Below are 70,852 nucleotides of genomic sequence, written 5' to 3' on the forward strand. Positions count from 1 at the left end.
AGAGCTGAGCCTGGATTGCCTGTGACACAGGAGTTGTTGTGTAGCTGAGTGTGTGTGGGGGGTACAGTTTACAGAGAGCTGGGCCTGGATTGCCTGTGACACAGGAGCTGAGTGTGAGTGGGTTACAGTTTATAGAGAGCTGGGCCTGGATTGCCTGTGACACAGGAGTTGTTGTGTAGCTGAGTGTGTGTGTGGGATACAGTTTACAGAGAGCTGAGCCTGGATTGCCTGTGACACAGGAGTTGTTGTGTAGCTGAGTGTGAGTGTGGGGTACAGTTTACAGAGAGCTGAGCCTGGATTGCCTGTGACACAGGAGCTGTTGTGTAGCTGAGTGTGTGTGGGGGGTACAGTTTATAGAGAGCTGGGCCTGGATTGCCTGTGACACAGGAGTTGTTGTGTAGCTGAGTGTGAGTGCGGGATACAGTTTACAGAGAGCTGAGCCTGGATTGCCTGTGACACAGGAGCTGTTGTGTAGCTGAGTGTGTGTGGGGTACAGTTTACAGAGAGCTGGGCCTGGATTGCCTGTGACACAGGAGCTGAGTGTGTGTGGGGGTTACAGTTTATAGAGAGCTGGGCCTGGATTGCCTGTGACACAGGAGTTGTTGTGTAGCTGAGTGTGTGTGTGGGGTACAGTTTACAGAGAGCTGAGCCTGGATTGCCTGTGACACAGGAGCTGAGTGTGTGTGGGGTACAGTTTACAGAGAGCTGAGCCTGGATTGCCTGTGACACAGGAGCTGTGTGTGTGAGGTACAGTTTACAGAGAGCTGAGCCTGGATTGCCTGTGACACAGGAGCTGTGTGTGTGAGGTACAGTTTACAGAGAGCTGAGCCTCCTGTCTCTCTCTGAGGCTACTTGTTTAAGCATCAGATCTCTCCCCGTTGCTCAGCGAGTGCTAAGATTCTGAAATGTGTAACGTTTTCCAGCTCTAAACTGTAGCGATTGCCTAAATGCACACACACAGGGACACACACACACACAGACACACACAGACACACGTGAGCTCCCGCTGTAAAAGCAGCAAGAGTGTTTGGAAGAAATGGATGTCTGTGGAAACTTAACATAAAGCAGCAAATCAGGATTGGCTGTACCTTCTGTAGTCGAAGATGATCAAGCTGCAATGGCCAGTTGTAGATGGTGTTCATTGGAATCTGCATTGTGGCTGAGGTGCTGAGGTGAGGGGCAAGAGAGAGAGAGAGACAGCCCTGGGATAATCCATTGAGCAGGGGTTGACAACACACCCTCCCAATCTCTGAGGTTTCTCTTGGTCTGGCCCAGACCTGGAGGAGGTGTGTTCAGGTGAGGGTAACCGTGAGCTGGTTGGGTATCATAAGTGGGGAGGTGGGGATTCTTTTTGTGACTCATTTGGGGTATTTAAAGAGTAGGACTCCATTTTCTCTCTCTTCACCATGTGGACTTGGTAAGTATAGGTGTCTTCGCTCTGTGTGTGTGAATGTGTGTGTGAGCATGGAGTCCCAGCTCTGATATTTTACACCCCACAGTACACTCCTGACTGAGATCTCTCTCCCCACCACCGAGGCTGAGCTGAGGGTGAATCAAGCCATGGAGATCACGTGGAAAGGTGAGTATGAAACTCCAATTTCTGTCTCTTTGATTCCTGCCTCATTCTGCTATTGACTCTGTCTCTTTTCAATCCACTCTCTCTCTCTCACTGCATTCCACCCAATCTCTCTCTCTCCCTGACTTTTTCCTGTTTCAATCTCTGTCTTTAATTGCATTATGATGTACGATCCAGCTTTTCTCCACGCTGACTTTCTCACCGTCTCTGTCTTTGTCTCTGTCTCTCTCTCTGTGTCTTTGTCTCTGTCTCTCTCTCTGTCCTTCTTTCTCTCTCTCTGTCCTTTCTCTCTCTCTGTCCTTCTTTCTCTCTCTCTATCCTTCTTTCTCTCTCTCTGTCCTTTCTCTCTCTCTGTCCTTCTTTCTCTCTCTCTGTCCTTCTTTCTCTCTCTCTGTCCTTCTTTCTCTCTCTCTGTCCTTCTTTCTCTCTCTCTGTCCTCCTTTCTCTCTCTCTGTCCTTCTTTCTCTCTCTCTGTCCTTCTTTCTCTCTCTGTCTTTCTCTCTCTGTCTTTCTCTCTCTCTCTCTCCTTTTTCTCTCTGTCTCTCTCTGTCCTTCTTTCTCTCTCTCTGTCCTTTCTCTCTCTCTGTCTTTCTCTCTCTCACTCTCCTTTTTCTCTCTGTCTCTCTCTGTCCTTCTTTCTCTCTCTCTGTCCTTTCTCTCTCTCTGTCCTTTCTCTCTCTCTGTCCTTTCTCTCTCTCTGTCCTTTCTCTCTCTCTGTCCTTCTTTCTCTCTGTCCTTCTTTCTCTCTCTCTGTCTTTCTCTCTCTCTGCCTTTCTCTCTCTCTGCCTTTCTCTCTCTCTGCCTTTCTCTCTCTCTGCCTTTCTCTCTCTCTGCCTTTCTCTCTCTCTGCCTTTCTCTCTCTCTCTGCCTTTCTCTCTCTCTGCCTTTCTCTCTCTCTGCCTTTCTCTCTCTCTCTGCCTTTCTCTCTCTCTCTGCCTTTCTCTCTCTCTGTCCTTCTCTCTCTGTCTTTCCTTCTCTCTCTGTCTTTCCTTCTCTCTCTGTCTTTCCTTCTCTCTCTCTGTCTTTCCTTCTCTCTCTCTCTGTCTTTCCTTCTCTCTCTCTGTCTTTCCTTCTCTCTCTCTGTCTTTCCTTCTCTCTCTCTGTCTTTCCTTCTCTCTCTCTCTGTCTTTCCTTCTCTCTCTCTCTCTCTGTCTTTCCTTCTCTCTGCCTTTCTCTCTCTCTGCCTTTCTCTCTCTCTGCCTTTCTCTCTCTCTGCCTCTCTCTCTCTGTCTTTCTCTCTCTGTCTTTCTCTCTCTCTGTCCTTTCTCTCTCTCTGCCTTTCTCTCTCTCTCTGCCTTTCTCTCTCTGTGTCTTTCTCTCTCTGTCTTTCTCTCTCTCTGTCTTTCTCTCTCTGTCTTTCTCTTTCTGTCTTTCTCTCTCTCTGCCTTTCTCTCTCTCTGTCTTTCTCTCTCTGTCTTTCTCTCTCTCTGTCTTTCTCTCTCTGTCTTTCTCTCTCTCTGCCTTTCTCTCTCTCTGTCTTTCTCTCTCTCTCTGCCTTTCTCTCTCTCTGTCTTTCTCTCTCTCTGCCTTTCTCTCTCTCTGCCTTTCTCTCTCTCTGTCTTTCTCTCTCTGTCTTTCTCTCTCTGCCCTTCTCTCTCTGCCCTTCTCTCTCTGTCCTTCTCTCTCTGTCCTTCTCTCTCTGTCCTTCTCTCTCTGTCCTTCTCTCTCTGTCCTTCTCTTGTCCTTCTCTCTCTGTCTTTCCTTCTCTCTCTCTCTGTCTTTCCTTCTCTCTCTCTCTGTCTTTCCTTCTCTCTCTCTCTGTCTTTCCTTCTCTCTCTCTCTGTCTTTCCTTCTCTCTCTCTCTGTCTTTCCTTCTCTCTCTCTCTCTGTCTTTCCTTCTCTCTCTCTCTCTCTGTCTTTCCTTCTCTCTCTCTCTCTCTGTCTTTCTTTCTCTCTCTCTCTCTCTCTGTCTTTCCTTCTCTCTCTCTCTCTCTGTCTTTCTTTCTCTCTCTCTCTCTGTCTTTCTTTCTCTCTCTCTCTGTCTTTCTCTCTCTCTCTCTCTCTCTCTGTCTTTCTTTCTCTCTCTCTCTCTCTCTGTCTTTCTTTCTCTCTCTCTCTGTCTTTCTTTCTCTTTCTCTCTCTCTCTCTGTCTTTCTTTCTCTCTCTCTCTGTCCTTTCTCTCTCTCTGTCTTTCTTTCTCTCTCTCTCTCTGTCCTTTCTCTCTCTCTGTCCTTCTTTCTCTCTCTCTGTCCTTTCTCTCTCTCTGTCTTTCTCTCTCTCTCTCCTTTTTCTCTCTGTCTCTCTCTGTCCTTCTTTCTCTCTCTCTGTCCTTTCTCTCTCTCTGTCCTTTCTCTCTCTCTGTCCTTTCTCTCTCTCTGTCTTTCTTTCTCTCTCTCTCTCTGTCTTTCTTTCTCTCTCTCTCTGTCTTTCTTTCTCTCTCTCTCTCTCTCTGTCTTTCTTTCTCTCTCTCTCTGTCTTTCTTTCTCTCTCTCTCTCTGTCCTTTCTCTCTCTCTGTCCTTCTTTCTCTCTCTCTGTCCTTTCTCTCTCTCTGTCTTTCTCTCTCTCTCTCCTTTTTCTCTCTGTCTCTCTCTCTGTCCTTCTTTCTCTCTCTCTGTCCTTTCTCTCTCTCTGTCCTTTCTCTCTCTCTGTCTTTCTTTCTCTCTCTCTGTCTTTCTTTCTCTCTCTCTCTCTGTCTTTCTTTCTCTCTCTCTCTGTCTTTCTTTCTCTCTCTCTCTCTCTCTGTCTTTCTTTCTCTCTCTCTCTGTCTTTCTTTCTCTCTCTCTGTCTTTCTTTCTCTCTCTCTCTCTCTGTCTTTCTTTTTCTCTCTCTCTCTCTCTGTCTTTCTTTCTCTCTCTGTCCTTTCTCTCTCTCTGTCTTTCTCTGCCCCCCCCCTGGCTGGGTTCGGCCCCCTTGCTGGATTCTGCCCCTCCTGCTGGGTTCTGTTCCCCCCCCCCCCGCCAATTTTATCCCCCCCGCGCCAATTTTATCCCCCCCCCCCCCGCCAATTTTATCCCCCCCTCAAATTTGCCCCCCGGCCAAAATTAATACCCCCCCCAAATTTAAACCTCAAATTTGCCCCCCCCCCCCCCCGGCAAAATTATTTCCCCCCCCTCATTTTTTTCTACAAATATTCCCCCCTCAAATTTGCCCCCCCGGCCGAAATTATTTCCCCCCCCAATTTTATGCCCCCTCAAATTGCCCCCCCCCCCTCAAATTTGCCCCCCCTCAAATTTGCCCCCCTCAAATTTGCCCGCCCCTCAAATTGCCCCCCCTCAAATTTGCCCCCCTCAAATTTGCCCCCCTCAAATTTGCCCCCCTCAAATTGCCCCCCCTCAAATTTGCCCCCCAGCCAAAATTATTTCCCCCCCAATTTTATGCCCCCTCAAATTGCCCCCCAGCCAAAATTATTTCCCCCCAATTTTATGCCCCCTCAAATTTGCCCCCCCCTCAAATTTTCCCCCCCCTCAAATTTGCCCCTCAAATTGCCCCCCCTCAAATTTTGCCCCCCTCAAATTTGCCCCCCCGGCAAAAATTATTTCCCCCCCCCAATTTTATACCCCCCTCAAATTGCCCCCCCGTTATTTTTTTTTTCTACAAATATTCCCCCCCAAATAATTTCAACCCTATTATACTCCCCTCCCCCCCACACATTCTTCCCCAAAAATATCCCCCCTGGATAAAATACATAATCCTCGGGTCAGGTTGGTTGTTCACACATTTTATTGCCAATGTAGATACAGAGCTGGGGGGGGGGGGGGGTTCCGTTCGCCCCCTTACAAAACCCTGACCCACATGGGGAGAGTTTAAATGAAATGAAGGTGCAAATCCACTATTTAATTTATTAAACACACCAGACCCCTCCTGCTCCCCACTTCTCCTTAATCCCTTCCTGAGGCTACGTTCCCTCCTGCCCCACCTCCTTAATCCCTTCCTGAGGGGGTGTTCCCTCCTGCTCCCCACCTCCTTAATCACCTGAGGCTGCGCTCCCTCCTGCTCCCACACTCCACCTCCTTAATCACCTGAGGCTGCGCTCCCTCCTGCTCCCACACTCCACCTCCTTAATCACCTGAGGCTGCGCTCCCTCCTGCTCCCACACTCCACCTCCTTAATCACCTGAGGCTGCGCTCCCTCCTGTTCCCACACTCCACCTCCTTAATCACCTGAGGCTGCGCTCCCTCCTGCTCCCACACTCCACCTCCTTAATCACCTGAGGCTGCGCTCCCTCCTGCTCCCACACTCCACCTCCTTAATCACCTGAGGCTGCGCTCCCTCCTGCTCCCACACTCCACCTCCTTAATCACCTGAGGCTGCGCTCCCTCCTGCTCCCACACTCCACCTCCTTAATCACCTGAGGCTGCGCTCCCTCCTGTTCCCACACTCCACCTCCTTAACCACCTGAGGCTGCGCTCCCTCCTGCTCCCACACTCCACCTCCTTAATCACCTGAGGCTGCGCTCCCTCCTGCTCCCACACTCCACCTCCTTAATCACCTGAGGCTGCGCTCCCTCCTGCTCCCACACTCCACCTCCTTAATCACCTGAGGCTGCGCTCCCTCCTGCTCCCACACTCCACCTCCTTAATCACCTGAGGCTGCGCTCCCTCCTGCTCCCACACTCCACCTCCTTAATCACCTGAGGCTGCGCTCCCTCCTGCTCCCACACTCCACCTCCTTAATCACCTGAGGCTGCGCTCCCTCCTGCTCCCACACTCCACCTCCTTAATCACCTGAGGCTGCGCTCCCTCCTGTTCCCACACTCCACCTCCTTAATCACCTGAGGCTGCGCTCCCTCCTGCTCCCACACTCCACCTCCTTAATCACCTGAGGCTGCGCTCCCTCCTGTTCCCACACGACATCTTGTTCACTGGAATAACTCACCCAACCCTCAGTGTGAAAATGTCACCGGTCTCCCACTCCCCCCAGAGACACTGACTCCTGCCTCTCCCCCCCCACCCCCGCCCCCCCCAGAGACACTGAGACTCCTGCACCCCCCGCCCCCCAGAGACACTGAGACTCCTGCACCCCCCCCCCCGCCCCCCAGAGACACTGAGACTCCTGCACCCTCCCCCCCCGCTTCCAAAAAAACAAAAGAGCCCAACACTTGAGTAGCCATCAGAATAATGAAACCCCAATAATGACGGACAAAGACACATTGACATTTATTCTGTTTCTCTCAGGTTCGAACTCCTGTCTGAGGATTCCTCGCCGAGGAAGGATTCTCTTTGTGTCGTCCAAGCTTCAAAATCAACTCTCCTCGGGAAGAGAAAGCTGGAAATTGATTACAGCAAAGCATTATTGAAATAATAAAGGCACAGCAACATCCTGGGACTGCCCCCAATCTGTTTTATAAAACCCATTTTATAAACACGGCCGAACGCTGCAACAGTTTAGTTGTTTCAAAAAAATATATTTTTATTGATAACAATAACAAAAGCAATAACAACATAACCATCAACATAGTAAAGGAGATATTTCCCACCCAACCCCTCCTGTACATCCCTTAACCATATTGCACTTTCCCCCCCCCCCTTCAGAGTGCTGCTTCTGCCGACACTTTAATTCGCCCCCAGAAAGTCGACGAACGGCTGCGTCCTCCGAGAGAACCCCAGCATTGACCCCCTCAAGGCAAACTTTATTTTCTCCAGCTTGAGGAACCCAGCCATGTCACTGAGCCAAGTCTCCCCGCTCGGGGGCTCCGAGTGCCTCCACGCTCGGGGGCTCCGAGTGCCTCCACATTAAAAGGATCCGTCTCCGGGCTACCAGGGAGGCAAAGGCCAGAACGTCGGCCTATTTCACTCCCTGTACTCCGGGTTCTTCTGACACTCCAAAGATCGCCACCTCCGGACTCGGCACCGCCCGGGTGTCGAGCACCTTGGACATTGCTCGAGCAAAACCCTCTAAGCTTCGGGCATGCCCAAAACATGTGGACGTGGTTTGCTGGGCTTCTCGCACATCTATCGTCTACCCCGAAAAACTTGCTCATCCTCGCCACCTTCATGTGTGCCCGGTGTACCACCTTAAACTGTACTAGGCTGAGCCTGGCACATGATGAGGAGGAATTAACCCTGCGGGCGTCCACCCACAGACCCGCCTCTAACTCCCCACCTAACTCCTCCCACTTGCCCTTCAGTTCCTCCACCGGGGTCTCCTCCGCCTCCAACAAATCCTGATAGATATCCGACACTTTCCCCTCCCCCACTCTCCCTGCTCTCTCCAGGACTGGTATTTACCCTCTTCCCCCTCTGTCTTCCCCCCCACCCTCTTCCCCCTGTCTTCCCCCCCCCACCCTCTTCCCCCTCTGTCTTCCCCCCCCCACCCTCTACCCCCTCTGTATCCCTCTCCCCCCCAATATCTCCCCCTCTGTCCCCCCCTCAGACTCCCCCTACCCTGCAAGTTTCCCCAATCTCCCTGCATATTTCAGCTTCTAATTCCTGTTGACTGTTTGGGTACAATCCCAATGAGGTCACCATCCCATCCTTGGTTCCACCCACAAAACATCGCTGGATGATTCCTCGGTTATTTCATCTTTTGACTGCTGCCGTGACGCTCCCCTTAATGAAAAAGGCAACTCCCCTTTCCTGCACCTCTGTCCCTCCTGGAGCACCTGTACCTATCGTGTCTATCCAGCTCTCTGCCATTGCTGAGGACTGCGACCCTTTCAGCCGCTCTGCTTTACAATTACAACACTGAGGGAGCACCCGATACCCAATTACAACACTGAGGGAGCACCCGATACCCAATTACAACACTGAGGGAGCACCAAATACCCAATTACAACACTGAGGGAGCACCCGATACCCAATTACAACACTGAGGGAGCACCCGATACCCAATTACAACACTGAGGGAGCACCCGATACCCAATTACAACACTGAGGGAGCACCCGATACCCAATTACAACACTGAGGGAGCACCCGATACCCAATTACAACACTGAGGGAGCACCCGATACCCAATTACAACACTGAAGGAGCACCCGATACCCAATTACACCACTGAGGGAGCACCCGATACCCAATTACAACACTGAGGGAGCACCCGATACCCAATTACAACACTGAGGGAGCACCCGATACCCAATTACGACACTGAGGGAGCACCCGATATCCAATTACAACACTGAGGGAGCACCCGATACCCAATTACAACACTGAGGGAGCACCCGATACCCAATTACAACACTGAGGGAGCACCCGATATCCAATTACAACACTGAGGGAGCACCCGATACCCAATAACAACACTGGGGGAGCACCCGGTACCCAATTGCAACATTGACTGAGCACCCGATACCCAATTACAACACTGAGGGAGCACCCAATACCCAATTACAACACTGAGGGAGCACCCGATACCCAATTACAACACTGAGGGAGCACTCAATACCCAATTACAACACTGAGGGAGCACCCGATACCCAATTACAACACTGAGGGAGCACCCGATACCCAATTACAACACTGAGGGAGCACCCGATACCCAATTACAACACTGACGGAGCACCCGATACCCAATTACAACACTGACGGAGCACCCGATACCCAATTACAACACTGAGGGAGCACCCGATACCCAATTACGACACTGAGGGAGCACCCGATATCCAATTACAACACTGAGGGAGCACCCGATACCCAATTACAACACTGAGGGAGCACCCGATACCCAATTACAACACTGAGGGAGCACCCGATATCCAATTACAACACTGAGGGAGCACCCGATACCCAATAACAACACTGGGGGAGCACCCGATCCCCATTGCAACACTGACTGAGCACCCGATACCCAATTTCAACACTGAGGGAGCACCCGATACCCAATTACAACACTGAGGGAGCACCCGATACCCAATTACAACACTGAGGGAGCACTCGATACCCAATTACAACACTGAGGGAGCACCCGATACCCAATTACAACACTGAGGGAGCACCCGATACCCAATTACAACACTGAGGGAGCACCCGATACCCAATTACAACACTGACGGAGCACCCGATACCCAATTACAACACTGACGGAGCACCCGATACCCAATTACAACACTGAGGGAGCACCCGATACCCAATTACAACACTGAGGGAGCACCCGATACCCAATTACAACACTGAGGGAGCACCCGATACCCAATTACAACACTGAGGGAGCACCCGATACCCAATTACAACACTGAGGGAGCACCCGATACCCAATTACAACACTGAGGGAGCACCCGATACCCAATTACAACACTGAGGGAGCACCCGATACCCAATTACAACACTGAGGGAGCACCCGATACCCAATTACAACACTGAGGGAGCACCCGATACCCAATTACAACACTGAGGGAGCACCCGATACCCAATTACAACACTGAGGGAGCACCCGATACCCAATTACAACACTGACTGAGCACCCGATACCCAATTACAACACTGAGGGAGCACCCGATTCCCAATTACAACACTGAGGGAGCACCCAATACCCAATTACAACACTGACTGAGCACCCGATACCCAATTACAACACTGAGGGAGCACCCGATTCCCAATTACAACACTGAGGGAGCACCCGATACCCAATTACAACACTGAGGGAGCACCCGATACCCAATTACAACACTGAGGGTGCACCCGATACCCAATTACAACACTGACGGAGCATCCGATAACCAATTACAACACCGAGGGAGCACCCGATACCCAATTACAACACCGAGGGAGCACCCGATACCCAATTACAACACTGAGGGAGCACCCAATACCCAATTACAACACTGAGGGAGCACCCGATACCCAATTACAACACTGAGGGGGCACGCGATAACCAATTACAACACTGAGGGAGCACTCAATACCCAATTACAACACTGAGGGGGCACCCGATACCCAATTGCAACACTGACTGAGCACCCGATACCCAATTACAACACTGAGGGAGCACCCGATACCCAATTACAACACTGAGGGAGCACCCAATACCCAATTACAACACTGAGGGAGCACCCGATACCCAATTACAACACTGAGGGAGCACCCGATACCCAATTACAACACTGAGGGAGCACCCGATACCCAATTACAACACTGAGGGAGCACCCGATACCCAATTACAACACTGAGGGAGCACCCAATATCCAATTACAACACTGAGGGAGCACCCGATACCCAATAACAACACTGGGGGAGCACCCGATACCCAATTGCAACACTGACTGAGCACCCGATACCCAATTTCAACACTGAGGGAGCACCCGATACCCAATTACAACACTGAGGGAGCACCCGATACCCAATTACAACACTGAGGGAGCACTCGATACCCAATTACAACACTGAGGGAGCACCCGATACCCAATTACAACACTGAGGGAGCACCCGATACCCAATTACAACACTGAGGGAGCACCCGATACCCAATTACAACACTGACGGAGCACCCGATACCCAATTACAACACTGACGGAGCACCCGATACCCAATTACAACACTGAGGGAGCACCCGATACCCAATTACAACACTGAGGGAGCACCCGATACCCAATTACAACACTGAGGGAGCACCCGATACCCAATTACAACACTGAGGGAGCACCCGATACCCAATTACAACACTGAGGGAGCACCCGATACCCAATTACAACACTGAGGGAGCACCCGATACTCAATTACAACACTGAGGGAGCACTCGATACCCAATTACAACACTGAGGGAGCACCCGATACCCAATTACAACACTGAGGGAGCACCCGATACCCAATTACAACACTGAGGGAGCACCCGATACCCAATTACAACACTGACTGAGCACCCGATACCCAATTACAACACTGAGGGAGCACCCGATTCCCAATTACAACACTGAGGGAGCACCCGATACCCAATTACAACACTGACTGAGCACCCGATACCCAATTACAACACTGAGGGAGCACCCGATTCCCAATTACAACACTGAGGGAGCACACGATACCCAATTACAACACTGAGGGAGCACCCGATACCCAATTACAACACTGAGGGAGCACCCGATACCCAATTACAACACTGACGGAGCATCCGATAACCAATTACAACACCGAGGGAGCACCCGATACCCAATTACAACACCGAGGGAGCACCCGATACCCAATTACAACACTGAGGGAGCACCCAATACCCAATTACAACACTGAGGGAGCACCCGATACCCAATTACAACACTGAGGGGGCACCCGATACCCAATTACAACACTGAGGGAGCACTCAATACCCAATTACAACACTGAGGGGGCACCCGATACCCAATTGCAACACTGACTGAGCACCCGATACCCAATTACAACACTGAGGGAGCACCCGATACCCAATTACAACACTGAGGGAGCACCCAATACGCAATTACAACACTGAGGGAGCACCCGATACCCAATTACAACACTGAGGGAGCACCCGATACCCAATTACAACACTGAGGGAGCACCCGATACCCAATTACAACACTGAGGGAGCACCCGATACCCAATTACAACACTGAGGGAGCACCCGATACCCAATTACAACACTGACGGGGCACCCGATACCCAATTACAACACTGAGGGAGCACCCGATACCCAATTACAACACTGAGGGAGCACCCGATACCCAATTACAACACTGAGGGAGCACCCGATACCCAATTACAACACTGAGGGAGCACCCGATACCCAATTACAACACTGACGGAGCACCCGATACCCAATTACAACACTGACTGAGCACCCGATACCCAATTACATCACTGAGGGAGCACCCGATACCCAATTACAACACTGAGGGAGTACCCGATACCCAATTACAACACTGAGGGAGCACCCGATACCCAATTACAACACTGAGGGAGCACCCGATACCCAATTACAACACTGAGGGAGCACCCGATACCCAATTACAACACTGAGGGAGCACCCAATACCCAATTACAACACTGAGGGAGCACCCGATACCCAATTACAACACTGAGGGAGCACCCGATACCCAATTACAACACTGAGGGAGCACCCGATACCCAATTACAACACTGAGGGAGCACCCGATACCCAATTACAACACTGAGGGAGCACCCGATACCCAATTACAACACTGACGGAGCACCCGATACCCAATTACAACACTGACGGGGCACCCGATACCCAATTAGAACACTGACGGGGCACCCGATACCCAATCACAACACTGACGGGGCACCCGATACCCAATTACAACACTGACTGAGCACCCGATACCCAATTGCAACACTGAGGGAGCATCCGATACCCAATTACAACACTGACTGAGCGCCCGATTCCCAATTACAACACTGAGGGAGCACTCGATACCTAATTACAAAACTGACGGAGCACCCGATGCCCAATTACAACACTGAGGGAGCACCCGATACCCAATTACAACACTTAGGGATCACCCAATACCCAATTACAACACTGAGGGAGCACCCGATACCCAATTACAACACTGAGGGAGCACCCGATACCCAATTACAACACTGAGGGAGCAGCCGATATCCAATTACAACACTGAGGGAGCACCCGATACCCAATAACAACACTGGGGGAGCACCCGATACCCAATTGCAACACTGACTGAGCACCCGATACCCAATTTCAACACTGAGGGAGCACCCGATACCCAATTACAACACTGAGGGAGCACCCGATACCCAATTACAACACTGAGGGAGCACTCGATACCCAATTACAACACTGAGGGAGCACCCGATACCCAATTACAACACTGAGGGAGCACCCGATACCCAATTACAACACTGAGGGAGCACCCGATACCCAATTACAACACTGACGGAGCACCCGATACCCAATTACAACACTGACGGAGCACCCGATACCCAATTACAACACTGAGGGAGCACCCGATACCCAATTACAACACTGAGGGAGCACCCGATACCCAATTACAACACTGAGGGAGCACCCGATACCCAATTACAACACTGAGGGAGCACCCGATACCCAATTACAACACTGAGGCAGCACCCGATACCCAATTACAACACTGAGGGAGCACCCGATACTCAATTACAACACTGAGGGAGCACCCGATACCCAATTACAACACTGAGGGAGCACCCGATACCCAATTACAACACTGAGGGAGCACCCGATACCCAATTACAACACTGAGGGAGCACCCGATACCCAATTACAACACTGAGGGAGCACCCGATACCCAATTACAACACTGAGGGAGCACCCGATACCCAATTACAACACTGACTGAGCACCCGATACCCAATTACAACACTGAGGGAGCACCCAATACCCAATTACAACACTGAGGGAGCACCCGATACCCAATTACAACACTGAGGGGGCACCCGATACCCAATTACAACACTGAGGGAGCACTCAATACCCAATTACAACACTGAGGGGGCACCCGATACCCAATTGCAACACTGACTGAGCACCCGATACCCAATTACAACACTGAGGGAGCACCCGATACCCAATTACAACACTGAGGGAGCACCCAATACCCAATTACAACACTGAGGGAGCACCCGATACCCAATTACAACACTGAGGGAGCACCCGATACCCAATTACAACACCGAGGGAGCACCCGATACCCAATTACAACACTGAGGGAGCACCCAATACCCAATTACAACACTGAGGGAGCACCCGATACCCAATTACAACACTGAGGGGGCACCCGATACCCAATTACAACACTGAGGGAGCACTCAATACCCAATTACAACACTGAGGGGGCACCCGATACCCAATTGCAACACTGACTGAGCACCCGATACCCAATTACAACACTGAGGGAGCACCCGATACCCAATTACAACACTGAGGGAGCACCCAATACCCAATTACAACACTGAGGGAGCACCCGATACCCAATTACAACACTGAGGGAGCACCCGATACCCAATTACAACACTGAGGGAGCACCCGATACCCAATTACAACACTGACGGGGCACCCGATACCCAATTACAACACTGAGGGAGCACCCGATACCCAATTACAACACTGAGGGAGCACCCGATACCCAATTACAACACTGAGGGAGCACCCGATACCCAATTACAACACTGAGGGAGCACCCGATACCCAATTACAACACTGACGGAGCACCCGATACCCAATTACAACACTGAGGGAGCACCCGATACCCAATTACAACACTGACGGAGCACCCGATACCCAATTACAACACTGACTGAGCACCCGATACCCAATTACAACACTGAGGGAGCACCCGATACCCAATTACAACACTGAGGGAGCACCCGATACCCAATTACAACACTGACGGAGCACCCGATACCCAATTACAACACTGACTGAGCACCCGATACCCAATTACATCACTGAGGGAGCACCCGATACCCAATTACAACACTGAGGGAGTACCCGATACCCAATTACAACACTGAGGGAGCACCCGATACCCAATTACAACACTGAGGGAGCACCCGATACCCAATTACAACACTGAGGGAGCACCCGATACCCAATTACAACACTGAGGGAGCACCCAATACCCAATTACAACACTGAGGGAGCACCCGATACCCAATTACAACACTGAGGGAGCACCCGATACCCAATTACAACACTGAGGGAGCACCCGATACCCAATTACAACACTGAGGGAGCACCCGATACCCAATTACAACACTGAGGGAGCACCCGATACCCAATTACAACACTGACGGAGCACCCGATACCCAATTACAACACTGACGGGGCACCCGATACCCAATTAGAACACTGACGGGGCACCCGATACCCAATCACAACACTGACGGGGCACCCGATACCCAATTACAACACTGACTGAGCACCCGATACCCAATTGCAACACTGAGGGAGCATCCGATACCCAATTACAACACTGACTGAGCGCCCGATTCCCAATTACAACACTGAGGGAGCACTCGATACCTAATTACAAAACTGACGGAGCACCCGATGCCCAATTACAACACTGAGGGAGCACCCGATACCCAATTACAACACTTAGGGATCACCCAATACCCAATTACAACACTGAGGGAGCACCCGATACCCAATTACAACACTGAGGGAGCACCCGATACCCAATTACAACACTGAGGGAGCACCCGATATCCAATTACAACACTGAGGGAGCACCCGATACCCAATAACAACACTGGGGGAGCACCCGATACCCAATTGCAACACTGACTGAGCACCCGATACCCAATTTCAACACTGAGGGAGCACCCGATACCCAATTACAACACTGAGGGAGCACCCGATACCCAATTACAACACTGAGGGATCACTCGATACCCAATTACAACACTGAGGGAGCACCCGATACCCAATTACAACACTGAGGGAGCACCCGATACCCAATTACAACACTGAGGGAGCACCCGATACCCAATTACAACACTGACGGAGCACCCGATACCCAATTACAACACTGACGGAGCACCCGATACCCAATTACAACACTGAGGGAGCACCCGATACCCAATTACAACACTGAGGGAGCACCCGATACCCAATTACAACACTGAGGGAGCACCCGATACCCAATTACAACACTGAGGGAGCACCCGATACCCAATTACAACACTGAGGCAGCACCCGATACCCAATTACAACACTGAGGGAGCACCCGATACTCAATTACAACACTGAGGGAGCACCCGATACCCAATTACAACACTGAGGGAGTACCCGATACCCAATTACAACACTGAGGGAGCACCCGATACCCAATTACAACACTGAGGGAGCACCCGATACCCAATTACAACACTGAGGGAGCACCCGATACCCAATTACAACACTGAGGGAGCACCCGATACCCAATTACAACACTGACTGAGCACCCGATACCCAATTACAACACTGAGGGAGCACCCAATACCCAATTACAACACTGAGGGAGCACCCGATACCCAATTACAACACTGAGGGGGCACCCGATACCCAATTACAACACTGAGGGAGCACTCAATACCCAATTACAACACTGAGGGGGCACCCGATACCCAATTGCAACACTGACTGAGCACCCGATACCCAATTACAACACTGAGGGAGCACCCGATACCCAATTACAACACTGAGGGAGCACCCAATACCCAATTACAACACTGAGGGAGCACCCGATACCCAATTACAACACTGAGGGAGCACCCGATACCCAATTACAACACCGAGGGAGCACCCGATACCCAATTACAACACTGAGGGAGCACCCAATACCCAATTACAACACTGAGGGAGCACCCGATACCCAATTACAACACTGAGGGGGCACCCGATACCCAATTACAACACTGAGGGAGCACTCAATACCCAATTACAACACTGAGGGGGCACCCGATACCCAATTGCAACACTGACTGAGCACCCGATACCCAATTACAACACTGAGGGAGCACCCGATACCCAATTACAACACTGAGGGAGCACCCAATACCCAATTACAACACTGAGGGAGCACCCGATACCCAATTACAACACTGAGGGAGCACCCGATACCCAATTACAACACTGAGGGAGCACCCGATACCCAATTACAACACTGAGGGAGCACCCGATACCCAATTACAACACTGAGGGAGCACCCGATACCCAATTACAACACTGACGGGGCACCCGATACCCAATTACAACACTGAGGGAGCACCCGATACCCAATTACAACACTGAGGGAGCACCCGATACCCAATTACAACACTGAGGGAGCACCCGATACCCAATTACAACACTGAGGGAGCACCCGATACCCAATTACAACACTGACGGAGCACCCGATACCCAATTACAACACTGAGGGAGCACCCGATACCCAATTACAACACTGAGGGAGCACCCGATACCCAATTACAACACTGAGGGAGCACCCGATACCCAATTACAACACTGAGGGAGCACCCGATACCCAATTACAACACTGAGGGATCACTCGATACCCAATTACAACACTGAGGGAGCACCCGATACCCAATTACAACACTGAGGGAGCACCCGATACCCAATTACAACACTGAGGGAGCACCCGATACCCAATTACAACACTGACGGAGCACCCGATACCCAATTACAACACTGACGGAGCACCCGATACCCAATTACAACACTGAGGGAGCACCCGATACCCAATTACAACACTGAGGGAGCACCCGATACCCAATTACAACACTGAGGGAGCACCCGATACCCAATTACAACACTGAGGGAGCACCCGATACCCAATTACAACACTGAGGCAGCACCCGATACCCAATTACAACACTGAGGGAGCACCCGATACTCAATTACAACACTGAGGGAGCACCCGATACCCAATTACAACACTGAGGGAGTACCCGATACCCAATTACAACACTGAGGGAGCACCCGATACCCAATTACAACACTGAGGGAGCACCCGATACCCAATTACAACACTGAGGGAGCACCCGATACCCAATTACAACACTGAGGGAGCACCCGATACCCAATTACAACACTGACTGAGCACCCGATACCCAATTACAACACTGAGGGAGCACCCAATACCCAATTACAACACTGAGGGAGCACCCGATACCCAATTACAACACTGAGGGGGCACCCGATACCCAATTACAACACTGAGGGAGCACTCAATACCCAATTACAACACTGAGGGGGCACCCGATACCCAATTGCAACACTGACTGAGCACCCGATACCCAATTACAACACTGAGGGAGCACCCGATACCCAATTACAACACTGAGGGAGCACCCAATACCCAATTACAACACTGAGGGAGCACCCGATACCCAATTACAACACTGAGGGAGCACCCGATACCCAATTACAACACCGAGGGAGCACCCGATACCCAATTACAACACTGAGGGAGCACCCAATACCCAATTACAACACTGAGGGAGCACCCGATACCCAATTACAACACTGAGGGGGCACCCGATACCCAATTACAACACTGAGGGAGCACTCAATACCCAATTACAACACTGAGGGGGCACCCGATACCCAATTGCAACACTGACTGAGCACCCGATACCCAATTACAACACTGAGGGAGCACCCGATACCCAATTACAACACTGAGGGAGCACCCAATACCCAATTACAACACTGAGGGAGCACCCGATACCCAATTACAACACTGAGGGAGCACCCGATACCCAATTACAACACTGAGGGAGCACCCGATACCCAATTACAACACTGAGGGAGCACCCGATACCCAATTACAACACTGAGGGAGCACCCGATACCCAATTACAACACTGACGGGGCACCCGATACCCAATTACAACACTGAGGGAGCACCCGATACCCAATTACAACACTGAGGGAGCACCCGATACCCAATTACAACACTGAGGGAGCACCCGATACCCAATTACAACACTGAGGGAGCACCCGATACCCAATTACAACACTGACGGAGCACCCGATACCCAATTACAACACTGACTGAGCACCCGATACCCAATTACATCACTGAGGGAGCACCCGATACCCAATTACAACACTGAGGGAGCACCCGATACCCAATTACAACACTGAGGGAGCACCCGATACCCAATTACAACACTGAGGGAGCACCCGATACCCAATTACAACACTGAGGGAGCACCCGATACCCAATTACAACACTGAGGGAGCACCCGATACCCAATTACAACACTGAGGGAGCACCCGATACCCAATTACAACACTGAGGGAGCACCCGATACCCAATTACAACACTGAGGGAGCACAATTATTAATTACAACACCGATTTAGCTCCTGCTACTCAATTACAGCACAGATGGAGCATCTTTACTTCATTACAACAATGTGGGACGAGAGAATTTTACTGTCAAAAACTCATTAAAGTCAAAGATAATGTCTCCCGAGCCAATGGCTCCAGGATTGCCGCTGTTTCCTCATTCAGTATTAATCCTGACGCTTCACCTTCCATCAGTCACCTCTCCCTCTCTCACAAACACTCGGAAGTCAGTATGTTCCATGGTACAGTGGCAGCGCACAGTCCGATCCCACAAACTCCCTAGAACATTTACCTCTCTCCAAACAAACTACCCCCTCTTACTCCACTTCAATATGTCCCTCATCCTCGCACAGCAGGATCCCACACACACACTGCAATGTGGTATCGGCCGGATTTGAAAAAAAAAAAAGGTGTTTGAGGTGAGAATTGCCGCAGTTGTTGTGCGAAGAATGTGGGGCGGGGTCTAGGGAGGCTGGAACCCTCCCATCCGTGGGCAGGGTGGGTACAGAGGGATATGGGCCAAATGCGGGCAAGCGGGACTAGCTTAGTGATAGAAACTGGGTGGCACGGACAAGCTGGGCCGAAGGGACCGTTTCCATGCTGTAAACATCTTTCACTCTGTGACTGGCCTCCAGTCGCACAAACAGCCTTCTCCCACCTCCCTCTGTCTCCTATCACTAACTCAGTTCTGCTTCCAAGTTACCCCATCTCCCATGTGCATTTGACTTCTTTGTCAGTCTCCCATGTGGGGCCTTGTCAGAGGCTTGGCTGCAACCCAGATAAACTACATCAACTGCACCACCCTCATCTGGTCACCTCCTCCAATAATTCAGTCCCATTGGTTCAGCACGGCCTCCCTCTGCCACGCTGACTATTCCTGATCAAAGCTCGCCTCTCCCAAGTGGAGAGTGATTCTCCAGCCCCACCGCCCCACGTCAATATTGCCCTCAGCCTCGCACAGCAAGATCCCACACTGAACACCGTCAGATCCGGTGTCTTTATCCCCCCTTCCCTTGACCCACCAACCAATGTCCACCTCTGCTTTGCTGTCTCTGGATACCCCCTCCCACCCCATCGCCTCACTGGCTCTCTTTCACCCACACAGCCCCCAATATTCCCCACCCCCCAGTGTGGACAGTGTCGCCTTGCGAGGAACATGGGGCGGGTTGTGTGGGCGCAAGGGGAGGGTGCTGGACCCTGACTCTACACCAGGAAACCCCCATCCACGATTCTTGTCTCTCTCTCCGCTCCCTCTGGCTTTGCACTCTCCCCTATCTCCGTCCTAATTGCACAATCAGATCCAATCACCCTCCAGTCAGTGTACATGAGCAATGAAGGCAATTCTACACAGCAAGATCCCACTGGCAGTACCACGATGGTGCAGGACACCCCTCCCACACACCCTGTCTCTCTCCCCCACCCCTCCAGATCCCCTTCACATCCCCAGCCTTCAACTTCCATCACTTACCTCTGCCTCCATCTCTCTCTCTCTCATTTCATTTCTCTCTCTCTCTCTTTTCATTTCTCTCCCTCTCTCACTTTTCATTTCTCTCCTTCCCTCTCTCTCATTTCATTTCTCTCCTTCCCTCTCTCTCATTTCATTTCTCTCCCTCTCATTTCATTTCTCTCTCCCTCTCTCTCCATTTCATTTCTCTCCCTCTCTCACTTTTCATTTCTTTCCCTCCCTCTCATTTCATTTCTCTCTCTCCCTCTCTCTCATTTCATTTCTCTCCTTCCCTATCTCTCCATTTCATTTCTCTCCCTCTCTCACTTTTCATTTCTCTCCCTCTCTCTCATTTCATTTCTCTCTCCCTCTCTCTCCATTTCATTTCTCTCCCTCTCTCACTTTTCATTTCTCTCCCTCTCTCTCATTTCATTTCTCTCTCCCTCTCTCTCATTTCATTTCTCTCTCTCCCTCTCTCTTTTCATTTCTCTCCCTCTCATTTCATTTCTCTCTCTCCCTCTCTCATTTCATTTCTCACTCTCTCTCTCTCTCTCTCTATCCCTCTCTGAGCCTGATCTGCACAGAATCAGACCGCACAGAACAGGCCCTTCCACCCACCAAGCCTGGAGAGACAAGGCTGAGAGGGAGAGGGACTGAGAGGGAGAGAGGCTGAGAGGGAGAGAGGCTGAGAGGGAGAGAGGCTGAGAGGGAGAGGGGCTGAGAGGGAGAGAGGCTGAGAGGGAGAGGGACTGAGAGGGAGAGAGGCTGAGAGGGAGAGAGGCTGAGAGGGAGAGGGGCTGAGAGGGAGAGAGGCTGAGAGGGAGAGAGGCTGAGAGGGAGAGGGGCTGAGAGGGAGAGAGGCTGAGAGGGAGAGGGACTGAGAGGGAGAGAGGCTGAGAGGGAGAGGGACTGAGAGGGAGAGGGGCTGAGAGGGAGAGAGACTGAGAGGGAGAGAAGCTGAGAGGGAGAGGGGCTGAGAGGGAGAGGGGCTGAGAGGGAGAGGGACTGAGAGAGAGAGGGACTGAGAGGGAGAGAGGCTGAGAGGGAGAGAGGCTGAGAGGGAGAGGGGCTGAGAGGGAGAGAGGCTGAGAGGGAGAGAGGCTGAGAGGCTGAGAGGGAGAGAGACTGAGAGGGAGAGAGGCTGAGAGGGAGAGGGGCTGAAAGGGAGAGGGGCTGAGAGGGAGAGGGGCTGAGAGGGAGAGAGGGAGAGGGGCTGAGAGGCAGAGAGGGAGAGGGGCCCAGAGGGAGAGGGGCTGAGAGGGAGAGGGGCTGAGAGGGAGAGAGACTGAGAGGGAGAGAGGCTGAGAGGCTGAGAGGGAGAGAGGCTGAGAGGGAGGGGCTGAGAGGGAGAGGGGCTGAGAGGGAGAGGGGCTGAGAGGGAGAGGGGCTGAGAGGGAGAGGGGCTGAGAGAGAGACTGAGAGGGAGAGGGGCTGAGAGGGAGAGGGGGCCCCCCTCCTTACACTCTGTCTCTTTCCACTACCCTTCCTGAGCCCCTCACAACCCCCCTCCCAGCCCCTCCCTGTTCAGCTGCCCTTCCCTCCCTCCATTTCCCCATCTCTCTCTCTCTCTGCCTGCCTCTCCCTCTCCCAGCCTCCCTCTTTCCCTCAATCTTTTACATTTACAGTCAGCTCGCGGGTGTTTGTAAGTAATAGGGAGCCAGGCGAGTGCACAGCTCGATCCCACACACACACACAACCTGCTCACGGACAGGGGAACAATTTAAACACTGAAACCAGGAGCAGGCCATTCGGCCCTTCCAAGCTGCTCTGCTATTCATCATCACGGCTGACCATCCGACTCAGTAACCTGTGTGTCCCCCCCCCCCCACATCCTCTGATCCTCCCCAGAGCTGTGTCCTTCTTTAAAACAAGCTGCACAGCAACATTATCCAGGGTGGATCTTTATAAACACAAAATTCTCAGATTCACAAATGTGGACAGGCAGACAGAGAGAGAGAGAAATCCAGTCAACACCTCAATAAACTCAAAATGCTTGCTGCACATTGCACTGAATCCCTCAATTCACCCCCTTCTTTCGGGAGGCACTTTCCGGGTCATCTCTGCCCAGCAAGACTCCAAGGCACCGTTACCAATCTCCGTCCCCTTCTCTCCCCCCCTCCCCCTTTACTGTATTCTCTCTCTCCTTTCCCATTCTCTCTCTCCTTTTCCTTTCTCTCTCTCATTTTCCTTTCTCTCTTTCCTTTCCCATTCTCTCTCTCCTTTCCCATTCTCTCTCTCTCTCCTTTCCCATTCTCTCTCTCCTTTCCCATTCTCTCCTTTCCCATTCTCTCTCTCCTTTCCCATTCTCTCTCTCCTTTCCCATTCTCTTTCCTTTCCCATTCTCTCTCTCTCTCCTTTCCCATTCTCTCCTTTCACATTCTCTCTCTCCTTTCCCATTCTATCTCTCCTTTCCCATTCTCTCTTCTTTTCCTATTCTCTCTCTCCTTTTCCTTTCTCTCATTTTCCTTTCTCTCTCTCATTTTCCTTTCTCTCTTTCCTTTCCCATTCTCTCTCTCCTTTCCCACTTCTCTCTCTCCTTTTCCTTTCTCTCTCTCATTTTCCTTTCTCTCTCATTTTCCTTTCTCTCTCTCATTTTCCTTTCTCTCTTTCCTTTCCCATTCTCTCTTCTTTCCCATTCTCTCTCTCCTATCCCATTCTCTCTCTCCTTTCCCATTCTCTCTCTCCTTTCCCATTCTCTCTTCTTTTCCTATTCTCTCTCTCCTTTTCCTTTCTCTCATTTTCCTTTCTCTCTCTCATTTTCCTTTCTCTCTTTCCTTTCCCATTCTCTCTCTCCTTTCCCACTTCTCTCTCTCCTTTTCCTTTCTCTCTCTCATTTTCCTTTCTCTCTCTCATTTTCCTTTCTCTCTTTCCTTTCCCATTCTCTCTTCTTTCCCATTCTCTCTCTCCTATCCCATTTCTCTCTCCTTTCCCATTTCTCTCTCTCTCCTTTCCCATTCTCTCTCTCCTTTCCCATTCTCTCCTTTCCCATTCTCTCTCTCCTTTCCCATTCTCTCTCTCCTTTCCCATTAATTCCAGTAAAACACGGGCACTGTGCGATTGGTAAATTGAACCAGGCCCCAATCGCGGCCTTTTCCGTTCCAGGCCCTTTGTGAGAGCTGGATTAAAATGTCCTCGGAAAATCTCCTGTCATCCCATTTAGAATAAGTGTCCCACCACACTGGACGTGTTTAATTTTCATGATTACAGAACTAAAACCCAAAACACCAGTCAATGTACTAATGACTAAAGTTACAATGAAGACCATTCTGCACAGCAGGATCCCACGGGCAGCCCCACAACGGAGGAGGACTCAACCGCTCCAAGATCCAGTATCAATTACCCCAACTGAGTCCCCAACGTTCCCCACCCCCTCTCAGTTTGGTTCTCCCTCACCCTGTTTCTCCCCCCCGCCCTTTCTCACTGTCGATTGAGGTTTAAGGTGTGGACACCATGGAGGGGTGAGGCATGTGGGGTGGGGAGGTGGGGGTCTGTGCCCTGGCTGTGCAGCAGAGACCCCCATCCAACAATCTCCTCTTCCCTCTCCCTGCCCCTCTGGCTTCTCTCTCTCTCTCTCTGTCTCACTCTGTCTATCTCTCTCTGATACTTCACAAGCTGAAGACAAAGATGGGAGGGAGAGAGAGACAGAAACAGACAGAGAGAGAGAAACAGACAGAGGGACAGAAATAGGCAGAGAGAAAGGGGAAAATGCAGTCAGTACATCACTAAAACTCAAATCCAAATACTTCCTGTGCATTTTACTCAAACCTGGATTTATTGCAATGTCAGCTGTGTTGAGCCCTTTAAGACATGTGACACACATTACACACAGAGACAGGCAGAAAGAGAGTGACACAATGACACACAGACAGGCAGGCAGAGACAGAGGGAGTGAGAGAGATGTAAAGAGAGACAGGTAGTCAAGACAGGTAGAGACAGACCGACAGGGGGAGAGAGACAGAAGATAGAGGCAGAGGGAGAGAGGAAAACAGAGACTAACAGAACCAGGCAGTCAGAGAGAGGGAGAGACAGACCGACAGGGGAGAGACACAGACAGAGACAGAAGATAGAGGCAGAGGGAGAGAGGAAAACAGTGACTAACAGAACCAGGCAGTCAGAGAGAGGGAGAGACAGACCGACAGGGGGAGAGAGAGACAGACACAGAAGATAGAGGCAGAGGGAGAGAGGAAAACAGTGACTAACAGAACCAGGCAGTCAGAGAGAGGGAGAGACAGACCGACAGGGGGAGAGACACAGACAGAGACAGAAGATAGAGGCAGAGGGAGAGAGGAAAACAGTGACTAACAGAACCAGGCAGTCAGAGAGAGGGAGAGACAGACCGACAGGGGGAGAGACACAGACAGAGACAGAAGATAGAGGCAGAGATAGAGAGGAAAACAGAGACTAACAGAACCAGGCAGTCAGAGAGAGAGAGAGACAGACCGACAGGGGGAGAGAGACAGACAGAGACAGAAGATAGAGGCAGAGAGAGAGAGGAAAACAGTGACTAACAGAACCAGGCAGTCAGAGAGAGGGAGAGACAGACCGACAGGGGGAGAGAGACAGACAGAGACAGAAGATAGAGGCAGAGGGAGAGAGGAAAACAGTGACTAACAGAACCAGGCAGTCAGAGAGAGGGAGAGACAGACCGACAGGGGGAGAGACACAGACAGAGACAGAAGATAGAGGCAGAGATAGAGAGGAAAACAGTGACTAACAGAACCAGGCAGTCAGAGAGAGGGAGAGACAGACCGACAGGGGGAGAGACACAGACAGAGACAGAAGATAGAGGCAGAGGGAGAGAGGAAAACAGTGACTAACAGAACCAGGCAGTCAGAGAGAGGGAGAGACAGACCGACAGGGGGAGAGACACAGACAGAGACAGAAGATAGAGGCAGAGGGAGAGAGGAAAACAGTGACTAACAGAACCAGGCAGTCAGAGAGAGGGAGAGACAGACCGACAGGGGGAGAGAGACAGAAGACAGAGGCAGAGGGAGAGAGGAAAACAGTGACTAACAGAACCAGGCAGTCAGAGAGAGGGAGAGACAGACCGACAGGGGGAGAGACACAGACAGAGACAGAAGATAGAGGCAGAGGGAGAGAGGAAAACAGTGACTAACAGAACCAGGCAGTCAGAGAGAGGGAGAGACAGACCGACAGGGGGAGAGAGACAGAAGACAGAGGCAGAGGGAGAGAGGAAAACAGTGACTAACAGAACCAGGCAGTCAGAGAGAGGGAGAGACAGACCGACAGGGGGAGAGACACAGACAGAGACAGAAGATAGAGGCAGAGGGAGAGAGGAAAACAGAGACTAACAGAACCAGGCAGTCAGAGAGAGGGAGAGACAGACCGACAGGGGGCGAGAGACACAGACAGAGACAGAAGATAGAGGCAGAGGGAGAGAGGAAAACAGTGACTAACAGAACCAGGCAGTCAGAGAGAGGGAGAGACAGACCGACAGGGGGAGAGACACAGACAGAGACAGAAGATAGAGGCAGAGGGAGAGAGGAAAACAGTGACTCACAGAACCAGGCAGTCCGAGAGAGGGAGAGACAGACCGACAGGGGGAGAGACACAGACAGAGACAGAAGATAGAGGCAGAGGGAGAGAGGAAAACAGAGACTAACAGAACCAGGCAGTCAGAGAGAGGGAGAGACAGACCGACAGGGGGAGAGGCACAGACAGAGACAGAAGATAGAGGCAGAGGGAGAGAGGAAAACAGAGACTAACAGAACCAGGCAGTCAGAGAGAGGGAGAGACAGACCTACAGGGGGAGAGACACAGACAGAGACAGAAGATAGAGGCAGAGGGAGAGAGGAAAACAGTGACTAACAGAACCAGGCAGTCAGAGAGAGGGAGAGACAGACCGACAGGGGGAGAGACACAGACAGAGACAGAAGATAGAGGCAGAGGGAGAGAGGAAAACAGTGACTAACAGAACCAGGCAGTCAGAGAGAGGGAGAGACAGACCGACAGGGGGAGAGACACAGACAGAGACAGAAGATAGAGGCAGAGGGAGAGAGGAAAACAGTGACTAACAGAACCAGGCAGTCAGAGAGAGGGAGAGACAGACCGACAGGGGGAGAGAGACAGACAGAGACAGAAGATAGAGGCAGAGGGAGAGAGGAAAACAGTGACTAACAGAACCAGGCAGTCAGAGAGAGGGAGAGACAGACCTACAGGGAGAGAGACACAGACAGAGACAGAAGATAGAGGCAGAGGGAGAGAGGAAAACAGTGACTAACAGAACCAGGCAGTCAGAGAGAGGGAGAGACAGACCGACAGGGGGAGAGACACAGACAGAGACAGAAGATAGAGGCAGAGGGAGAGAGGAAAACAGAGACTAACAGAATCAGGCAGTCAGAGAGAGGGAGAGACAGACCGACAGGGGGAGAGAGACACAGACAGAGACAGAAGATAGAGGCAGAGGGAGAGAGGAAAACAGAGACTAACAGAACCAGGCAGTCAGAGAGAGGGAGAGACAGACCGACAGGGGGAGAGACACAGACAGAGACAGAAGATAGAGGCAGAGGGAGAGAGGAAAACAGAGACTAACAGAACCAGGCAGTCAGAGAGAGGGAGAGACAGACCGACAGGGGGAGAGACACAGACAGAGACAGAAGATAGAGGCAGAGGGAGAGAGGAAAACAGAGACTAACAGAACCAGGCAGTCAGAGAGAGGGAGAGACAGACCGACAGGGGGAGAGACACAGACAGAGACAGAAGATAGAGGCAGAGGGAGAGAGGAAAACAGTGACTAACAGAACCAGGCAGTCAGAGAGAGGGAGAGACAGACCGACAGGGGGAGAGACACAGACAGAGACAGAAGATAGAGGCAGAGGGAGAGAGGAAAACAGAGACTAACAGAACCAGGCAGTCAGAGAGAGGGAGAGACAGACCGACAGGGGGAGAGGCAGACAGAGACAGAAGATAGAGGCAGAGGGAGAGAGGAAAACAGTGACTAACAGAACCAGGCAGTCAGAGAGAGGGAGAGACAGACCGACAGGGGGAGAGAGACAGAGACAGAAGATAGAGGCAGAGGGAGAGAGGAAAACAGAGACTAACAGAACCAGGCAGTCAGAGAGAGGGAGAGACAGAACGACAAGGGGAGAGAGAGAGACAGAAGATAGAGGCAGAGGGAGAGAGGAAAACAGAGACTAACAGAACCAGGCGGTCAGAGAGAGGGAGAGACAGACCGACAGGGGGAGAGACACAGACAGAGACAGAAGATAGAGGCAGAGGGAGAGAGGAAAACAGAGACTAACAGAATCAGGCAGTCAGAGAGAGGGAGAGACAGACCGACAGGGGGAGAGAGACAGACAGAGACAGAAGATAGAGGCAGAGGGAGAGAGGAAAACAGAGACTAACAGAACCAGGCAGTCAGAGAAAGGGAGAGACAGACCGACAGGGGGAGAGACACAGACAGAGACAGAAGATAGAGGCAGAGGGAGAGAGGAAAACAGTGACTAACAGAACCAGGCAGTCAGAGAGAGGGAGAGACAGACCGACAGGGGGAGAGACACAGACAGAGACAGAAGATAGAGGCAGAGAGAGAGAGGAAAACAGAGACTAACAGAACCAGGCGGTCAGAGAGAGGGAGAGACAGACCGACAGGGGGAGAGACACAGACAGACAGAAGATAGAGGCAGAGGGAGAGAGGAAAACAGAGACTAACAGAATCAGGCAGTCAGAGAGAGGGAGAGACAGACCGACAGGGGGAGAGACACAGAGAGAGACAGAAGATAGAGGCAGAGGGAGAGAGGAAAACAGTGACTAACAGAACCAGGCAGTCAGAGAGAGGGAGAGACAGACCGACAGGGGGAGAGACACAGACAGAGACAGAAGATAGAGGCAGAGGGAGAGAGGAAAACAGAGACTAACAGAATCAGGCAGTCAGAGAGAGGGAGAGACAGACCGACAGGGGGAGAGAGACACAGACAGAGACAGAAGATAGAGGCAGAGGGAGAGAGGAAAACAGTGACTAACAGAACCAGGCAGTCAGAGAGAGGGAGAGACAGACCGACAGGGGGAGAGACACAGACAGAGACAGAAGATAAAGGGAGAGGGAGAGAGGAAAACAGTGACTAACAGAATCAGGCAGTCAGAGAGAGGGAGAGACAGACCGACAGGGGGAGAGGCAGACAGAGACAGAAGATAGAGGCAGAGGGAGAGAGGAAAACAGTGGCTAACAGAACCAGGCAGTCAGAGAGAGGGAGAGACAGACCGACAGGGGGAGAGAGACAGACAGAGACAGAAGATAGAGGCAGAGGGAGAGAGGAAAACAGTGACTAACAGAACCAGGCAGTCAGAGAGAGGGAGAGACAGACCGACAGGGGGAGAGACACAGACAGAGACAGAAGATAGAGGCAGAGGGAGAGAGGAAAACAGAGACTAACAGAACCAGGCAGTCAGAGAGAGGGAGAGACAGACCGACAGGGGGAGAGACACAGACAGAGACAGAAGATAGAGGCAGAGGGAGAGAGGAAAACAGTGACTAACAGAACCAGGCAGTCAGAGAGAGGGAGAGACAGACCGACAGGGGGAGAGACACAGACAGAGACAGAAGATAGAGGCAGAGGGAGAGAGGAAAACAGTGACTAACAGAACCAGGCAGTCAGAGAGAGGGAGAGACAGACCGACAGGGGGAGAGACACAGACAGAGACAGAAGATAGAGGCAGAGGGAGAGAGGAAAACAGTGACTAACAGAACCAGGCAGTCAGAGAGAGGGAGAGACAGACCGACAGGGGGAGAGAGACACAGACAGAGACAGAAGATAGAGGCAGAGGGAGGGAGGAAAACAGTCACTAATAGAATCAGGCGGTCAGAGAGAGGGAGAGACAGAACGACATGGGGGGAGAGAGACAGAAGATAGAGGCAGAGGGAGAGAGGAAAACAGTGACTAACAGAACCAGGCAGTCAGAGAGAGGGAGAGACAGAACGACATGGGGGGAGAGAGAGAGACAGAAGATAGAGGCAGAGAGAGGAGACAGACAGAGTCAGGCAGTCAGAGAGAGAGACAGAATGAGAAACTGGCACAGAGACAGAGGGAGAGAGAGGCAAAGAGAGAGACAGAGTTAGTCAGTCACAGAGGTGTTGACAGAACGAGAAAATGACGCAGACACAGAGCGACGGAGAGAGAGAGACAGACACAGGGACAAATGCAAAGTCATCACGTCACTGCCCTCTTTTGTAGAGGGTGCCATCTCCGCTACTCCACTACTGGGCCGATATCTGGGGTTTGAATATCTGTGTGTGTCTCTCTCCAGCTGGCACTGAAACTTCAGAGGCCAGGGGATGTCGCACTGGGACACTTCCACTGAAGAGAGCACTGATTCAAGCCTGCCGACAGCCTGAGACTTATATCACACAGATCTCCAGACCCCTACCAATACCCAGGTGATTCTCTCTCTTGCCGGTGGTGCAACACTCACCCGGTTCCTACTCCACTAGAGTAGCCTTCCCAAGAGAGAGAATAGGACACTGCTGTTTATTCCCTAACCAGCAGTCTGTCCTGAGTGAATCGCTCAAGATGACCCTCGATTCCTGAACCCGGAATTAAGGTGAGGAGTATTTTAACAATGACTTGGTCAGAGATCGCTGGTGAAAGATTGAAGAATTTAAACGACTCCAATTGTCATCAAATCAAGGTTTATTGTAAAACCCAGGTCAAAATCATCAACAGAAGAAACACAATACAATCTTATGCTCTAATACAAACTAAGGCTATACAAAAGTAATATAGCGGACACAACGAAAATTCTTATGATTACACAGTTTTTAGCAATATCACAAGGCACAAAACAAGTTCCCTTCCCCAAAGCCTCAACCACTATTAAAGTCAAGGGAGTTTCGCAAGCTGCTGCGGGGTACTTACGGTCACAGGCTGCAGAGGTCAAGTCAGGGGTGCAGAGGTCGAGCCAAGAACGAAAGAGCCCCTACTCGAAAACACAGCCCCTTTTATATAGTTATACCTGGCTTTGTTCTGTGATCGGCCAGCCCCTTTTGCATTGAAAAGGTAGGTTTTTAAAGTTCCCGCTGGTCCCGCCCCCTTTGAGCCGGTCAGAGCTGTATGTTTCCGGGTATTCCTTGCAGGTCCGCTTCTTCCAGCTAGGCAGACCTGCGCGATTTGAATTTGGCGCTGGCTCCGCCCCCTTCTTTCAGTGAGTTTCTGCCGGCAGCTTCTGTCAAGCTTGGAGTACCTCCCCCAGGCCCGCCTCCAACTTGGTTTTTCTGCCGGCAGCTTCTGTCAAGCTTGGAGTACCTCCCCCAGGTCCGCCTCCAACTTGGTTTTTTTCAGACCTGCGCGATTTGAATTTGGCGCTGGCTCCGCCCCCCTTCTCCCAGTGAGTTTCTGCCGGTAGCTCCTGTCAAGATTGGAGTACCTCCCCCAGGTCCGCCTCCAACTTGGTTTTTTCCTACCGCTGATTTTCTAGGGGCTTTTCCAGCGCAATATGCTGGACTCAGACAGTCTGATTTCTAGTTTTACTGAGGTTAGGCTCTTCTGTGGAGAATTTCAGTGTCTTCCAGCTGCTCCGGAGATGGCTGCTGTTCTCACCTCGCTATGTTGATGGGGTGCTAATTGGATTCTACTCTGGTGGAGGCCAGGTCATTTACATTTGCATGGGGCTATGACCATCCCATTGTCCTGCTTGCATGCAAGCCTCCTGTGTATTCCCGTGCCCCTTTGTCTGTGTCTTGATGTTATCTTGTTTGTCTGGCTCCTTCTTCCTTGTAGCTCCTAGGGGGGTGTTTGTAAATGTTTATGTATTTATGCCCTTACTCAGCTCAGCGGGCCAAGCCTGCTGGGAAAACTGGTTCTGTTCCCTTGGCTGGAAAGTCGGTTCACAGTCTCTGAGTTTCTCCAAAAAGGGCCGAATTGCCCGAAAACCTTACAGTTATTATGGGAGACTTTAACTTTCCAAATATTGACTGGAAAAGATATAGTTCGAGTACATTAGATGGGTTGTTTTTTGTACAGTGTGTGCAGGAGGGTTTCCTGACACAATATGTTGACAGGCCAACAAGAGGCGAGGCCACGTTGGATTTGGTTTTGGGTAATGAACCTGGCCAGGTGTTGGATTTGGAGGTAGGAGAGCACTTTGGGGACAGTGACCATAATTCGGTGACGTTTACGTTAATGATGGAAAGGGATAAGTATACACCGCAGGGCAAGAGTTATAGCTGGGGGAAGGGCAATTATGATGCCATTAGACATGACTTGGGGGGGATAGGTTGGAGAAGTAGGCTGCAAGTGTTGGGCACACTGGATAAGTGGAGCTTGTTCAAGGAACAGCTACTGCGTGTTCTTGATAAATACATACCGGTCAGGCAGGGAGGAAGGCATCGAGCGAGGGAACCGTGGTTTACCAAGGAAGTGGAATCTCTTGTTAAGAGGAAGAAGGAGGCCTATGTGAAGATGAGGTGTGAAGTTTCGGTTGGGGCGATGGATAGTTACAAGGTAGCGAGGAAGGATCTAAAGAGAGAGCTAAGATGAGCAAGGAGGGGACATGAGAAGTATTTGGCAGGTAGGATCAAGGAAAAGCCAAAAGTTTTCTATAGGTATGTCAGGAATAAACAAATGACTAGGGTAAGAGTAGGACCAGTCAAGGACAGGGATGGGAAGTTGTGTGTGGAGTCTGAAGAGATAGGAGAGATACTAAATGAATATTTTTCATCAGTATTCACTCAGGAAAAAGATAATGTTGTGGAGGAGAATGCTGAGACCCAGGCTGTTAGAATAGATGGCATTGAGGTACGTAGGGAAGAGGTGTTGGCAATTCTGGACAGGCTGAAAATAGATAAGTCCCCGGGGCCTGATGGGATTTATCCTAGGATTCTCTGGGAAGCCAGGGAAGAGATTGCTGGACCTTTGGCTTTGATTTTTATGTCATCATTGGCTACAGGAATAGTGCCAGAGGACTGGAGGATAGCAAATGTGGTCCCTTTGTTCAAAAAGGGGAGCAGAGACAACCCCGGCAACTATAGACCGGTGAGCCTCACGTATGTAGTGGGTAAAGTCTTGGAGGGGATTATAAGAGACAAGATTTATAATCATCTAGATAGGAATAATATAATCAGGGATAGTCAGCATGGCTTTGTGAAGGGTAGGTCATGCCTCACAAATCTTATTGAGTTCTTTGAGAAGGTGACTGATCAGGTAGATGAGGGTAGAGCAGTTGATGTGGTGTATATGGATTTCAGTAAAGCGTTTGATAAGGTTCCCCACGGTAGGCTATTGCATAAAATACGGAGGCTGGGGATTGAGGGTGATTTAGAGATGTGGATCAGAAATTGGCTAGCTGAAAGAAGACAGAGGGTGGTGGTTGATGGGAAATGTTCAGAATGGAGTTCAGTTACAAGTGGAGTACAACAAGGATCTGTTCTGGGGCCGTTGCTGTTTGTCATTTTTATCAATGACCTAGAGGAAGGCGCAGAAGGGTGGGTGAGTGAATTTACAGATAACACTAAAGTCGGTGGTGTTGTCGACAGTGTGGAAGGATGTAGCAGGTTACAGAGGGACATAGATAAGCTGCAGAGCTGGGCTGAGAGGTGGCAAATGGAGTTTAATGTAGAGAAGTGTGAGGTGATTCACTTTGGAAGGAATAACAGGAATACGGAATATTTGGCTAATGGTAAAGTTCTTGAAAGTGTGGATGAGCAGAGGGATCTAGGTGTCCATGTACATAGATCCCTGAAAGTTGCCACCCAGGTTGATAGGGTTGTGAAGAAGGCCTATGGAGTGTTGGCCTTTATTGGTAGAGGGATTGAGTTCCGGAGTCAGGAGGTCATGTTGCAGCTGTACAGAACTCTGGTACGGCCGCATTTGGAGTATTGCGTACAGTTCTGGTCACCGCATTATAGGAAGGACGTGGAGGCTTTGGAGCGGGTGCAGAGGAGATTTACCAGGATGTTGCCTGGTATGGAGGGAAAATCTTATGAGGAAAGGCTGATGGACTTGAGGTTGTTTTCGTTGGAGAGAAGAAGGTTAAGAGGAGACTTAATAGAGGCATATAAAATGATCAGAGGGTTAGATAGGGTGGACAGTGAGAGCCTTCTCCCGCAGATGGAAATGGCTGGCACGAGGGGACATAACTTTAAACTGAGGGGTGATAGATATAGGACAGAGGTCAGAGGTAGGTTCTTTACGCAAAGAGTAGTGAGGCCGTGGAATGCCCTACCTGCTACAGTAGTGAACTCGCCAACATTGAGGGCATTTAAAAGTTTATTGGATAAGCATATGGATGATAATGGCATAGTGTAGGTTAGCTGGCTTTCGTTTCGGTGCAACATCGTGGGCCGAAGGGCCTGTACTGCGCTGTATCGTTCTATGTTCTATGTTCTATGTTCTTACCTCTCGACAAATCACATTGGGGTTTTCTTTTACATTTATTGCAAGATAAATATAGAAAGAAATGGCTGGAAAGAGGGAGAGATTGGAAAGAGAGAGAGATTGGAAAGAGAGAGAGATGGGAAAGAGAGAGAGATTGGAAAGAGGGAGAGATAGAAAGCTGGAGGGACAGAGACAGGGATATTTCACCACAAAACCCCCTCAGAAATCCTTCCAATGCCACCGCCCTGTCTAAAACACAAACACCACTGGGATTGAGGACAAATCTTTACCCAGGCTGCGGCCTATTCATGTCAGACCCACTCCCTCACCCCCTCCCGACTGCTTCAGACTCAGTGAAGCTGAGTTGCTTTGTTTAATTGGGTGGTTACCAGTTGCAGTTCAGGAAAGGCCCCAGGTCACTGACGCACAGCAGGATCCCACAGAGAGCAATGAAACCAGCTGCCCCAGACCTTGAGAGACTTTTTCAAACCGCCCTCCGAGCATTCCATACCTCCCAGCATTGGTTTCTGTTTCTTCCCAAATCTGGGTGTGCCCACAACTGTTTGATTGGACTTTCACAAGGAACCGTGACATTAACTACAGTAAAACACGGGCACTGTGCGATTGGGAGATTAAACTGCCCCCCGTCCCCCCCAATCGCAGCCTTTTTCATTCCAGCCCCTTTGTGAGGGCCGGATTGAAATCATAGAATTTACAGTGCAGCAGGAGGCCATTCGGCCCATCGAGTCTGCCCCGGCCCTTGGAAAGAGCACCCTACCCAAGCCCCACACCTCCAGCCTATCCCACTTTATCCCCATAACCCAGTAACTCCACTTAATCTTTTTGGACACTAAGGGCAATTTAGAACAGCCAATCCACCTCACCCGCACATCTTTGGACTGTGGGAGGAAACCGGAGCACCCGGAGGAAACCCACGCAGACACGGGGAGAACGTGCAGACTCCGCACAGACAGTGACCCAGCCGGGGATCGAACCTGGGACCCTGGAGCTGTGAAGCAACTGTGCTAACCACTGTGCCAACATGCTGCCCAGAGGGAATGTCCTCTGAAAGGTTCCTGTCTTCCCATTTGTACTACATGTCCCACCACACTGGACATGTTTAATATTTGTAATTCCAGAGATCCATCCTCTTCACCTCCTCTCAGTCAGTCAATTAAAGGTTTTTCTCTCCCTCTAGCCCCACCCTCCTCCTTTCCCTCAATCTATTTCTGGACATTGTGGCGGTGTGAGGACTATAAGGTGGAGGGGGGGAGGGCAGAGCATGTGTACACAGCAGGATCCCACACAAACCTGGGTATGGCCAGATACAAAGCGATTTTTAAGTGAGGATCGGGGTTGAAGTGAGTGGGAAATGTGTGTCCACGCCTCTCTCTCCCTCTCTCTCACTCTCTCTCTCTCGCATTTTCACACGGTGGAATACAGACAGGCAGAGACAGAGAGAGAGAGAGAGAACTACTCAGTCAAGTCCTCAAGAAACTCCATTCAAAATGCTTCCCCACATCCACTAAACCCTAGATTCTTCGCAGGGTGCAAAATTGAGGCCTAGTCAGAGAGGCTGCATTAAGCCGCAGGGACAAAGTGCAAATCCCCCCCCGCCCCCACGCACCCCCCCACCCCCATCCACCCCCCTCGCCTCCGCCCCCAGTTAAACAGAACATTCCTCAGCATCAGCAACTCAGTCCCGAAACTTCCCGGACAGAGCACGAGGGAGCGAGAGGGAAAGGGGACCCCCACTGACCTCCCCTCCCCTCTTAACCAACCAAACCCCCCCCAATTAACATAACCACAAATCACCTTGGGATTCTCAAACCCATTTATTAGAAGATTCAATATACAAATAAATGACTGGAAAGGGAGAGACAGAAAGCTGGAGGGACAGAGACAGGGATATTTAACTCCATTACCCCCCCCTCAGAAATCCTTCCAACCCCACCGCTCTGTCGAAAACACAAACACCACCATTGAGGACAAACCTGTACCCAGGCTGCGGTCTATTCATTTCAGACTCACTCCCTCACCCCCTCCCGACTGCTTCAGACTCAGTGAGCCAGTTTAATTTTAAATTGTGCGTGGTCACTAAGTTGGCAGTTCAGGAAAGGCTGCAGGCCATTGGTGCACAGCAGGATCCCACACACAGCAATGTGATCCTGTCACGGTGGGACAGGCAGGTGAGCAGGGGGTGGAGGACATGTTCCTTCCCTTGACTGCTATATTCTTTCTTCCATCTCCCCTCGCCACCACCCCAACTCCTGAACAGCACGGGTATTCCGAGTCTGGAGACACATCCGCCCTCAGAAAGTTAAACTCCCCTCTTTAAACTGGGAAACCCACTGCCCGGTCCGTGAGGGGACTTTTTAAAATCGCCCTCCCAGCATTTATTTCTATTCTTTTCCCAAATCAAGGCCTATTCATTTCAGACCCATTCCCGACTGCTGCACATTCAGTGAGCCAGTTTAATTTTAAATTGTGCGTGGTCTCAAAGTTGACATTTCAGGAAAGGCTGCAGGCCACTGACGCACAGCAGGATCCCACAACCAGCAATGTGATCCTTACAGGGTGGGGCAGGCAGGTGAGCGGGGGGGATGGGGGAGAGAAATATTCCTTCCCTTGCCTGCTATATTCTTTCCTCCATCTCTTCCCCCCCCCCGCCCCCAAAATACCCCCACCCCTGAATAACACGGGTATTGTGAGACTGGAGACACATCCACTGTCCCCAGAACGTTACACTTCCCTCTTTAAACTGGGAAACCAGCTGCCTGGTCCGTCCGGAGACTTTTTACAATCACCCTCCCAGCATTTATTTCTATTTATTTCCCAAGAAAGATGTGATGAGACTCCCCATTGCAGTTTGTGGGAAGGTTTCATTGATTAAAGGTTTAAAGAGACACTAAAAAGCTGGAGAGAGATGGACAGATAGCGGCAGAATGCTGGAGAGACAGAGAGAGAGAGAGGCAAGAATGGAAAGAAGGCAGAAAGGGAGAGAAAGCCTCTCTTTTTCACTACCTCCCTCTCTGTCTTTCTCCCTCTCTCTAATCTCCATCTCCCCCCAGCCCCACACTCTTTCTGTACTTCTATCTCTCTCTCATTCTCATCCCAGTCTTTGGGAAGGAGAGAGAGAGAGAAAGAGAGAGAGAGGGTCACACTCAGGAATCTAACAATCACAACCACAGCAAACTGAATTCAAATGGCCCCCTGCGGATTTCATTTCACCCTCATATTTATGTCTTGGCCTAAAATACAGGCTTCATTCCAGAATTATACCCGCTTCAAGTTAAGGGACTTTAATTCCGCGCCATCGAGATTACTTTACAGTCAATGGATTCATTTTAAAAGTGACCCCACTATCGTTAATTTTGTGAATTCTGCAGGCAACTTGTGCACAGGGAGATCCCAAAAATGATAACACTTTCATTGTTGAGTAGAGTTTCACATTGTGGATTTCTCTATCTCTCTCTTTCTCTCTGTTTCTACACCATTGTTGCACTGTACAAACTGACAGCAGTATTGATTGCACAGTAAGATCCCACAAGCAGCAATGTGATCCTGGCTGAATATCCACTCAGTCTGTGGAAAGGATTCATCAACTCCCTCATTCCCAAGACTTTCAAATGTGAGACCTTCGAACCTACTTTGCAGTCCGTGTGCTATTTTAATTTAAGAGTTGAGATCTCAATTACTTTGCGGGCAAAGGCCACAGGCCTGTGCGTGAACAGCAAGATCCCACAGCAGCAGCAATGTGAACCTAACCAGGCGGGATGCTGTCTTTCCTCTCCCCCCCTACCCTCTTCACTCCTGCTACGAGCTCCATTCCCCCCTGGATCTAAACCCCTTCCTCCCCCCTCATCCTGTGTGTGTGGATTGGACCCAGTCTAAAGAATTCCCTTCAATCCTCTGAAAGAGTTAAACTGCCTCTCAAAACTGAGAAAAACCTTTTTAAAACAAAATCCATTGGTACACAGAAAGATCCCAGAAGGTGCAGTCAGCAGTGTTGAGTGTCGTTTAAAATAGCTAACAGGTTATACGGAGAGTGATCGGGGCTCAGACAATGAAATCTAACCCCTCCCTCTCTTTCGGGACACCCAGATTTAAAAGAACCCTGTTATTTTGGGTTCATAAACAAAATTTAGACAGCTTCATATTGCAGATTTTTAATTTACTCTTTGTCACCCACCAAAGGGTTAATGGGTTTGTGTCTAAGTGTAAGGCCGGGGCGGCAATAAAGAGACAACTCACGTGAGTGCGGCCTGTGGAGTAGGCCTCAGTCCATCCACTTGTCCTCTGGAGAATAGCCCTTGTCCAAAGATTCCTGCTCACATTGCAGTCTTCAAAATTCAAATTCCTGGGGAAAAGAGGGAGAAAGTTAACTGAAAGACAGGAAAAATTTGACACTATTTGATAGCGAGATCCCAGGATCCACTTTTCATTTGCATAAATTCTCAGCAATGTTCAAACACAAAAATGGTACAGCTTTCAACCAGAGGCTAAAAGAAGATGAGAGACAGTTCCCCCCTTCCCTTATGTTTCTCTCTGTCTCTCGGTCCCTCACTCATTTATATCTCTGTCTCCCTCCCTCACTCACTATCCCTCAGATATTAAAATTAAACCTCGGTCAGGGTAATAACCAGACACAACTCACCCTGGGTGAAGCCTGCAGAACAGGCCTCAGCCAGCGCTGAGTTCAAATACTATTGGGAAATGATTAGAAACAGTATTGGTTGAGATCTCCTCAGAGATGTGCGTACAGACCTACCCCCTGACTTTCTGTCATGAATGTTTTGATGTGCCTTCACAGGAGAGGCCAGAGGCATTTGTCCTGTCTATTGTACTGTTAATTCAGGGCCCAGCAACAGATCTAGCAATGTCCTGTCCTTACTTCAGTCTTTATGTTAATATTTAATTGTCCCAGAATTTGTGACTAGTTTGGGTTGTCTATTCGTCTGACTCCCGAGGAAGGCTTTCTATACAATGAGTAAAAACCAGCAAGAATTTCCCCGGACGGACCTGTCTTGGGAGTCTTTGATGGGGACAATCTTATTCTATGTTACTCATAGAAAGATTTCTTCAGTCAGCTGCTCTATAAATTGGGATTCAATTTGATTTTTTCTCACTGTGAGATGAAAAGTTTATTCCTGAATCAGTACAGGGTCATCGGCAACAACATCATTTTATTAGACAGTGAGGATCAATGGGGTTTTTCACTGAAATCCTCTGATGTCAATTCCTGAGATTAGAATTTGTAATGAAACAATTTAGATTAAATTAAAACGGTCAGTATGATAACCGCAATTGCTTTCTGTTCATTGATGTTTCACAGCTGGATTCACACAATACAGACAGCAATGTCTCGTAGATTGTGGAAGTGCCACAAATGTTGTCAAATGCAGGACGTGGGGTCCCTCAATGTTTCAATCTTGCTGAGAGACTGTCAGCCCACAGGGACAACATTTCTGTTTAATGGGACTGATGCACAAGTTAAAATAGTTCCGTTTCAAAGTTTAAAATAACCAGTCATTGCTCTGTGCAGCTTTCGGAATCTGTCAGTGGAATTTACTTCACACAGGCAAGTTTAACAAGTGTATGGGGAACTGATTAGAAGTTTTGATGGAGATATTCCTGCATTGTGGAAAGGTGTGAGATCTTTTTAGGGTTGGGAAATGGATTGAGGATCAAAGGAAGCAGTTTTTTCTTAACTACATTAGACTGAGAGCCTTGAAGATTCACAACTTCCATGTGCTGTGAGAAAGGATTGATTAACCAAGGCCTATTATTCAAATACTTCAGACAAGTGACAAAGCAACTTGAAATCAGAGCTTAAACTTCATGTTTGAATGTGAAGGGCTGAACTCATGATTGTAATGAACAAGAGTCCACCCTGGGATTCGGTGCAATTTAAGTTCTGCTTTTCCAAAAAATAAAAATAACTATCTGCAATGAAAAATTCCTTGGACAGGACAGAGGGATCTTGACTCTGTATTTAAGCCCAGACAGTATTTGTGTTGTGAGTGTTTGATGGGCAGTGTAGATGAAGCTTTACTCTGAAACACTGGAATTCAGTCTCAGGGCTGATTTAATCACATGCTTCAGAATAATAATTGATATTGTACATCTCGTGTGTGTCTCAGTGACAGCTGTGAAACATGTACAGCACAATCTCATCCTGTTTCTGTGTCTCTCTCTGAAATTAGCTGGTCCATTTCCTAAATTACTCCTGACTAGATTTCAAAAGGGCTCCATTGCCTGTGAAGCAGTTTGTGATACCCAAAGGTTATGAAAAGTGCTTTAGAAAAGTCTGTCCCCAAGCTGCTGTGAGGATGTTCAGAGTCAGTGTGTGACTTGGGTCACACACAGGCCAGATACACCTCTCCAAGTTAAAGGTGGAGAATGGATCTCGCTCCATTTGAAAGATGTATTGACGCAGCCTGTCTGAGTTTGTGTCTGTGTGTGAGTTTGTGTTTGTCTGTCCACGTGTTTGTGTGTCTGGGGTGGGGTGGGAGGTTGTGTGTGTGACTCATTACGCGGCACGGTAGCACAGTGTGTAGCACTGTGGCTTCACAGCTATAGGGTCCCGGGTTCAATTCCCGTCATGTTCTCCCTGTGTCTGCGTGGTTTCCTCCGGGTCACTCTCTCTGTGGCCCTCACTCTCTGTGCCCCTCGCTCTCTCTGTGTCCCTCGCTCTCTCTGTGTCCCTCAATCACTGTGTCCCTCAATCACTGTGTCCCTCTCTGTGTCCCTCACTCTCTCTCTGTCCCTCACTCACTGTGTCCCTCGCTCTCTCTGTGTCCCTCACTCTCTCTGTGTCCCTCGCTCTCTCTGTGTCCCTCGCTCTCTCTGTGTCCCTCGCTCTCTGTGTCCCTCACTCTCCGTGTCCCTCAATCTCTCTGTGTCCCTCAATCTCTCTCTGTCCCTCACTCACTGTGTCCCTCGCTCTCTCTGTGTCCCTCGCTCTCACTGGGTCCCTCGCTCTCTCTGTGTCCCTCGCTCTCTCTGTGTCCCTCGCTCTCTGTGTCCCTCACTCTCCGTGTCCCTCAATCTCTCTGTGTCCCTCAATCACTGTGTCCCTCAATCACTGTGTCCCTCTCTGTGTCCCTCACTCTCTCTCTGTCCCTCACTCACTATGTCCCTCACTCTCTCTGAGTCCCTCACTCTCTCTGTGTCCCTCACTCTCTCTGTCCCTCACTCTTTGTGTCCCTCACTCTCTCTGTGTCCCTCGCTCTCTGTGTCCCTCACTCTCTCTGTGTCCCTCACTCTCTCGGTGTCCCTCTCTGTGTCCCTCACTATCTCTGTCCGTCACTCTCTGTGTCCCTCACTCTCTGTGTCCCTCATTCTCTCTGTGTCCCTCGCTCTCTGTGTCCCTCACTCTCTATGTGTCCCTCACTCTCTCTCTGTCCCTCACTCTCCCTGTGTCCCTCTGTGTCCCTCACTCTCTCTGTCCCTCACTCTCTGTGTCCCTCACTCTCTGTGTCCCTCACTCTCTGTGTCCTTCACTCTCTGTGTCCCTCGCTCTCTGTGTCCCTCACTCTCTCTGTGTCCCTCACTCTCTCTCTGTCCCTCACTCTCTGTGTCCCTCACTCTCTCTGTGTCCCTCGCTCTCTGTGTCGCTCACTCTCTGTGTCCCTCACTCTATCTGTCCCTCACTCTCTGTGTCCCTCACTCTCTGTGTCGCTCACTCTCTGTGTCCCTCACTCTATCTGTCCCTCACTCTCTGTGTCCCTCACTCTCTGTGTAGCTCACTCACTGTGTCCCTCACTCCCTCTGTGTCCCTCACTCTATCTGTCCCTCACTCTCTGTGTCCCTCACTCACTGTGTCCCTCACTCTCTCTGTTTCCCTCACTCTATCTGTCCCTCACTCTCTGTGTCCCTCACTCTCTGTGTCCCTCACTCACTGTGTCCCTCATTCCCTCTGTGTCCCTCACTCTATCTGTCCCTCACTCTCTGTGTCCCTCACTTTCTGTGTTCCTCACTCTCTGTGTCCCTCACTCACTGTGTCCCTCACTCCCTCTGTGTTCATCACTCTCTGTGTCCCTCACTCTCTGTGTGTCCCTCGCTCTCTCTGTGTCCCTCGATCTATGTGTCCCTCGCTCTCTCTGTGTCCCTCACTCTCTCTGTGTCCCGCACTCTCTGTGTCCCTCACTCTCTCTGTGACCCTCGCTCTCTGTGTCCCTCACTCTCTCTGTCTTCCTCACTCTCTCTCTGTCCCTCACTCTCTGTGTCCCTCACTCTCTGTGTTCCTCACTCTCTGTGTCCCTCACACACTGTGTCCCTCGCTCTATCTGCCCCACACTCCCTCTGTGTCCCTCACTCTCGCTCTGTCCCTCGCTCTCTGTGTCCCTCACTCTCTGTGTCCCTCAATCTCTCTGTGTCCCTCGTTCTCTGTGTCCCTCACACACTGTGTCCCTCACTCTCTGTGTCCCTCTCTGTGTCCCTCACTCTCTCTCTGTCCCTCACTCACAGTGTCCCTCACTCTCTCTGTGTCCCTCACTCTCTCTGTCCCTCACACTTTGTGTCCCTCACTCTCTCTGTGTCCCTCGCTCTCTGTGTTCCTCACTCTCTCGGTGTCCCTCTCTGTGTCCCTCACTATCTCTGTCCGTCACTCTCTGTGTCCCTCACTCTCTGTGTCCCTCATTCTCTCTGTGTCCCTCGCTCTCTGTGTCCCTCACTCTCTATGTGTCCCTCACTCTCTCTCTGTCCCTCACTCTCCCTGTGTCCCTCTGTGTCCCTCACTCTCTCTGTCCCTCACTCTCTGTGTCCCTCACTCTCTGTGTCCCTCACTCTCTGTGTCCCTCGCTCTCTGTGTCCCTCACTCTCTCTGTGTCCCTCACTCTCTGTGTCCTTCACTCTCTGTGTCCCTCGCTCTCTGTGTCCCTCACTCTCGCTGTGTCCCTCACTCTCTGTGTCCCTCACTCTCTGTGTCGGTCACTCTATCTGTCCCTCACTCTCTGTGTCCCTCACTCTCTGTGTCCCTCACTCACTGTGTCCCTCACTCTCTCTGTTTCCCTCACTCTATCTGTCCCTCACTCTCTGTGTCCCTCACTCTCTGTGTCCCTCACTCACTGTGTCCCTCACTCCCTCTGTGTCCCTCACTCTCTGTGTCCCTCACTCTCTGTGTTCCTCACTCTCTGTGTCCCTCACTCACTGTGTCCCTCACTCTCTCTGTTTCCCTCACTCTCTGTGTCCCTCACTCTCTCTGTGTTCATCACTCTCTATGTCCCTCACTCTCTGTGTCCCTCACTCTCTCTGTGTCCCTCGCTCTCTGTGTCCCTCGCTCTCTGTGTCCCTCACTCTCGCTGTGTCCCTCACTCTCTGTGTCCCTCACTCTCTGTGTCGCTCACTCTATCTGTCCCTCACTCTCTGTGTCCCTCACTCTCTCTGTGTCCCTCGCTCTCTGTGTCCCTCACTCTCTCTGTGTCCCTCACTCTCTCTGTGTCCCTCTCTGTGTCCCTCACTATCTCTGTCCGTCACTCTCTGTGTCCCTCGCTCTCTGTGTCCCACGCTCTCTCTGTGACCCTCCCTCTCTGTGTTCCTCACTCTCTGTGTCCCTCACTATCTCTGTGCCCCTCACTCTCTGTGACCCTCACTCTCTCTGTGTCCCTCACTCTCTCTCTGTCCCTCACTCTCTCTCTGGCCCTCACTCTCTGTGTCGGTGACTCTCTCTGTGTCCCTCGCTCTCTGTGTCCCTCGCTCTCTGTGTCCCTCACTCTCTCTCTGTCCCTCACTCACTGTGTCCCTCGCTCTCTCTGTGTCCCTCGCTCTCACTGGGTCCCTCGCTCTCTCTGTGTCCCTCGCTCTCTCTGTGTCCCTCGCTCTCTGTGTCCCTCACTCTCCGTGTCCCTCAATCTCTCTGTGTCCCTCAATCACTGTGTCCCTCAATCACTGTGTCCCTCTCTGTGTCCCTCACTCTCTCTCTGTCCCTCACTCACTATGTCCCTCACTCTCTCTGAGTCCCTCACTCTCTCTGTGTCCCTCACTCTCTCTGTCCCTCACTCTTTGTGTCCCTCACTCTCTCTGTGTCCCTCGCTCTCTGTGTCCCTCACTCTCTCTGTGTCCCTCACTCTCTCGGTGTCCCTCTCTGTGTCCCTCACTATCTCTGTCCGTCACTCTCTGTGTCCCTCACTCTCTGTGTCCCTCATTCTCTCTGTGTCCCTCGCTCTCTGTGTCCCTCACTCTCTATGTGTCCCTCACTCTCTCTCTGTCCCTCACTCTCCCTGTGTCCCTCTGTGTCCCTCACTCTCTCTGTCCCTCACTCTCTGTGTCCCTCACTCTCTGTGTCCCTCACTCTCTGTGTCCTTCACTCTCTGTGTCCCTCGCTCTCTGTGTCCCTCACTCTCTCTGTGTCCCTCACTCTCTCTCTGTCCCTCACTCTCTGTGTCCCTCACTCTCTCTGTGTCCCTCGCTCTCTGTGTCGCTCACTCTCTGTGTCCCTCACTCTATCTGTCCCTCACTCTCTGTGTCCCTCACTCTCTGTGTCGCTCACTCTCTGTGTCCCTCACTCTATCTGTCCCTCACTCTCTGTGTCCCTCACTCTCTGTGTAGCTCACTCACTGTGTCCCTCACTCCCTCTGTGTCCCTCACTCTATCTGTCCCTCACTCTCTGTGTCCCTCACTCACTGTGTCCCTCACTCTCTCTGTTTCCCTCACTCTATCTGTCCCTCACTCTCTGTGTCCCTCACTCTCTGTGTCCCTCACTCACTGTGTCCCTCATTCCCTCTGTGTCCCTCACTCTATCTGTCCCTCACTCTCTGTGTCCCTCAATTTCTGTGTTCCTCACTCTCTGTGTCCCTCACTCACTGTGTCCCTCACTCCCTCTGTGTTCATCACTCTCTGTGTCCCTCACTCTCTGTGTGTCCCTCGCTCTCTCTGTGTCCCTCGATCTATGTGTCCCTCGCTCTCTCTGTGTCCCTCACTCTCTCTGTGTCCCGCACTCTCTGTGTCCCTCACTCTCTCTGTGACCCTCGCTCTCTGTGTCCCTCACTCTCTCTGTCTTCCTCACTCTCTCTCTGTCCCTCACTCTCTGTGTCCCTCACTCTCTGTGTTCCTCACTCTCTGTGTCCCTCACTCTCTGTGTTCCTCACTCTCTGTGTCCCTCACACACTGTGTCCCTCACTCTCTCTGTGACCCTCGCTCTCTGTGTCCCTCACTCTCTCTGTCTTCCTCACTCTCTCTCTGTCCCTCACTCTCTGTGTCCCTCACTCTCTGTGTTCCTCACTCTCTGTGTCCCTCACTCTCTGTGTTCCTCACTCTCTGTGTCCCTCACACACTGTGTCCCTCGCTCTATCTGCCCCACACTCCCTCTGTGTCCCTCACTCTCGCTCTGTCCCTCGCTCTCTGTGTCCCTCACTCTCTGTGTCCCTCAATCTCTCTGTGTCCCTCGTTCTCTGTGTCCCTCACACACTGTGTCCCTCACTCTCTGTGTCCCTCTCTGTGTCCCTCACTCTCTCTCTGTCCCTCACTCACAGTGTCCCTCACTCTCTCTGTGTCCCTCACTCTCTCTGTCCCTCACACTTTGTGTCCCTCACTCTCTCTGTGTCCCTCGCTCTCTGTGTTCCTCACTCTCTCGGTGTCCCTCTCTGTGTCCCTCACTATCTCTGTCCGTCACTCTCTGTGTCCCTCACTCTCTGTGTCCCTCATTCTCTCTGTGTCCCTCGCTCTCTGTGTCCCTCACTCTCTATGTGTCCCTCACTCTCTCTCTGTCCCTCACTCTCCCTGTGTCCCTCTGTGTCCCTCACTCTCTCTGTCCCTCACTCTCTGTGTCCCTCACTCTCTGTGTCCCTCACTCTCTGTGTCCCTCGCTCTCTGTGTCCCTCACTCTCTCTGTGTCCCTCACTCTCTGTGTCCTTCACTCTCTGTGTCCCTCGCTCTCTGTGTCCCTCACTCTCGCTGTGTCCCTCACTCTCTGTGTCCCTCACTCTCTGTGTCGGTCACTCTATCTGTCCCTCACTCTCTGTGTCCCTCACTCTCTGTGTCCCTCACTCTCGCTGTGTCCCTCACTCACTGTGTCCCTCACTCTCTCTGTTTCCCTCACTCTATCTGTCCCTCACTCTCTGTGTCCCTCACTCTCTGTGTCCCTCACTCACTGTGTCCCTCACTCCCTCTGTGTCCCTCACTCTCTGTGTCCCTCACTCTCTGTGTTCCTCACTCTCTGTGTCCCTCACTCACTGTGTCCCTCACTCTCTCTGTTTCCCTCACTCTCTGTGTCCCTCACTCTCTCTGTGTTCATCACTCTCTATGTCCCTCACTCTCTGTGTCCCTCACTCTCTCTGTGTCCCTCGCTCTCTGTGTCCCTCGCTCTCTGTGTCCCTCACTCTCGCTGTGTCCCTCACTCTCTGTGTCCCTCACTCTCTGTGTCGCTCACTCTATCTGTCCCTCACTCTCTGTGTCCCTCACTCTCTCTGTGTCCCTCGCTCTCTGTGTCCCTCACTCTCTCTGTGTCCCTCACTCTCTCTGTGTCCCTCTCTGTGTCCCTCACTATCTCTGTCCGTCACTCTCTGTGTCCCTCGCTCTCTGTGTCCCACGCTCTCTCTGTGACCCTCCCTCTCTGTGTTCCTCACTCTCTGTGTCACTCACTATCTCTGTGCCCCTCACTCTCTGTGACCCTCACTCTCTCTGTGTCCCTCACTCTCTCTCTGTCCCTCACTCTCTCTCTGGCCCTCACTCTCTGTGTCGGTGACTCTCTCTGTGTCCCTCGCTCTCTGTGTCCCTCGCTCTCTGTGTCCCTCACTCTCTCTGTGTCCCACACTCTCTGTGTCCCTCGCTCTCTCCGTGTGTCCCTCGCTCTCTGTGTCCCTCACTCTCTCTGTGTCCCACACTCTCTGTGTCCCTCGCTCTCTCCGTGTGTCCCTCGCTCTCTGTGTTCCTCACTCTCTCGGTGTCCCTCTCTGTGTCCCTCACTATCTCTGTCCGTCACTCTCTGTGTCCCTCACTCTCTGTGTCCCTCATTCTCTCTGTGTCCCTCGCTCTCTGTGTCCCTCACTCTCTATGTGTCCCTCACTCTCTCTCTGTCCCTCACTCTCCCTGTGTCCCTCTGTGTCCCTCACTCTCTGTGTCCCTCACTCTCTGTGTCCCTCACTCTCTGTGTCCCTCACTCTCTGTGTCCCTCGCTCTCTGTGTCCCTCACTCTCTCTGTGTCCCTCACTCTCTGTGTCCTTCACTCTCTGTGTCCCTCGCTCTCTGTGTCCCTCACTCTCGCTGTGTCCCTCACTCTCTGTGTCCCTCACTCTCTGTGTCGGTCACTCTATCTGTCCCTCACTCTCTGTGTCCCTCACTCTCTGTGTCCCTCACTCACTGTGTCCCTCACTCTCTCTGTTTCCCTCACTCTATCTGTCCCTCACTCTCTGTGTCCCTCACTCTCTGTGTCCCTCACTCACTGTGTCCCTCACTCCCTCTGTGTCCCTCACTCTCTGTGTCCCTCACTCTCTGTGTTCCTCACTCTCTGTGTCCCTCACTCACTGTGTCCCTCACTCTCTCTGTTTCCCTCACTCTCTGTGTCCCTCACTCTCTCTGTGTTCATCACTCTCTATGTCCCTCACTCTCTGTGTCCCTCACTCTCTCTGTGTCCCTCGCTCTCTGTGTCCCTCGCTCTCTGTGTCCCTCACTCTCGCTGTGTCCCTCACTCTCTGTGTCCCTCACTCTCTGTGTCGCTCACTCTATCTGTCCCTCACTCTCTGTGTCCCTCACTCTCTCTGTGTCCCTCGCTCTCTGTGTCCCTCACTCTCTCTGTGTCCCTCACTCTCTCTGTGTCCCTCTCTGTGTCCCTCACTATCTCTGTCCGTCACTCTCTGTGTCCCTCGCTCTCTGTGTCCCACGCTCTCTCTGTGACCCTCCCTCTCTGTGTTCCTCACTCTCTGTGTCCCTCACTATCTCTGTGCCCCTCACTCTCTGTGACCCTCACTCTCTCTGTGTCCCTCACTCTCTCTCTGTCCCTCACTCTCTCTCTGGCCCTCACTCTCTGTGTCGGTGACTCTCTCTGTGTCCCTCGCTCTCTGTGTCCCTCGCTCTCTGTGTCCCTCACTCTCTCTGTGTCCCACACTCTCTGTGTCCCTCGCTCTCTCCGTGTGTCCCTCGCTCTCTGTGTCCCTCACTCTCTCTGTGTCCCACACTCTCTGTGTCCCTCGCTCTCTCCGTGTGTCCCTCGCTCTCTGTGTCCCTCACTCTTTGTGTCCCTCATGCTCTGTGCTACTCGCTCTCTGTGTCCCTCGCACTCTGTGTCCCACACTCTCTGTGTCCCTCGCTCTATGTGTCCCTCACTCTCTGTGTCCCTCACTCTCTGTGTCCCTCGCTCTCTGAGTCCCACACTCTCTGTGTCCCTCGCTCTCTGTGTCCCTCGTGCTCTGTGTCCCTCGCTTTTTGTGTCCCTCGCTCACTCTGTGTCCCTCGCGCTCTGTGTGTAGCTCGGTCTGTGACCCTTGCTCTGTCTGTGTCCCTCCCTTTCTGTGTGTCCCTCGCTCTCGCTGTGTCCCTCGCGCTCTCTGTGTCCCTCGCTCTCTCTGTGTCCCTCACTCTCTCTGTGTCCCTCGCTCTCCCTGAGTTGCTCACTCTCTCTGGGTCCCTTGCTTTCTCTGTGTCCCTCGCTCTCTGTGTCCCTCGCTCTCTCTGTCTCCCTCCCTCTCTCTGTGTCCCTCGCTCTCCCTGTGTCACTCACTCTCGGTGTCCCGCACACTCTCTGTGTCCCTCACTCTCTGTGTTCCTCACTCTCTGTGTACCTCACTCTCTCTGTACCCCTCACACTCTGTGACCCTCACTCTCTCTGTGTCCCTCACTCTCTCTCTGTCCCTCACTCTCTCTCTGGCCCTCACTCTCTGTGTCCCTGACTCTCTCTGTGTCCCTCGCTCACTGTGTCCCTCGTTCTCTGTGTCCCTCACTCTCTGTGTCTCTCGCTCTCTCTGTGTGTCCCTCCGTCTCTGTGTCCCTCACCCTCTGTGCCCCTCACTCTCTATGTGTCCCTCACTCTCTGTGTCCCTCGCGTTCTCTGCGTCCCTCGCACTCTCTGGCTCCGTCGCTCCCTATGGGTCCCTCACTCTCTCTGTGTCCCTCACACTCTCTGTCCCTCACTCTCTGTGTCCCTCGCTCTCTGTGTCCCTCGCTCTCTGTGTCATTCGCTCTCTCTGTGTTCCTCGCTCTCTGTGTGTCCCTCACTCTCTCTGTGTCCCTCAATCTCTCTGTGTCCCACACTCTCTCTGTGTGTCCCTCGCTCTCTGTGTCCCTCGCTCTCTCTGTGTGTCCCTCGCTCTCTGTGTCCCTCGCTCTCTGTGTCCCTCGCTCTCTCTGTGTACCTGGCTCTGTCTGTGTGTCCCTCACTCTCTGTGTCCCACACTCTCTGTGTCTCTCGCTCTCTCTGTGTGTCCCTCCCTCTCTGTGTCCCTCACCCTCTGTGCCCCTCACTCTCTATGTGTCCCTCACTCTCTGTGTCCCTCGCGTTCTCTGCGTCCCTCGCACTCTCTGGGTCCGTCGCTCCCTATGGGTCCCTCACTCTCTCTGTGTCCCTCACTCTCTCTGTCCCTCACTCTCTGTGTCCCTCGCTCTCTGTGTCCCTCGCTCTCTGTGTCATTCGCTCTCTCTGTGTTCCTCGCTCTCTGTGTGTCCCTCACTCTCTCTGTGTCCCTCACTCTCTCTGTGTCCCACACTCTCTCTGTGTGTCCCTCGCTCTCTGTGTCCCTCGCTCTCTCTGTGTGTCCCTCGCTCTCTGTGTCCCTCGCTCTCTGTGTCCCTCGCTCTCTCTGTGTACCTGGCTCTGTCTGTGTGTCCCTCACTCTCTGTGTCCCACACTCTCTCTCTCTCTGTCACTCACTCTCTCTGTGTCCCACACTCTCTCTGTGTGTCCCTCACTCTCTGTGTCCCTCGCTCTCTCTGTGTCCCTCGCTCTCTGTGTTCCACACTCTCTGTGTCCCTCACTCTCTCTGTGTGTCCCTCGCTCTCTGTGTCCCTCGCTCTCTCTGTTTCCCTCGCTCTCTGTGTTCCTTACTCTCTGTGTCCCTCACTCTCTCTGTGTGACCCTCGCTCTCTGTGTCCCTCGCTCTCTGTGTCCCTGGCTCTGTCTGTGTCCCTCGCTCTCTCTGTGTGTCCCTCGCTCTCTGTGTCCCTCGCTCTCTCTGTGTCCCTCACTCTCTCTGTGTCCCACACTCTCTGTGTCCCTCGCTCTCTGTGTCCCTCGCGCTCTCTGTGTCCCTCGCGCTCTCTGTGTCACCTTCTCTCTGTCCCACACTCTCTCAGTGTGTCCCTCACTCTCTGTATCCTTCACTCTCTAAGTGTCCCTCGCTCTCTGTGTCCCTTGCTCTCTGTGACCCTCGCTCTCTCTGTGTCCCCCACTCTCTCTCTGTCCCTCGCGGTCTCTGTGTCCCTCCCGGTGTCTGTGTCGCTCGCACTCTCTGTGTCCCTCGCGCTCTCTGTGTCCCTCGCGCTCTCTGTGTCCCTCGCGCTCTCTGTGTCCCTCGCGCTCTCTGTGTCCCTCGCGCTCTCTGTGTCACTCGTGCTCTCTGTGTCCTTCGCTCTCTCAGTGTCCCTCGCTCTCTCTGTCCCTCGCTCTCTCTCTGCCCCTCGCTCTCTCTGATCCCTCGCTCGCTGTGTGTCCCTCGCTCTCTCTGTGTCCCTGGCTCTCTGTGTCCCTCGCTCTCTCTCTGCCCCTCGCTCTCTCTGTGTCCCTCGATCGCTCTGTGTCCCTTGCTCTCTGTGTCCCTCGCGCTCTCTGTGTCCCTCGCGCTCTCTGTGTCCCTCGCTATCTCTGTGTCCCTCGCTCTCTCTGTGTCCCTCACTCTCTATATCCCTCACTCTCTCTGTGTCCCTCGCTCTCTGTGTCCCTCGCTCTCTGTGTTTCCCTCGCTCTCTCTGTGTGTCCCTCGCTCTTTCTGTGTCCACCGCTCTCTGTGTCCCTCGCTCTCTGTGTCCCTCGCGCTCTCTGTGTCCCTCGCGCTCGCATTGTCCCTCGCGCTCTGTGTCCCACACTCTCTCTGTGTCCCTCGCTCTCTGTGTCCATCGCTCTCTGTGTGTCCCTCGCTCTCTCTGTGTCCCTCGCTCTCTGTGTGTCCCTCGCTCTCTCTGTGTCCCTCGCTCTCTGTGCCCCTCACTTTCTGTGTCCCTCACTCTTTGTGTCCTTCAAGCTCTGTGCTACTCGCTCTCTGTGTCCCTCGCTCTCTGTGTCCCACACTCTCTGTGTCCCTCGCTCTGTGAGTCCCTCACTCTCTGTGTCCCTCACTCTCTGTGTCCCACACTCTCTGTGTCCCTCGCTCTCTGTGTCCCTCGCTCTCTGTGTCCCTCGCTCTTTGTGTCCCTCGCTCTCTCTGTGTCCCTCGCGCTCTCTGTGTAGCACGGTCTGTGACCCTCGCTCTGTCTGTGTCCCTCCCTTTCTGTGTGTCCCTCGCTCCCTCTGTGTCCCTGGCTCTCTGTGTCCCTCGCTCTCTCTCTGCTCTCTGTGTCCCTTGCCCTTTGTGTCCCTTGCTCTCTGTGTCCCTCATTCTTTGTATCCCTCATGCTCTGTGCTACTCGCTCTCTGTGTCCCTCGCTCTCTGTGTCCCACACTCTCTGTGTCCCTCGCTCTGTGTGTCCCTCACTCTCTGTGTCCCTCACTCTCTGTGTCTCTCGCTCTCTGTGTCCCACACTCTCTGTGTCCCTCGCTCTCTCTGTGTCCCTCGCGCTCTCTGTGTAGCTCGGTCTGTGACCCTCGCTCTGTCTGTGCCCCTCCCTTTCTGTGTGTCCCTCGTTCTCGCTGTGTCCCTCGCGCTCTCTGTGGCCCTCGCTCTCTCTGTGTCCCTCATTCTCTCTGTGTCCCTCGCTCTCCCTAAGTCGCTCACTCTCTCTGTGTCCCTTGCTCTCTCTGTGTCCCTCGCTCTCTGTGTCCCTCGCTCTCTCTGTGTCCCTCCCTCTCTCTGTGTCCCTCGCTCTCGCTGTGTAGCTCTCTCTCGGTGTACCTCACTCTCTCTGTGTCCCTCACTCTCTGTGTTCCTCACTCTCTGTGTCCCTCACTCTCTCTGTGCCCCTCACTCTCTGTGACCCTCACTCTCTCTGTGTCCCTCACTCACTCTCTGTCCCTCACTCTCTCTGTGGCCCTCACTCTCTGTGTCCCTCACTCTCTGTGTCCCTCGCTCTCTGTGTCCCTCACTCTCTCTGTGTCCCTCACTCTCTGTGTCTCTCGCTCTCTCTGTGTGTCCCTCGCTCTCTGTGTCCCTCGCTCTCTGTGTCCCTCACTCTCTGTGCCCCTCACTCTCTGTGTGTCCCTCACTCTCTGTGTCCCTCGCGCTCTCTGCGTCCCTCGCTCTCTCTGGGTCCCTCGCTCCCTCTGGGTCCCTCACTCTCTCTGTGTCCCTCGCTCTCTGTGTCCCTCGCTCTCTGTGTCCCTCGCTCTCTGTGTCATTCGCTCTCTCTGTGTTCCTCGCTCTCTGTGTGTCCCTCACTCTCTCTGTGTCTCTCACTCTCTCTGTGTCCCACACTCTCTCTGTGTGTCCCTCGCTCTCTGTGTCCCTCGCTCTCTCTGTGTGTCCCTTGCTCTCTGTGTCCCTCGCTCTCTCTGTGTCCCTGGCTCTGTCTGTGTGTCCCTCACTCTCTGTGTCCCACACTCTCTCTTGTGTCACTCACTCTCTCTGTGTCCCACACTCTCTCTGTGTGTCCCTCACTCTCTGTGTCCCTCGCTATCTCTGTGTGTCCCTCGCTCTCTGTGCCCCTCGCTCTCTGTGTCCTCGCTCTTTCTGTGTCACTCGCGCTCTCTGTGTCCCTCACTCTCTCTGTGTCCCACCCTTTCTGTGTGTCCCTCGCTCTCTCTGTGTCCCTCGCTCTCTGTGTGTCCCTCGCTCTCTGTGTCCCTCGCTCTGTCTGTGTCCCTCGCTCTGTCTGTGTCCCTCTCTCTGTGTCCCTCACTCTCTCTTTGTCCCTCACTCTCTCGGTGTGTCCCTCGCTCTCTGTGTCCCTCGCTCTCTCTGTGTCCCTCGCTCTCTGTGTCCCTCGCTCTCTCTGTGTCCCTCGCTCTCTGTGTCCCTCGCTCTCTCTGTTTCCCTCGCTCTCTGTGTCCCTCGTTCTCTCTGTGCGTCCCTCGCTCCTTATGTCCCTCGCTCTCTATGTCCCTCGCTCTCTCTGTGTCCCTTGCTCTGTCTGTGTCCCTCGCTCTCTCTGTGTGTCCCTCACTCTCTGTGTCCCTCGCTCTCTGTGTCCCTCTCTCGCTGCGTCCTTCATTCTCTCTCGCTGTGTCCATCACTCTCTCTCTCTGTCCCTCACTCTCTCTCGCTGTGTCCCTCACTCTCTCTCGCTGTGTCCCTCACTCTCTCTCTCTGTCCCTCACTCTCTCTTGCTGTGTCCCTCACTCTCTCTCGCTGCGTCCCTCACTCTCTCTGTGTCCCTCACTCTCTCTCTCTGTGTCCCTCACTCTCTCTCGCTGCGTCCCTCACTCTCTCTCGCTGTGTCCCTCACTCTCTCTCTCGCTGTGTCCCTCACTCTCTCTCGCTGTGTCCCTCACTCTCTCTCTCGCTGTGTCCCTCACTCTCTCTCGCTGTGTCCCTCACTCTCTCGCTGTGTCCCTCACTCTCTCTCTCGCTGTGTCCCTCACTCTCTCTCGCTGTGCCCCTCACTCTCTCTCGCTGTGTCCCTCACTCTCTCTTGCTGTGTCCCTCACTCTCTCTCGCTGTGTCCCTCACTCTCGCTCTCGCTGTGTCCCTCACTCTCTCTCGCTGTGTCCCTCACTCTCTCTCGCTGTGCCCCTCACTCTCTCTCGCTGTGTCCCTCACTCTCTCTCGCTGTGTCCCTCACTCTCTCTTGCTGTGTCCCTCACTCTCTCTCTCTGTGTCCCTCACTCTCTCTCGTTGTGTCCCTCACTCTCTCGCTGCGTCCCTCACTCTCTCTCTCTGTGTCCCTCACTCTCTCTCTCTGTGTCCCTCACTCTCTCTCGCTGTGTCCCTCACTCTCTCTCGCTGTGTCCCTCACTCTCTCTTGCTGCGTCCCTCACTCTCTCTCGCTATGTCCCTCACTCTCTCTCGCTGTGTCCCTCACTCTCTCTCGCTGTGTCCCTCACTCTCTCTCGCTGTGTCCCTCACTCTCTCTCGCTGTGCCCCTCACTCTCTCTCGCTGCGTCCCTCACTCTCTCTCGCTGTGTCCCTCACTCTCTCTCGCTGTGTCCCTCACTCTCTCTCACTGTGTCCCTCACTCTCTCTCGCTGTGTCCCTCACTCTCTCTCGCTGCGTCCCTCACTCTCTCTCACTGTGTCCCTCACTCTCTCTCGCTGTGTCCCTCACACTCTCTCGCTGTGTCCCTCACTCTCTCTCGCTGTGTCCCTCACTCTCTCTCGCTGTGTCCCTCACTCTCTCTCGCTGTGTCCCTCGCTCTCTCTGTGTCCCTCACTCTCTCTCGCTGTGTCCCTCACTCTCTCTCTCTGTGTCCCTCACACTCTCTCGCTGTGTCCCTCACTCTCTCGCTGTGTCCCTCACTCTCTCTCGCTGTGTCCCTCACTCTCTCTCGCTGTGTCCCTCACTCTCTCGCTGTGTCCCTCACTCTCTCTCGCTGTGTCCCTCACTCTCTCGCTGTGTCCCTCACTCTCTCTCGCTGTGTCCCTCACTCTCTCTCTCGCTGTGTCCCTCACTCTCTCTCTCTGTGTCCCTCACTCTCTCTCGCTGTGTCCCTCACTCTCTCTCGCTGTGTCCCTCACTCTCTCTCGCTGTGTCCCTCACTCTCTCTCTCTGTGTCCCTCACTCTCTCTCGCTGTGTCCCTCACTCTCTCTCGCTGTGTCCCTCACTCTCTCTCGCTGCGTCCCTCACTCTCTCGCTGTGTCCCTCACTCTCTCTGTGTCCCACACTCTCTCTCGCTGTGTCCCTCACTCTCTCTCTCTGTGTCCCTCACACTCTCTCGCTGTGTCCCTCACTCTCTCGCTGTGTCCCTCACTCTCTCTCTCGCTGTGTCCCTCACTCTCTCTCTCTGTGTCCCTCACACTCTCTCGCTGTGTCCCTCACTCTCTCGCTGTGTCCCTCACTCTCTCTCGCTGTGTCCCTCACTCCCTCTCGCTGTGTCCCTCACTCTCTCTCGCTGTGTCCCTCACTCTCTCTCGCTGTGTCCCTCACTCCCTCTCGCTGTGTCCCTCACTCTCTCTCGCTGTGTCCCTCACTCTCTCTCGCTGTGTCCCTCACTCTCTCTCGCTGTGTCCCTCATTCTCTCGCTGTGTCCCTCACTCTCTCTCTGTGCCCCTCACTCTCTCTCGCTGTGTCCCTCACTCTCTCTCGCTGTGTCCCTCACTCTCTCTCGCTGTGTCTCTCACTCTCTCTCGCTGTGTCCCTCACTCTCTCTCGCTGTGTCCCTCACTCTCTCGCTGTGTCCCTCACTCTCTCTCGCTGTGTCCCTCACTCTCTCTCTCGCTGTGTCCCTCACTCTCTCTCTCTGTGTCCCTCACTCTCTCTCGCTGTGTCCCTCACTCTCTCTCGCTGTGTCCCTCACTCTCTCTCGCTGTGTCCCTCACTCTCTCTCGCTGTGTCCCTCACTCTCTCTCGCTGTGTCCCTCACTCTCTCTCGCTGCGTCCCTCACTCTCTCGCTGTGTCCCTCACTCTCTCTGTGTCCCACACTCTCTCTCGCTGTGTCCCTCACTCTCTCTCTCTGTGTCCCTCACACTCTCTCGCTGTGTCCCTCACTCTCTCGCTGTGTCCCTCACTCTCTCTCGCTGTGTCCCTCACTCCCTCTCGCTGTGTCCCTCACTCTCTCTCGCTGTGTCCCTCACTCTCTCTCGCTGTGTCCCTCACTCTCTCTCGCTGTGTCCCTCACTCTCTCGCTGTGTCCCTCACTCTCTCTCGCTGTGTCCCTCACTCTCTCTCTCGCTGTGTCCCTCACTCTCTCTCTCTGTGTCTCTCACTCTCTCTCGCTGTGTCCCTCACTCTCTCTCGCTGTGTCCCTCACTCTCTCTCGCTGTGTCCCTCTCTCTCTCTGGCTGCGTCCCTCACTCTCTCTCCCTGTGTCCCTCACTCTCTCTCGCTGTGTCCCTCACTCTCGCTCTCTCTGTGTCCCTCACTCTCTCTCGCTGTGTCTCTCACTCTCTCTCGCTGTGTCCCTCACTCTCTCTCGCTGTGTCCCTCACTCTCTCTCGCTGTGTCCCTCACTCTCTCGCTGTGCCCCTCACTCTCTCTCGCTGTGTCCCTCACTCCCTCTTGCTGTGTCCCTCACACTCTCTCGCTGTGTCCCTCACTCTCTCTCGCTGTGTCCCTCACAATCTCTCGCTGTGCCCCTCACTCTCTCTCGCTGCGTCCCTCACTCTCTCGCTGTGTCCCTCACTCTCTCTCGCTGTGTCCCTCACTCTCTCTCGCTGCGTCCCTCACTCTCTCTCGCTGTGTCCCTCACTCTCTCTCGCTGTGTCCCTCACTATCTCTCGCTGTGTCCCTCACTCTCTCTCGCTGTGTCCCTCACTCTCTCTCGCTGTGTCCCTCACTCTCTCGCTGTGTCCCTCACTCTCTCGCTGTGTCCCTCACTCTCTCTCGCTGTGTCCCTCACTCTCTCTGTGTCCCTCACTCTCTCTCGCTGCGTCCCTCACACTCTCTCTCGCTGTGTCCCTCACTCTCTCTCGCTGTGTCCCTCACACTCTCTCGCTGTGCCACTCACTCTCTCTCGCTGCGTCCCTCACTCTCTCGCTGTGTCCCTCACTCTCTCTCGCTGTGTCCCTCACTCTCTCTCGCTGCGTCCCTCACTCTCTCTCGCTGTGTCCCTCACTCTCTCTCGCTGTGTCCCTCACTATCTCTCGCTGTGTCCCTCACTCTCTCTCGCTGTGTCCCTCACTCTCTCTCGCTGTGCCCCTCACTCTCTCTCGCTGTGTCCCTCACTCTCTCTCGCTGTGTCCCTCACTCTCTCGCTGTGTCCCTCACTCTCTCGCTGTGTCCCTCACTCTCTCTCGCTGTGTCCCTCACTCTCTCTGTGTCCCTCACTCTCTCTCGCTGCGTCCCTCACACTCTCTCTCTCTGAGTCCCTCACTCTCTCTCGCTGTGTCCCTCACTCTCTCTCGCTGTGTCCCTCACTCTCTCGCTGTGTCCCTCACTCTCTCTCGCTGTGTCCCTCACTCTCTCTGTGTCCCTCACTCTCTCTCGCTGCGTCCCTCACACTCTCTCTCTCTGAGTCCCTCACTCTCTCTCGCTGTGCCCCTCACTCTCTCTCGCTGTGTCCCTCACTCTCTCTCGCTGTGTCCCTCACTCTCTCTCGCTGTGTCCCTCACTCTCTCTCTCGCTGTGTCCCTCACTCTCTCTCGCTGCGTCCCTCACTCTCTCGCTGCGTCCCTCACTCTCTCTCGCTGTGTCCCTCACTCTCTCTCGCTGTGTCCCTCACTCTCTCGCTATGTCCCTCACTCTCTCTCGCTGTGTCCCTCACTCTCTCGCTATGTCCCTCACTCTCTCTCGCTGCGTCCCTCACTCTCTCGCTGCGTCCCTCACTCTCTCTCGCTGTGTCCCTCACTCTCTCTCTCTGTGTCCCTCACTCTCTCTCGCTGTGTCCCTCACTCTCTCTCGCTGTGTCCCTCACTCTCTCTCGCTGTGTCCCTCACTCTCTCTCTCGCTGTGTCCCTCACTCTCTCTCTCGCTGCGTCCCTCACTCTCTCTCTCGCTGTGTCCCTCACTCTCTCTCGCTGTGTCCCTCACTCTCTCTCGCTGTGTCCCTCACTCTCTCTCTCTGTGTCCCTCACTCTCTCTCGCTGTGTCCCTCACTCTCTCTCGCTGTGTCCCTCACTCTCTCTCGCTGTGTCTCTCACTCTCTCTCGCTGTGTCCCTCACTCTCTCGCTGTGTCCCTCTCTCTCTCTCTGTGTCCCTCACTCTCTCTCGCTATGTCCCTCACTCTCTCTCTCTGTGCCCCTCACTCTCTCGCTGCGTCTCTCACTCTCTCTCTGTGTCCCTCACTCTCTCTCGCTATGTCCCTCACTCTCTCTCTCTGTGCCCCTCACTCTCTCGCTGTGTCCCTCACTCTCTCTCGCTGTGTCCCTCACTCTCTCTCTCTGTGCCCCTCACTCTCTCGCTGTGTCCCTCACTCTCTCTCGCTGTGTCCCTCACTCTCTCTCTCTGTGTCCCTCACTCTCTCTCTCTGTGTCCCACACTCTCTCTCTCTGTGTCCCACACTCTCTCTCGCTGTGTCCCTCACTCTCTCTCTCTGCGTCCCTCACTCTCTCTCGCTGTGTCCCTCACTCTCTCTCTGTCCCTCACACTCTCTCTCTGTCCCTCACTCTCTCTCTCTGTGTCCCACACTCTCTCTCTCTGTGTCCCTCACTCTCTCTCGCTGTGTCCCTCACTCTCTCTCGCTGTGTCCCTCACTCTCTCTCGCTGCGTCCCTCACTCTCTCTCTGTGTCCCTCACTTTCTCTCGCTGCGTCCCTCACTCTCTCTCGCTGTGTCCCTCACTCTCTCTCGCTGTGTCCCTCACTCTCTCTCGCTGTGTCCCTCACTCTCTCTTGCTGTGTCCCTCACTCTCTCTCTCTGTGTCCCTCACTTTCTCTCGCTGCGTCCCTCACTCTCTCTCGCTGTGTCCCTCACTCTCTCTCGCTGTGTCCCTCACTCTCTCTCGCTATGTCCCTCACTCTCTCTCTCTGCGTCCCTCACTCTCTCTCGCTGTGTCCCTCACTCTCTCTCGCTGTGTCTCTCACTCTCTCTCGCTGTGTCCCTCACTTTCTCTCGCTGTGTCCCTCACTCTCTCTGTGTCCCTCACTCTCTCTCGCTGTGTCCCACACTCTCTCTCGCTGTGTCCCTCACTCTCTCTCGCTGTGTCCCTCACTCTCTTGCTGTGTCCCTCACTCTCGCTCTGTGTCCCTCACTCTCTCTCGCTGTGTCCCTCACTCTCTCTCGCTGTGTCCCTCACTTTCTCTCGCTGTGTCCCTCACTCTCTCTCTCTGTGTCCCTCACTCTCTCTCGCTGTGTCCCACACTCTCTCTCTCTGTGTCCCTCACTCTCTCTCGCTGTGTCCCTCACTCTCTCTCGCTGTGCCCCTCACTCTTTCTTGCTGTGTCCCTCACTCTCTCTCGCTGTGTCCCTCACTCTCTCTCGCTGTGTCCCTCACTCTCTCTCTCTGTGTCCCTCACTCTCTCTCGCTGTGTCCCTCACTCTCTCTCGCTGTGCCCCTCACTCTTTCTTGCTGTGTCCCTCACTCTCTCTCGCTGTGTCCCTCACTCTCTCTCTCTCTGTCCATCACTCTCTCTCGCTGTGTCCCTCACTCTCTCTCGCTGTGTCCCTCACTTTCTCTCTCTGTGCCCCTCACTCTCTCTCGCTGTGTCCCTCACTCTCTCTCTCTCTGTGCCCCTCACTCTCTCTCGCTGTGCCCCTCACTCTCTCTCGCTGTGTCCCTCACTCTCTCTCTCTGTGTCCCTCACTCTCTCTCTCTGTGTCCCACACTCTCTCTCTCTGTGTCCCTCACACTCTCTCGCTGTGTCCCTCACTCTCTCTCGCTGTGTCCCTCACTCTCTCTCGCTGTGTCCCTCACTCTCTCTCGCTGTGTCCCTCACTCTCTCTCTCTGTGTCCCTCACTCTCTCTCGCTGTGTCCCACACTCTCTCTCTGTGTCCCTCACTCTCTCTCGCTGTGTCCCTCACTCTCTCTCGCTGTGCCCCTCACTCTTTCTTGCTGTGTCCCTCACTCTCTCTCGCTGTGTCCCTCACTCTCTCTCGCTGTGTCCCTCACTCTCTCTCTCTGTGTCCCTCACTCTCTCTCGCTGTGTCCCTCACTCTCTCTCGCTGTGCCCCTCACTCTTTCTTGCTGTGTCCCTCACTCTCTCTCGCTGTGTCCCTCACTCTCTCTCGCTGTGTCCCTCACTCTCTCTCGCTGTGTCCCTCACTCTCTCTCGCTGTGTCCCTCACTCTCTCTCGCTGTGTCCCTCACTCTCTCGCTGTGTCCCTCACTCTCTCTCTCTCTGTCCATCACTCTCTCTCGCTGTGTCCCTCACTCTCTCTCGCTGTGTCCCTCACTTTCTCTCTCTGTGCCCCTCACTCTCTCTCGCTGTGTCCCTCACTCTCTCTCTCTCTGTGCCCCTCACTCTCTCTCGCTGTGTCCCTCACTCTCTCTCGCTGTGTCCCTCACTCTCTCTCGCTGTGTCCCTCACTGTCTCTCTCGCTGTGTCCCTCACTCTCTCTCTCTGTGTCCCTCACTCTCTCTCTCTCTGTCCTTCACTCTCTCTCGCTGTGTCCCTCACTCTCTCTCGCTGTGTCCCTCACTCTCTCTCGCTGTGTCCCTCACTCTCTCGCTGTGTCCCTCACTCTCTCTCGCTGTGTCCCTCACTCTCTCTCTCTCTGTGTCCCTCACTCTCTCTCGCTATGTCCCTCACTCTCTCGCTATGTCGCTCACTCTCTCTCGCTGTGTCCCTCACTCTCTCTCGCTGCGTCCCTCACTCTCTCTCGCTGTGTCCCTCACTCTCTCTCGCTGTGTCCCTCACTCTCTCTCTCTCTGTCCATCACTCTCTCTCGCTGTGTCCCTCACTTTCTCTCGCTGTGTCCCTCACTCTCTCTCGCTGCGTCCCTCACTCTCTCTCGCTGTGTCCCTCACTCTCTCTCGCTGCGTCCCTCACTTTCTCTCTCTGTGCCCCTCACTCTCTCTCGCTGTGCCCCTCACTCTCTCTCGCTGCGTCCCTCACTCTCTCTCGCTGTGTCCCTCACTCTCTCTCGCTGTGTCCCTCACTCTCTCTCTCTCTGTGTCCCTCACGCTCTCTCGCTGTGTCCCTCACTCTCTCTCGCTGTGTCCCTCACTCTCTCTTGCTGTGTCCCTCACTCTCTCTCTGTGTCCCTCACTCTCTCTCGCTGTGTCCCTCACTCTCTCTCTCTGTGTCCCTCACTCTCTCTCGCTGCGTCCCTCACTCTCTCTCTCGCTGTGTCCCTCACTCTCTCTCGCTGTGTCCCTCACTCTCTCTCTCTGTGTCCCTCACTCTCTCTCGCTGTGTCCCTCACTCTCTCTCTCTGTGTCCCTCACTCTCTCTCGCTGTGTCCCTCTCTCTCTCTCGCTGCGTCCCTCACTCTCTCTCGCTGTGTCCCTCACTCTATCTCTCTGTGTCCCTCACTCTCTCTCGCTGAGTCCCTCACTCTCTCTCGCTGTGTCCCTCACTCTCTCTCGCTGTGTCCCTCTCTCTCTCTCGCTGCGTCCCTCACTCTCTCTCGCTGTGTCCCTCACTCTCTCTCGCTGTGTCCCTCACGCTCTCTCGCTGTGTCCCTCACTCTCTCTCGCTGTGTCTCTCACTCTCTCTCTCGCTGTGCCCCTCACTCTCTCTCTCTGTGTCCCTCACTTTCTCTCGCTGTGTCCCTCACTCTCGCTGTGTCCCTCACTCTCTCTCTCTGTGTCCCTCACTCTCTCGCTGCGTCCCTCACTCTCTCTCTGTCCCTCACACTCTCTCGCTGTGTCCCTCACTCTCTCTCGCTGCGTCCCTCACTCTCTCTCGCTGTGTCCCTCACTCTCTCGCTGTGTCCCTCACTCTCTCTCGCTGTGTCCCTCACTCTCTCTCGCTGTGCCCCTCACTCTCTCGCTGCGTCCCTCACTCTCTCTCTGTCCCTCACACTCTCTCGCTGTGTCCCTCACTCTCTCTCGCTGCGTCCCTCACTCTCTCTCGCTGTGTCTCTCACTCTCTCGCTGTGTCCCTCACTCTCTCTCGCTGTGTCCCTCACTCTCTCTCGCTGTGTCCCTCACTCTCTCTCGCTGTGTCCCTCACTCTCTCTCTCTGTGCCCCTCACTCTCTCTCGCTGTGTCCCTCACTCTCTCTCTGTGCCCCTCACTCTCTCTCGCTGTGTCTCTCACTCTCTCTCGCTGTGTCCCTCACTCTCTCTCGCTGTGTCCCTCACTCTCTCTCGCTGTGTCCCTCACTCTCTCTCGCTGTGTCCCTCACTCTCTCTCGCTGTGTCCCTCACTCTCTCTCGCTGTTTCCCTCACTCTCTCTCGCTGTGCCCCTCACTCTCTCTCGCTGCGTCCCTCACTCTCTCTCGCTGTGTCCCTCACTCTCTCTCTCGCTGTGTCCCTCACTCTCTCTCGCTGTGTCCCTCACTCTCTCTCGCTGTGTCCCTCACTCTCTCTCGCTGTGTCCCTCACTCTCTCTCGCTGTGTCCCTCACTCTCTCTCGCTGTGTCCCTCACTCTCTCTCTCTGCGTCCCTCACTCTCTCTCGCTGCGTCCCTCACTCTCTCTCGCTGCGTCCCTCACTCTCTCTCTCTGTGTCCCTCACTCTCTCTCGCTGCGTCCCTCACTCTCTCTCGCTGTGTCCCTCACTCTCTCGCTGTGTCCCTCACTCTCTCTCGCTGCGTCCCTCACTCTCTCTCGCTGTGTCCCTCACTCTCTGCGCCCCTCACTCTCTCGCTGCGTCCCTCACTCTCTCTCGCTGTGTCCCTCACACTCTCTCGCTGTGTCCCTCACTCTCTCTCTGCGTCCCTCACTTTCTCTCTCGCTGTGTCCCTCACCCTCTCTCGCTGCGTCCCTCACTCTCTCTCGCTGTGTCCCTCACTCTCTTGCTGTGTCCCTCACTCTCTCTCGCTGTGTCCCTCACTCTCTCTCGCTGTGTCCCTCACTCTCTCTCGCTGCGTCCCTCACTCTCTCTCTCTCTGCGTCCCTCACTTTCTCTCTCGCTGTGTCCCTCACTCTCTCTCGCTGTGTCCCTCACACTCTCTCGCTGTGTCCCTCACTCTCTCTCGCTGTGTCCCTCACTCTCTCTCTCGCTGTGCCCCTCACTCTCTCTCGCTGTGTCCCTCACTCTCTCGCTGTGTCCCTCACTCTCTCTCGCTGCGCCCCTCACTCTCTCTCGCTGTGCCCCTCACTCTCTCGCTGTGTCCCTCACTCTCTCTCTCGCTGTGTCCCTCACTCTCTCTCTCTGCGTCCCTCACTCTCTCGCTGTGTCCCTCACTCTCTCTCGCTGTATCCCTCACTCTCTCTCGCTGTGTCCCTCACTCTCTCTCGCTGTGTCCCTCACTCTCTCTCGCTGTGTCCCTCACTCTCTCTCGCTGTGTCCCTCACTCTCTCTCGCTGTGTCCCTCACTCTCTCTTGCTGTGTCCCTCACTCTCTCTGTGTCCCTCACTCTCTCTCTCTCTGTCCCTCACTCTCTCTCTCTGTGTCCCTCACTCTCTCTCTCTGTGTCCCTCACTCTCTCTCTCGCTGTGTCTCTCACTCTCTCTCGCTGTGTCCCTCACTCTCTCTTGCTGTGTCCCTCACTCTCTCTCGCTGTGTCCCTCACTCTCTCTCTCGCTGTGTCCCTCACTCTCTCTTGCTGTGTCCCTCACTCTCTCTCGCTGAGTCCCTCACTCTCTCTCTCGCTGTGTCCCTCACTCTCTCTCGCTGTGTCCCTCACTCTCTCTCGCTGTGTCCCTCACTCTCTCTCTCTGTGTCCCTCACTCTCTCTCTCTGTGTCCCTCACTCTCTCTCTCGCTGTGTCTCTCACTCTCTCTCGCTGTGTCCCTCACTCTCTCTTGCTGTGTCCCTCACTCTCTCTGTGTCCCTCACTCTCTCTCTCTCTGTCCCTCACTCTCTCTCTGCGTCCCTCACTTTCTCTCTCGCTGTGTCCCTCACTCTCTCTCGCTGTGTCCCTCACTCTCTCTTGCTGTGTCCCTCACTCTCTCTGTGTCCCTCACTCTCTCTCTCTCTGTCCCTCACTCTCTCTCTCTGTGTCCCTCACTCTCTCTCTCTGTGTCCCTCACTCTCTCTCTCGCTGTGTCTCTCACTCTCTCTCGCTGTGTCCCTCACTCTCTCTTGCTGTGTCCCTCACTCTCTCTGTGTCCCTCACTCTCTCTCTCTCTGTCCCTCACTCTCTCTCTGCGTCCCTCACTTTCTCTCTCGCTGTGTCCCTCACTCTCTCTCGCTGTGTCCCTCACTCTCTCTCGCTGTGCCCCTCACTCTCTCTCGCTGTGTCCCTCACTCTCGCTCTCGCTGTGTCCCTCACTCTCTCTCGCTGTGTCCCTCACTCTCTCTCGCTGTGTCCCTCACGCTCTCTCGCTGTGTCCCTCACTCTCTCTCGCTGCGTCCCTCACTCTCTCTCGCTGTGTCCCTCACTCTCTCTCGCTGTGTCCCTCACTCTCTCTCGCTGTGTCCCTCACTCTCTCTCGCTGTGTCCCTCACTCTCTCTCGCTGCGTCCCTCACTCTCTCTCGCTGCGTCCCTCACTCTCTCTCGCTGTGTCCCTCACTCTCTCTCGCTGTGTCCCTCACTCTCTCGCTGTGCCCCTCACTCTCTCTCTCTGTGTCCCTCACGCTCTCTCGCTGTGTCCCTCACTCTCTCTCGCTGCGTCCCTCACTCTCTCTCGCTGTGTCCCTCACTCTCTCTCGCTGTGTCCCTCACTCTCTCTCGCTGTGTCCCTCACTCTCTCTCGCTGCGTCCCTCACTCTCTCTCGCTGTGTCCCTCACTCTCTCTCGCTGTGTCCCTCACTCTCTCTCGCTGTGCCCCTCACTCTCTCTCGCTGTGCCCCTCACTCTCTCTCTCTCTGTGTCCCTCACTCTCTCTCTCTCTGCATCCCTCACTCTCTCGCTGTGTCCCTCACCCTCTCTCTCTGCGTCCCTCACTCTCTCTCGCTGTGTCCCTCACTCTCTCTCTCTGTGTCCCTCACTCTCTCTCGCTGTGTCACTCACTCTCTCTCTGTGTCCCTCACTCTCTCTCGCTGTGTCCCTCACTCTCTCTCTCTGTGTCCCTCACTCTCTCTCGCTGTGTCACTCACTCTCTCTCTCTGTGTCCCTCACTCTCTCTCGCTGTGTCCCTCACTCTCTCTCTCTGTGTCCCTCACTCTCTCTCGCTGTGTCACTCACTCTCTCTCTGTGTCCCTCACTCTCTCTCGCTGTGTCCCTCACTCTCTCTCTCTGTGTCCCTCACTCTCTCTCGCTGTGTCACTCACTCTCTCTCTCTGTGTCCCTCACTCTCTCTCGCTGTGTCCCTCACTCTCTCTCTCTGTGTCCCTCACTCTCTCTCGCTGTGTCCCTCACTCTCTCTCTCTGTGTCCCTCACTCTCTCTCTCTGTGTCCCTCACTCTCTCTCGCTGTGTCCCTCACTCTCGCTCTCGCTGTGTCCCTCACTCTCTCTCGCTGTGTCCCTCACTCTCTCGCTGTGTCCCTCACTCTCTCTCGCTGTGTCCCTCACTCTCTCTCGCTGTGTCCCTCACTCTCTCTCGCTGTGTCCCTCACTCTCTCGCTGTGTCCCTCACTCTCTCTCGCTGTGTCCCTCACTCTCTCTCGCTGTGTCCCTCACTCTCTCTCGCTGCGTCCCTCACTATCTCGCTGTGTCCCTCACTCTCTCGCTGTGTCCCTCACGCTCTCTCGCTGTGTCCCTCACTCTCTCTCGCTGTGTCCCTCACTCTCTCTCGCTGTGTCCCTCACTCTCTCTCGCTGCGTCCCTCACTCTCTCTCGCTGTGTCCCTCACTCTCTCTCGCTGTGACCCTCACTCTCTCTCGCTGTGTCCCTCACTCTCTCTCGCTGTGTCCCTCACTCTCTCGCTGTGCCCCTCACTCTCTCTCTCTGTGTCCCTCACTCTCTCTCGCTGTGCCCCTCACTCTCTCTCGCTGTGCCCCTCACTCTCTCTCTCTCTGTGTCCCTCACTCTCTCTCTCTCTGCATCCCTCACTCTCTCTCGCTGTGTCCCTCACTCTATCTCGCTGCGTCCCTCACTTTCTCTCTCGCTGTGTCCCTCACTCTCTCTCTCTCACTGTGTCCCTCACTCTCTCTCGCTGCGTCCCTCACACTCTCTCTCGCTGTGTCCCTCACTCTCTCTCGCTGTGTCCCTCACTCTCTCTCGCTGTGTCCCTCACTCTCTCTCGCTGTGTCCCTCACTCTCTCTCTCGCTGTGTCCCTCACTCTCTCTCGCTGTGTCCCTCACTCTCTCTCGCTGTGTCCCTCACTCTCTCTCGCTGTGTCCCTCACTCTCTCTCGCTGTGTCCCTCACTCTCTCTCGCTGTGTCCCTCACTTTCTCTCGCTGCGTCCCTCACTCTCTCTCGCTGTGTCCCTCACTCTCTCTCGCTGCGTCCCTCACTCTCTCTCGCTGTGTCCCTCACTCTCTCTCGCTGTGTCCCTCACTCTCTCTCTCGCTGTGTCCCTCACTCTCTCTCGCTGTGTCCCTCACACTCTCTCTCTGTGTCCCTCACTCTCTCTCGCTGTGTCCCTCACTCTCTCTCGCTGTGTCCCTCACTTTCTCTCGCTGCGTCCCTCACTCTCTCTCGCTGTGTCCCTCACTCTCTCTCGCTGCGTCCCTCACTCTCTCTCGCTGTGTCCCTCACTCTCTCTCGCTGTGTCCCTCACTCTCTCTCGCTGCGTCCCTCACTCTCTCGCTGTGTCCCTCACTCTCTCTCGCTGTGTCCCTCACTCTCTCTCGCTGTGTCCCTCACTCTCTCTCTCGCTGTGTCCCTCACTCTCTCTCGCTGTGTCCCTCACTCTCTCTCGCTGCGTCCCTCACTCTCTCGCTGTGTTCCTCATTCTCTCTCGCTGTGTCCCTCACTCTCTCTCGCTGTGTCCCTCACTCTCTCTCTCTGTGTCCCTCACTCTCTCTCGCTGTGTCCCTCACTCTCTCTCGCTGTGTCCCTCACTCTCTCGCTGTGTCCCTCACTCTCTCTCGCTGTGTCCCTCACTCTCTCTCGCTGCGTCCCTCACTCTCTCTCGCTGTGTCCCTCTCTCTCTCTTGCTGCGTCCCTCACTCTCTTTCTCTGTGTCCCTCACTCTATCTCGCTGCGTCCCTCACTATCTCGCTGTGTCCCTCTCTCTCTCTTGCTGCGTCCCTCACTCTCTCTCGCTGTGTCCCTCTCTCTCTCTCGCTGTGTCCCTCACTCTCTCTCTCTGTCCCTCACTCTCTCTCTCTGTGTCCCTCACTCTATCTCGCTGTGCCCCTCACTCTCTCTCGCTGCGTCCCTCACTTTCTCTCTCTGTGTCCCTCACTCTATCTCGCTGTGCCCCTCACTCTCTCTCGCTGCGCCCCTCACTCTCTCTCGCTGCGTCCCTCACTCTCTCTCGCTGTGACCCTCACTCTCTCTCGCTGTGTCCCTCACTCTCTCGCTGTGTCCCTCACTCTCTCTCTCTCTGTGTCCCTCACTCTCTCTCGCTGTGTCCCTCACTCTCTCTCGCTGTGTCCCTCACTCTCTCTCTCGCTGAGTCCCTCACACTCTCTCGCTGTGTCCCTCACTCTCTCTCGCTGTGTCCCTCCCTCTCTCTCGCTGTGCCCCTCACTCTCTCTCGCTGCGCCCCTCACTCTCTCTCTCGCTGTGTCCCTCACTCTCTCTCGCTGTGTCCCTCACTCTCTCTCGCTGTGTCCCTCACTCTCTCTCGCTGTGTCCCTCACTCTCTCTCGCTGCGTCCCTCACTCTCTCTCGCTGCGTCCCTCACTCTCTCTCGCTGTGTCCCTCACTCTCTCTCGCTGTGTCCCTCACACTCTCTCGCTGTGTCCCTCACTCTCTCTCGCTGTGTCCCTCACTCTCTCTCGCTGCGTCCCTCACTCTCTCTCGCTGCGTCCCTCACTCTCTCTCGCTGTGATCCTCACTCTCTCTCGCTGTGTCCCTCACACTCTCTCGCTGTGTCCCTCACTCTCTCTCGCTGTGTCCCTCACTCTCTCTCGCTGTGTCCCTCACTCTCTCTCGCTGTGTCCCTCACTCTCTCTCGCTGTGTCCCTCACTCTCTCTCGCTGCGTCCCTCACTCTATCTCTCTGTGTCCCTCACTCTCTCTCGCTGTGTCCCTCACTCTCTCTCGCTGTGTCCCTCACTCTCTCTCGCTGCGTCCCTCACTCTCTCTCTCTCTGTCCCTCACTCTCTCTCGCTGTGCCCCTCACTCTCTCTCTCTGTGTCCCTCACTGTCTCTCGCTGTGTCCCTCACTCTCTCTCGCTGTGTCCCTCACTCTCTCTCGCTGTGTCCCTCATTCTCTCTCGCTGTGTCCCTCACTCTCTCTCGCTGTGTCCCTCACTCTCTCTCGCTGTGCCCCTCACTCTCTCTCGCTGTGTCCCTCACTCTCTCTCGCTGTGTCCCTCACTCTCTCTCTCTGCGTCCCTCACTCTCTCTCGCTGCGTCCCTCACTCTCTCTCACTGTGTCCCTCACTCTCTCTCGCTGTGTCCCTCACTCTCTCTCTCGCTGTGTCCCTCACTCTCTCTCGCTGTGTCCCTCACTCTCTCTCTCGCTGTGTCCCTCACTGTCTCTCGCTGTGTCCCTCACTCTCTCTCGCTGTGTCCCTCACTCTCTCTCGCTGCGTCCCTCACTCTCTCTCGCTGCGTCCATCACTCTCTCTCTCTGTGTCCCTCACTCTCTCTCGCTGTGTCCCTCACTCTCTCTCGCTGTGTCCCTCACTCTCTCTCTCTGCGTCCCTCACTCTCTCTCGCTGCGTCCCTCACTCTCTCTCGCTGTGTCCCTCACTCTCTCTCGCTGTGTCCCTCACTCTCTCTCGCTGTGTCTCTCACTCTCTCTCTCTGTGTCCCTCACTCTCTCTCGCTGTGTCCCTCACTCTCTCTCTCGCTGTGTCCCTCACTCTCTCTCGCTGTGTCCCTCACTCTCTCTCACTGCGTCCCTCACTCTCTCTCTCTGTGTCCCTCACTCTCTCATACTGTGTCCCTCACTCTCTCTCGCTGTGTCCCTCACTCTCTCTCGCTGTGTCCCTCACTCTCTCTCGCTGTGTCCCTCACTCTCTCTCGCTGTGTCCCTCACTCTCTCTCGCTGCGCCCCTCACTCTCTCTCGCTGTGTCCCTCACTGTCTCTCGCTGTGTCCCTCACTCTCTCGCTCTGTGTCCCTCACTCTCTCTCGCTGCGTCCCTCACTCTCTCTCTGCATCCCTCACTCTCTCTCTCGCTGAGTCCCTCACTCTCTCTCGCTGTGTCCCTCACTCTCTCGCTGTGTCCCTCACTCTCTCTCGCTGTGTCCCTCACTCTCTCTCGCTGTGTCCCTCAATCTCTCTCGCTGTGTCCCTCACTCTCTCTCGCTGTGTCCCTCACTCTCTCTCTGTGTCCCTCACTCTCTCTCGCTGTGTCCCTCACTCTCTCTCTCTGTGTCCCTCACTCTCTCTCTCTGTGTCCCTCACTCTCTCGCTGTGTCCCTCACTCTCTCTCGCTGTGTCCCTCACTCTCTCTCGCTGTGTCCCTCACTCTCTCTCGCTGCGTCCCTCACTCTCTCTCGCTGTGTCCCTCACTCTCTCTCGCTGTGTCCCTCACTCTCTCTCGCTGTGTCCCTCACTCTCTCTCGCTGTGTCCCTCACTCTCTCACGCTGTGTCCCTCACTCTCTCTCGCTGTGTCCCTCACTCTCTCTCGCTGCGTCCCTCACTCTCTCTCGCTGTGTCCCTCACTCTCTCTCGCTGCGCCCCTCACTCTCTCTCTCGCTGTGTCCCTCACTCTCTCTCTCTGTGTCCCTCACTCTCTCTCGCTGTGTCCCTCACTCTCTCTCGCTGTGTCCCTCACTCTCTCTCGCTGTGTCCCTCACTCTCTCTCGCTGCGCCCCTCACTCTCTCTCTCGCTGTGTCCCTCACTCTCTCTCGCTGTGTCCCTCACTCTCTCTCGCTGTGTCCCTCACTCTCTCTCTCTCTGTGTCCCTCACTCTCTCTCGCTGTGTCCCTCACTCTCTCTCGCTGTGTCCCTCACTCTCTCTCGCTGTGTCCCTCACTCTCTCTCGCTGTGTCCCTCACTCTCTCTCGCTGCGTCCCTCACTCTCTCTCGCTGTGTCCCTCACACTCTCTCGCTGTGTCCCTCACTCTCTCTCGCTGTGCCCCTCACTCTCTCTCGCTGTGTCCCTCACTCTCTCTCGCTGTGTCCCTCACTCTCTCTCGCTGTGTCCCTCACTCTCTCTCTCTGCGTCCCTCACTCTCTCTCGCTGCGTCCCTCACTCTCTCTCGCTGTGTCCCTCACTCTCTCTCGCTGTGTCCCTCACTCTCTCTCGCTGTGTCTCTCACTCTCTCTCTCTGTGTCCCTCACTCTCTCTCGCTGTGTCCCTCACTCTCTCTCTCGCTGTGTCCCTCACTCTCTCTCGCTGTGTCCCTCACTCTCTCTCACTGCGTCCCTCACTCTCTCTCTCTGTGTCCCTCACTCTCTCATACTGTGTCCCTCACTCTCTCTCGCTGTGTCCCTCACTCTCTCTCGCTGTGTCCCTCACTCTCTCTCGCTGTGTCCCTCACTCTCTCTCGCTGTGTCCCTCACTCTCTCTCGCTGCGCCCCTCACTCTCTCTCGCTGTGTCCCTCACTGTCTCTCGCTGTGTCCCTCACTCTCTCGCTCTGTGTCCCTCACTCTCTCTCGCTGCGTCCCTCACTCTCTCTCTGCATCCCTCACTCTCTCTCTCGCTGAGTCCCTCACTCTCTCTCGCTGTGTCCCTCACTCTCTCGCTGTGTCCCTCACTCTCTCTCGCTGTGTCCCTCACTCTCTCTCGCTGTGTCCCTCAATCTCTCTCGCTGTGTCCCTCACTCTCTCTCGCTGTGTCCCTCACTCTCTCTCTGTGTCCCTCACTCTCTCTCGCTGTGTCCCTCACTCTCTCTCTCTGTGTCCCTCACTCTCTCTCTCTGTGTCCCTCACTCTCTCGCTGTGTCCCTCACTCTCTCTCGCTGTGTCCCTCACTCTCTCTCGCTGTGTCCCTCACTCTCTCTCGCTGCGTCCCTCACTCTCTCTCGCTGTGTCCCTCACTCTCTCTCGCTGTGTCCCTCACTCTCTCTCGCTGTGTCCCTCACTCTCTCACGCTGTGTCCCTCACTCTCTCTCGCTGTGTCCCTCACTCTCTCTCGCTGCGTCCCTCACTCTCTCTCGCTGTGTCCCTCACTCTCTCTCGCTGCGCCCCTCACTCTCTCTCTCGCTGTGTCCCTCACTCTCTCTCTCTGTGTCCCTCACTCTCTCTCGCTGTGTCCCTCACTCTCTCTCGCTGTGTCCCTCACTCTCTCTCGCTGTGTCCCTCACTCTCTCTCGCTGCGCCCCTCACTCTCTCTCTCGCTGTGTCCCTCACTCTCTCTCGCTGTGTCCCTCACT

At 53.6% G+C, this 70,852-nt stretch overlaps 2 long non-coding RNA genes across 2 annotated transcripts; one reads left to right on the top strand and one right to left on the bottom strand.

Moving 5' to 3' along the window:
- Positions 1-1,423: 1,423 nt before the first annotated feature.
- LOC140406284 (uncharacterized) lies at positions 1,424-6,839 on the top strand. The gene is made up of 2 exons (XR_011939119.1): positions 1,424-1,579; positions 6,692-6,839. It is a non-coding gene; the product is annotated as an uncharacterized lncRNA (long non-coding RNA).
- LOC140406285 (uncharacterized) lies at positions 6,650-38,358 on the bottom strand. The gene is made up of 2 exons (XR_011939120.1): positions 38,286-38,358; positions 6,650-6,782 (listed from the first exon to the last, which is right to left on the bottom strand). It is a non-coding gene; the product is annotated as an uncharacterized lncRNA (long non-coding RNA).
- Positions 38,359-70,852: the final 32,494 nt, after the last annotated feature.

The sequence above is a fragment of the Scyliorhinus torazame genome, unplaced genomic scaffold (genome assembly GCF_047496885.1).
Source record: "Scyliorhinus torazame isolate Kashiwa2021f unplaced genomic scaffold, sScyTor2.1 scaffold_424, whole genome shotgun sequence".
NCBI lineage: Eukaryota > Metazoa > Chordata > Chondrichthyes > Carcharhiniformes > Scyliorhinidae > Scyliorhinus > Scyliorhinus torazame.